General features: G+C 34.2%; 3 protein-coding genes, 1 long non-coding RNA gene and 1 pseudogene across 8 annotated transcripts; 1 reads left to right on the top strand and 4 right to left on the bottom strand.

The window, feature by feature from the left end:
• Window positions 1-26,324: 26,324 nt before the first annotated feature.
• On the bottom strand, window positions 26,325-27,168 carry LOC108477655 (anthocyanidin 3-O-glucosyltransferase 7-like; annotated as a pseudogene).
• LOC108479844 (dynamin-related protein 3A-like) lies at window positions 27,025-35,884 on the top strand. Its single transcript, XM_053023102.1, has 20 exons — window positions 27,025-28,410; window positions 28,945-29,227; window positions 29,315-29,343; window positions 29,446-29,547; window positions 30,407-30,475; window positions 30,558-30,617; window positions 31,051-31,164; window positions 31,255-31,303; window positions 31,407-31,516; window positions 32,043-32,135; window positions 32,286-32,387; window positions 32,462-32,599; window positions 32,761-32,871; window positions 32,980-33,075; window positions 33,222-33,264; window positions 33,487-33,638; window positions 33,736-33,882; window positions 34,474-34,526; window positions 34,632-34,731; window positions 34,952-35,884. The coding sequence occupies exons 1-20, from the start codon at window positions 28,045-28,047 to the stop codon at window positions 35,228-35,230; spliced, it is 2,496 nt and encodes an 831-aa protein (XP_052879062.1). The 5' UTR covers window positions 27,025-28,044; the 3' UTR covers window positions 35,231-35,884.
• Window positions 35,885-36,879: 995 nt separating this feature from the next.
• Window positions 36,880-44,038, bottom strand: LOC108479316 (GATA transcription factor 28-like). Of its 5 annotated transcripts, none has more exons than XM_053023101.1 (8): window positions 43,702-44,038; window positions 39,254-39,537; window positions 38,777-38,860; window positions 38,537-38,670; window positions 38,313-38,435; window positions 38,054-38,159; window positions 37,613-37,684; window positions 36,880-37,493 (listed from the first exon to the last, which is right to left on the bottom strand). In XM_053023101.1, the coding sequence occupies exons 2-8, from the start codon at window positions 39,524-39,526 to the stop codon at window positions 37,395-37,397; spliced, it is 891 nt and encodes a 296-aa protein (XP_052879061.1). In that variant the 5' UTR covers window positions 39,527-39,537; window positions 43,702-44,038; the 3' UTR covers window positions 36,880-37,394. The 5 variants fall into 5 exon arrangements, with proteins under 5 accessions (XP_052879061.1, XP_017637330.1, XP_052879060.1 ...); XM_017781841.2 differs by lacking the exon at window positions 43,702-44,038 and having other exon boundaries at window positions 36,880-37,258; window positions 37,373-37,493; window positions 39,254-41,586; XM_053023100.1 differs by lacking the exon at window positions 43,702-44,038 and adding an exon at window positions 39,944-41,586.
• A 142-nt stretch (window positions 44,039-44,180) lies between these two features.
• LOC108479315 (uncharacterized) lies at window positions 44,181-46,378 on the bottom strand. Its single transcript, XM_017781839.2, has 3 exons — window positions 45,704-46,378; window positions 44,942-45,338; window positions 44,181-44,713 (listed from the first exon to the last, which is right to left on the bottom strand). Exons 1-3 carry the CDS (start codon window positions 46,127-46,129, stop codon window positions 44,313-44,315), a joined length of 1,224 nt encoding a protein of 407 aa, XP_017637328.1. The 5' UTR covers window positions 46,130-46,378; the 3' UTR covers window positions 44,181-44,312.
• Window positions 46,379-50,694: 4,316 nt separating this feature from the next.
• LOC128285561 (uncharacterized) lies at window positions 50,695-53,275 on the bottom strand. The gene is made up of 3 exons (XR_008276020.1): window positions 53,144-53,275; window positions 52,122-52,193; window positions 50,695-50,906 (listed from the first exon to the last, which is right to left on the bottom strand). It is a non-coding gene; the product is annotated as an uncharacterized LOC128285561 (long non-coding RNA).
• Between the last annotated feature and the right edge of the window lie 18,814 nt (window positions 53,276-72,089).

Here is a 72,089-nt window from a genome sequence, read left to right as displayed (position 1 = left end):
TGAAACATTTACCTAACCCATTATCATGAAACATTTACCTAATCCATTATCATGGAACATTTACCTAACCTATTATCATGAAACATTTACCTAACCCATTATCATGGAACATTTACCTAACCTATTATCAATTTGTATCAATTTGTACCATAAATTATGGATATCAAGTGTACATTTTGTCTACAACAACATGATGGTTGGCCACTTCATGTAAAATGGGAGGTTTGACATGCAAATCCTCCTATTTTGCACTCCTATTTATTTGGCCACTTCAATTTAGCCTATAGCATTTTCAAACATTTTCACATAGGTCCTATTTCATCATTTCACCCCCTTTTTCTTATGGAACAAAAATTAACTAAAATTGCCCGGTTCTATCTTAAGCTTGGGCTTTCTAGAGGCCCACTAACATAATTAAACCTATGCCAACATTCACAGGATTCCCGAAAATTGGGGCGTTACACATTCCAATGGCTAGGTTACAAAACATCATTTTCAGGCCACTAATGGCCAAGTTATCCTATACATGCCATTATGTCAAAATGATTTACTAAATATATCCAAAGTAAGCTAGTTGATAGTGTGATAATGCTCCAACTGATCTTCAACCTTCGCGAGCTTCTGAGCACTATAAAATAGGGAAAATAAAATCTAGTAAGCATTACATGCTTAGTAAGTTCGTATAACAGGAATTAAACTTACCATTTACTTTCATATTTGACAATTATACAACCATATGAATTCCTTAACATTGTCAATTTGCCTAAACAGAATCACTCAATCAAACAAGTTAGTCATATATTTCTCATGTGCATCAAATAAACATAAATAAGCTCATCATACCATATTCTTTCAAGACATTATTTATTTCATCTCATAATTCTCATATCCTGACAAGTATTTTACCTGTTGAATCATTGTAATTCCGATGGATATTCAGATAGTACACTCCAGGTGTACAATACATAACCCGTCAATTCATATTCCAGGGTGCCCATTAGGTACTATTTCGTAGAGTACACTCTCGAGCCACATACATATATGCAACAAGATTACCAGTCCAGGCTAAATCCTTTTTATGACGTATACTCTAAAGAGCCTGATCTAGATTACCTGTCCAAGCTAATCCATTCCATAACATATGCTCGAGAGGACTTATATCGGGATTACTAGTCCAGGCTACATCCCACTTGCAACAAATACAGGACCTCATTTGTTAAGGAAAATCACATTTATCCATCGAAATTCAATATTCAGACAGAATTAATCTCTTTTCAACATTTTCGAGCATGTGTCCATTCACATATTACAACATCCATACAATTTACATATATCATACATTATAATATAACATTGAATTTAACATATTTATATACTAAATTTAGTTACACGAACTTACCTCGACACTTGTTCGTGTTTAAAAATCTACTAATCCGAAGCTTTTTCTTTTCCTCAGTCTAACTTTGAATTTTTGTTGTTCAGATCTATATAAATGGATTTATAAATCAATTTATCACATTTCACATTCAAGTGGACTCAATTTATGTCCTAGGCAAAATCACCATTTTGCCCTTAACTTTTCCATAAATTCTAATTTTGTCTCTAGGCTCGGAAAATGAAATTTATGCAATTTACTCCCTATTCCAAGCCTAACCAAAATTTCACTAAAAAATTTACAGCACATACATTCTATAAAATTCAAAATTTTTCATCAAATTACACAACTTTACACTTTAGTCCCTAAATTATGTTTTCATAAAAAATCACTTTGTAAAAGTTATTTATCTATCAACAACCTTTCATTTTCTACCATAAATTTTAAATTTTCAGCATATTCATCCATGACAAAATTTCCATACTTTGATAACTTTTCAAATTGATCACCCAAATAGATAGATTAAACTATCTCGATTTTAAAAATATCAAAATTACTAAAAATGGGACAAGAAATCTTACCTAATTAAGCCAAGAAAGTTTCTTCTCTCTCTCCTAGGTTTCCATGTATTATTTGGGGAAGATGATGAGAAAATAAGATGATATTTCTTTTGTCATCTTTTTAATTAATTAAATTAATTCAATTTCCAATTTAGTCTTTGCCTTTTTTCTAAATTTCCATGGATGAGTCACCAAAATATCTACATACTTTTCTTTAATGGTCTAATTACCATATAAGGACCTCTAGTTTTGAACTCCATAGCTATTTAATCCTTATAGCTACTAGAATTAAACTTTTGCATTTTATGTGATTTAGTCCTTTCCCTAATTAAACTCATAATTGATAAAATTTTCTTATCAATATTTTCACATGACATCACTATCATAATACAAACCATGAAATAAAATAAAAATAAAATTTATTTTTGGCTCAAATTTGTGGTCCCAAAACCACTGTTCCGATTTCACTGAAATTGAGCTATTACAGTTCCTGTTGAGGAGATTGAAGTGAGACCTGATTTGACCTTTGAGGAGGAGTCTATTCAGATTCTGGAGTGAGACGTTAAAGTCTTGTGAAGGAAAACTATACCTCTAGTTAAGGTCTTGTGGCAGAATAATGAATTGAGGAAACCACTTGGGAACCTGAGGATTCGATTCGTCAACAATACCCGTACCTGTTTGAGTCAGGTAAATTTCGATGTTGAAATTTTTTTTAGGGGGAGAGAGTTGTAACGCCCTAAAAAATTGAACTTTTGCTTGTCAAGTTATGCCAATAAATAGGTGTCTACTTCAGTGGTTTAGTGTTGTGTTGAGTATGCGAGGTTCTAGGTTCGAATCCTTTTTTTTTTTGAATTTTTTGTTATTCTTTTGTTTGAACTCTAGCTTGTAAGCTCTCAACTTAAGTTTTTTTTTTTTTTGATCTATGTCAAGAATGAGCCTGTTGGTTCAATTGTTAAACATCTATCTACTCTTTAGGCTTGTGTTCGAGTCTCTACATATGCAATAAGGAAATATATATTTTTACACCATTCCATAAAATTGTTTTAAAATTAGTTAAACGATTCTTTTCCCTCTTCTTTCCTTTCTTCATTTTTTTCTTTTCCCTCATTTTTATTTATTTATTTTTTCTTTTTATCATTTCTTTTATAATTGCTCATTGATTTATTTTTGTGCTCGTTAATTTCCATTATTGTTATCGGTAAGGGTGCGTATTTCGTTATCTTAAATTCATGAGATTTGTTGTTGAACTTTTGTTATGTTTATTGTTGTTGAACTTGTCTATTTTGCGCAAAGGTACTGTTGTTTCGAGTTTGGGTTTTGTACCAAAACTTTTCGACGAAACTCAATTTTGTGTTTGACTTAGAGATTATTAAAAGTAATTGTGTATTTGGATTAGAGACACACGAGCTAGGGACACAAGCGTGTCTCCCGACCGTGTAACTCGCTATTTATAAATTAGAGTCATACGAGCTAGGGGCACGGATGTGTGACCAAACCATGTAGCTCACTATTTTGGTGTAGGGGTCATACGGGCCGGTGACACGGACGTGTGTCAGGCAATGTAAACCATCATTTGGGGCCATATGGGCGTGTGCTAGGCTGTGTAGACCACACAAGCCAAACACCCAAGCTATCTGAATCCACAAGGGTGTCTGGCCTATGTCACTGAGATTTTTCCTAGGATCATAGGTGTCGTTCAAAGCGAACGTGGGCCTTCCGTAGGGTCCGCATGATTTGCCTTGAACTGTATAAACTATTATTCCATGATCTGAGACTGTTTAGTTGATTATAAGTGCGTTCATTGAACGCGATAACTGATAATATTATTAATCTGTACTATCTGACTTCAAACTATGTATGTATAACTGTATATGCATGCTTGATATCTGTCATTTGTAATCTGCAATTGCATTGGGTGATTATTGTTTAAGGAGGAAGTGATCTGTACTGATTCAGTGGCTAAACCACAAACTCTATTTGAATTTAGCGTATATCGCAATTAGATTTGGTAGTAAGACTGCAATTAACGAAACGTGTCATACTGACACTATGTAGTGTGTAGGGTTGGATGGGTATTAAATACCCTTTATGGTGTGTAAGGTTGGTTGGAGATGGTGTGTTGCGGATTGGGGTAGGAAAACTGCATCTGTTTCTGATTTGTTCTACACTTGAAATTATAATTATTTGTTTTCTATCTGATCTGTTAAAACTGTACAAAATGTTCATTGAATTTGGTTCTGAAATTGAATCCGAGAATTTACTGATATATTCATAATTATGTTTGAATTTATAATTTTTACGTACATTAATTATCAACTCACTTTGTTTATTGACTGAATTACAGGTAATCGACCAACTTGATTGGGTCAGCATGTCGAGAGTTCAATCGTTCTTCTTATTGGCTTTTATGTTTTCGGTAATTTCGTATAAATGAATTTCCTAAGATTTTTATCTGGACTAAGTTTCTGGAGTTTTTTATGAATGTTTTTTTTATATGGTTTCGAATTGCTATTAAATTGTGTTTGAAAGATTGGATTTCTGGGAATATTTATTGTAGCTTTCCAGACTTGGCTTGTCGCCTAGGCCAGGTATAGGGTGTTACAAACTTAAACTTAAGAATTTTATTAGTATACTAAAAATAAATTATGTTAATAGATAAAATATAATAAATATTGAATTACATTTTATATTCATCTTGAAATACATTAACATTGTAATTTAAAATACAGTAAATATACTTTTTGATAACTATATATATTTTTAATTTAAACTGGTACCTATGTTTATCTTCCATTTTATCATATCAGAACGAGACATGGGTATCAAAAAAGTATATTTACCCGTCACACCCACAATGCGGGTGAAAGAAAATATTTTATGCTAAAAATATTTTAAAATAAAAATAGGTGAAATGGTAATAAATTTGTATTTCAATATTATTGAACATTGGACACGTGTTTTATCCTTGGATTTATAATTTACAATGGTTTTATTTAAAGATGATATAAAAGCACAGAAAGAAAAAAGTGACATTATAATGATATTAATTATAATTTAAAAGAAGAGATATATCTGTAACTTCATAACTGAGTTGGTGACCTAGATAAGAGTGACACCAACTCAATAAAGTGCTTAACTGCTTATATAGTACTAGATTAATTTTGTCACACCTGTGATGCGGGTGAAAGAAAATATTTTATGCTTAAAGCATTTTCTTTTAAAATTTGTTCAATAATGAATATTGGTGGAGTGGTAACAAACTTGTTTGATCCTTAAATTTTCAATTTGTAATTGTTTTACTTAAATATTATATAAAAGTATTAAAAAAAAGTTACATTGTAATAATATTAATTATAATTTTAAATTTCATAATTGAGTTGGTGACCTGATTAAGGGTGACACCAACTCAACAAAGTGCTTAAATATAAGAATTATGTTAGATAAGTATAGATAAACAATCGATGGAGGTAATAAAGTATACATAAAAAATGTTTGGGTTGAGTGGTTAAGTTAAAGTAATTTTATTGATGTAAATGGCATAAGTTCTCCCATTAGAGGTGTAATCGAGCCAAGCCAAACCCGAGGACTACCAAGCTAGAGCTCGACCGAACATCTATTTTTAAGCTCGAGCTCGATTAAGTTCGTTTATCAATTTTTGTACTCAAGCTCGAACTCGACTCAATAATTAAGCTCATGGTTAATAATATATATTAAGGGCAATGACATAATTTAATAATATAAAAAGATGAAAAGCTCGATAAGACTCGCAAACCGTTCGAGTCAAGTTTTACTAAGCTCAAATTCAACTCAATCAATAGCTTGAGCTCGATTCGATTATTACCAAATTGAATTCGAATTTTTTCGAGTTGATCTCGAGTAGCTTGCGACCACACTTTATATTCATCTTGAAATGCATTTTCATTATAATTTAAACTATTAAAATTTATAAACAAGCAATATCTTATTATACTAATAGTTTAAATATTGAATTACACCTTGCATTAAATCTTAATTTAAAAGTTTATTATAATTTAAAAGATTTAAATTTATAAATAAATATCTTATTATTTTAAATTATTTCTTACTTGAACATAAGGAAGTATTATTATATCAAAACTAAATAAAAATTTTTAAATAGAGAAAGTACGATAAAATATGGAATTATACTTTATAATTATCCTCCATTTTAATTTAAACCATTGCTTTTATTATTATATTACAACTAAATATAAAACAAAAATAGGTGAAGTTGAATAAATATTGAAGTGTATTTTGAATTGTAAGTTATACTATTATATTAAAATTAAAAAATTGTAGATTAAGTTCAATAAATATTGAATTACACTTTTATTATTATTATCTATAATTAAAATTTAAAAATAAAAAATATCTTATTAAAACACATATTTTTTATACAATGCTTAAAATTATCCTTAATCTCCCTCAACCATTAAATAGGAGGATAAACACACTTCAAAGGTGCTTGAACCTATATCTTCCAATACTAACAAAGAATGCCAATGCAAAGCGAGTTAACTTATTAAAAACATTTTAATTATTTTATATTACATGAAATAAAAATATATTATTAAAAATAAAAATAAATGATCATGCATCATTAATTAAATACTGAGGTAAGAAATTAATAACAGTAAGATACATACAAATATAATAATACATACACAAAGGGCAGAGGATGCATGTGGAAGACACAATCATCGCCCACAAGTTTCTGCCGTTGCACGCCTCTTTCGAGCTTAGTCAAATGGGAAACGTACTGAAAAAACAGTCGTACTAATCAGCCACAAGCTTACAATTTTTACATTTAATTAAATTAAGCACTGGTTGGTTATCAGCTTTTTATATATATGCACCCACAATTCTATAAAAACATCAAATTTTATATAATAATAACTTAATCCCTAGACTAGTATTACGTTTACATCTCTCCAAGTTTTTTATTATATAGGATGAAGTGTAAATTGTTTGTTTGGAAGGTTTGATTGGGCAGACGCATGTGATGAGGATTCTCATGTCCAATAGGGAGATACGATGACATGTTTCCTCGTAGAAGCCAAAAACGTCGGAATTTAAGTACAACGCAAAGTACTAAGTTTTCATGCATGCCTTCAAGTATGGGATTTGCCAAAATCTCGATCATATCTATTAATTTCAGCTTTGACTATGCGTAATCCCAACAGTGCAACACAGTTGATGAGATCAAGTTACCATCTTTCCTAGTCTTGATGCAGTATATATATTTGAATTGAATTATTTTATTCTTTTAATTGCGATTTCCTTTTCTATGATATATGCTTTATTAGTCAATGTTAGATCTGTCCAAAAGAGGTATCGGACAAAAGTTTTGGCAATTTAATACTAACATTGTTTTAAATAATAATTTGGGCTATCATGGGCAGAGTAGTCAAGAAAAAGAAACATAGTTTATAGGCTTTCCATGGTAAGGAGGATGTGAAATAATAATAATACGGAAAGCAACGAAATGAATCCTTAATCCCTAGATATAGGTTTGTATATAAATTATATATTGCATCCATCATGTGGAGTTGGAATAGTTTAAAGGGTGTTCACATTCATCTCACAAAAGAAGAAAATTTTTCCCATTTAAATAATGGGAAAGGATAAACGTCGGGCAGCTAACTTGGATTAATTATTGATTTCATAAATATACGAGCATCTTTTATTTTAATCACTTTTGCTAGCTGTAAATGCAAAAAACAAAAAGAAAAAAAAATGCTGATTTTGCTCTAAACTTGGTCTTTATTTTATTTTATTGCTAATATCCATCCACCTGAGTTAAACTTCATTTATTGTAAATTTAGCATTAATTTAGATGGGATCATTATTTTTGTAATAGGAGAATATAAATTTGAGCAAACTCCTTGGATTTAATCTCAAATATTTCAACAAGGAGAACCTCTTGCTTCAAGCTATCATTGACAAGAAGGGGAATAAATTGTAATGACTACTGCCCCTTGGAGGCAAGCTAACACTCATCAAGTCCACTTTAACGAGCCTTCATATATAACACCTGTCATGTTTCAAAGCCACTTAAGGGCCTTGCTCAACTGTTAACCGAATTATAAGGAACTTCTGGTGGAACCAGACTGAAAATAATAATAGCTTGCACTTCGTTAATTGAAATCAAACCTGTCAACCATTTCCAAAAGGTGGTCTAAGGATCAAATACCTGCAAGCTATTCTACCAAGCCCTACTTGCAAAGCAAGCTTGGAGGATCTTGAAAGGTGACAGTTCCCTTCTAAAGAATACACTGGGACCTAAATATGCAAGAATGAATCCTTTCTTAGAGCAAAGCAAAAGCCTTCAGACAACTGGGCATGGAAAAGTATTTTGCAATGAAGAGAGTTGTTAAAAGGCTTACACTGGCGACTTCGAGATGGTAATAAACTTTTCTTGTCAGATGGTGATAATCTTCATAAGAGTTACCGCAATAAATTAATCAAGTTTGAATAAACATATTTTTCTTCGTTTGTTTATTTTTAAGTTTATTCTTGTTCAGTTTGTGTTCGTTAATAATTTTAAATTATCATATTCGTTTGTTTAAAATTGTGTCTGTTCATATTCGTTCGTTTAAGTTAAACAAACATATCTGTGAACATTATTTTTTTTAGATATGAAAAAGCATACAAACCATAATAATTTTATTAATATATACTAATGAAACAATAAACGGGATTTAAACGAACATAAACGAGTTTGTTCATGAACATAAATGAACTGAATAAGCTTTGTTTGTGTTTGGTTCGTTTAACAAACGAGCCTTAAAATCTTGTTTATTTAGCTTGATAAACGAGTATAAACGAACAAAAAATTGTTCATCGAACCCTTCGTTCATTTATAGCCCTAATAAGAGCTTCTCTCAAAGCACCTATCAAATTTAGCTAAAGCCTTAGATGGTGATATTCTTCACAACGCGACGAATTGTCTTCACTGAGTTCTAGTGGCTAGAAGCTTTAGTAAAACATATCGGGCAATATAAGATGCGAAATATGATTCGTTTACTCCATTAAGACAAGTTGGAGAATGTTAGGATCTCCCTCAGTATAGTAATTTCATTATATTAGATAAATTACTAAAATGATCAAATTGATTATTCATAGAAATAAACAAATGTTATTCATTATCTCTATACTATACTACCCTCAATGGTTCCTACAAGTAATGTAACATCCTAAACTCAACTTAGACGTTATAGTCAAAATTTGAAGGTTACATTAACCACCAAAATGGCTAAGTACAAATGTCTGGTTGTAAAATCACTATTTTGTTAAATTTTCAGAAAACTTAGTGTGGTTGCATGAAGTTAAAAACATCGGTTTGTTAGGTCATCCATTGTTAAGTTCAATTTATTAAAATGTCGTGTCATTTGAAATAAAACTCAGTTTTATGTCGGAAAATCCCATTTAAAACCTTTGTATTACTGTTATGAGGAAAAATTATTGCATTTGATTTTTGTAGAAAAAGTCATATTTTTATTGTTTATTGGGTTGATTTTTAAATTCGTCTAGTTTCTGTCAAAACTTATCCATGCAAAAATCCTTGATAAAAATATCATATACTACAGTCCATACTTAAATAAAAACTACAGTCCCAAGTTAAAATAATACAAAAAATAAATAGAGTAATTAAAAAACTTTAATGCCTGAAAATTCATAATGAGACCTTCGAGTGTCAAATCCGAACCTAGTCTTGAGGGTTATCTGTAAGGAGTAAACTAGGGTGGGTGAGCTTAAAAAGCCCTGTGAGTCTAAACAATTTAAATATTTAATCAATAAATTAAACATACAATTATTACACAGTTCAACCAATTTGTCATGGCATTACTTGTTGGATCTGGTGCCCCAAATGTAGTATTTTCGTCTAACTACACTTATAATTTTTTCGAATAGATTGATTAATAAAATTATTCATGAATTAAATTAATATACTTTGTATTTTGCCCTCAAATGATTTTTGCATGCAAAGCAAAATAGAAACAAAAGTTGCTCATTAGTTGTCTAAATGTTTAACTAATACTAAGCGGTATTACGTGGTCGGATCGTAGTATAGACAGACAACTTGTATTAGTAGACAAACTTAAACATGTCCATAGTCTAATTGAAAATGAGCAAACCCTCACTACAGGAAAATAGGGTTTTAATGGCGTTTTTAGCGGCGTTTTATCAAAAAATGCCGCAAAAATTGTAAAACACAGAGCAATGCGGCGTTTATGGTAAAACGCCGCTAAAAACAAAGCAATAGCAGCATTTTTTGTTAAAACGCCACTAAAAACAGAGCAATAGCGGCGTTTTTTGTTAAAACGCCGCTAAAAACAGAGCAATAGCGGCGCTTTTGGTAAAACGCCGCTAAAAGTCGGGGCAATAGCGGCTCTTTTGGTAAAACGCTGCTAAAAGTCGGAGCATTAGCGGCGCTTTTGGTAAAACCCCGCTAAAAGTCATATAACCCCTAAAACCCTAAACCCCCAAAAAATCATGAACACTAATCTATAACTCCTAAAATACTAAACCCCTAAACACTAAACCATAACTTTTAAAACCCTAAACCCCAAAAAACGTCACATGGATGTTGATGTGTATATACATATATATATTAATGTAAAAGCTTATGTTCATAATAAATTATGGAAGCAATACTTAATATTGATTAAATTTATTTTTGGTTTATAGTTTAATATTTAAGGTTTAAGGTCTATGGTTTAGGGTTTTATGGTTTAAGGTTTAATGGCCATGGGTATATAGTATGTTAATCTCAAGTGAATCATATTCAATAATTAAATCTTAAACCCTATAATTAATTATTGTTATCGATAATAGATATCTTGATTTTGATAAAAAATATTTTTATATATTAATAAGGTGTTATATTGTTTAATGGATTGAAGGGATATTTTGTGAAAAATATTTTAAATGATAAGTTTACCTTTAAATTTTATTAATAATTTTTGTTTATACTATTTTAATATTTATCTATACTGATTAATCAAAATATATATTTATTTATACGAACGGAAATTCTCTGCACTCATTTGTGTCTCCACGCTTTTTTAATTGTAACTCATTTTCTTTTTAAAATATATATTGTCTACGTTTTTCATTTTCTTTTACACAATTATTGATATAACATCATTTTATATTTATATATTGCATGGATACATAAATATTTATATTTATTCAATATAAAAATATATTGATGTATTTTTTTAAATGTGTATGATTAAATCAAAATTAAAGTTTCAACTATACATTTAAACCACAATTAGAATTTCACGTCTACAATTACACATTAAACCGAAATAAAAATAAACTCAAAATTTAAAATTTAAAATTTAAAAATAAAAATAAAAATAAAAAATAAAAACTTAAAATTTAATATTTAATATTTTAGTCCATATTTCAATTAAAAGTTCAATATTCAAAATTAAAAAAATTCCAAAAGAAAAAATAAAAAATATGTTAAAAATAAAAAATTTTAAAATTAATCTTATAATGGCGTTTTAGTGAAAACGCCGCAAAAAAAAAATTAAAACCCCCAATTTTTGATTACCCGCTCGTTAGTCCCTACTCATTTTCTCTCGATCTATTAGGGTTTCTTTTAATTCTAGGCTTTCAAGAAAGCACTGAGCCTGCTCCAAAAATGCTGTGAGAAAGAGGATCTGTTGGTTTAGGATATAACTTTTGGTTCATGAAGAAGCGATCCCTCCGCATCAAGATAGTCAATCGCTGCTCCTAGAACCGGGGGAAGACTAAATGGGCGAAAAGAAGACATTTCGGGGGCAGCAATCTAAGAGATTTCAGAATCCCTGCCCCAGCAGCAGCAGCAACAAAACCCTAGAAATCTCCCGTTTGACCTCTCCCTTGTCAATGTAAGCCTCTCCATTTTTCAATCTCCTGTTGCTCAATTCCGTTGTTACCAATGATTGCTCTGCCTACAGTTCCGTTTGCTTTCAGTATGAACCAGTGCATGAAAATGCAAGTGCTAAATTTCCTCCTTTTCTTCTTTTGAATTTGAATTGTTAAGTGGATTTTCGCTTTGTTATCTTTTTAATTAGTATGTTGGTTTCGATGTGGAATAACTGAATCGATTGAGAGTGCGCTGTGAGGTGAAAGAAAAAGGAAGAACAAAAAATGAGTATGCTATCGTTTAGGCCACGCCCATTGGACATACACAAAAAGCTACCGGTTGTTAAGTCAGTCAAAGACTTTGAAGACAATGACACTCCAACTTCCGCTACTCACAATTCTCAAATGCTCCGTCTTGCTGCTGTCGAAGTTGAAACCGAGGTACCCTTTTCACTCCCTTGCTTTTCATAGCTCAAAAACTTCACTGTGACTTGGCATTATCCTTTAAGGCTATTTTTGTTGAATCATTTGATTTCATACTTCAAATTCACTTGCAATTTGTAATCTTAAAGTGAAGCAAAATCAGGGGGTTTTAAATTATTACTTATGCGAATGGAATTTGGTTTTAAATTATGACATTTGCATTTGCATATAAACATAGTTTGCTAATAGAAATTAGGGCTTTGCAACAGTTGAGGATATTTTTGTTAATATCCATTTAGCAATGGATAAGAATGTGGGAATTCTTGCTATGGAAATCTACTTCCCTCCTACCTGTGTTCAACAGGTGATTTCATCTCTTCCTTTTTTTTTTCCTGTTAATTTCTTTGAGTTTTTGAGTTCTGGGTTTTGGTTGGGTTGCTGATTCAAGGGAGAAAAATGGGTCAAAGGTGGAATTTTTTTTGGTTATTTACGGTGAATAAACTTATTACCTCCAAATTTAATTTTCTTGGGGTTTTTTTCTTGTTTCAAAATTTTTAATTGTATATCTGAAAAGTTCATCTCATTTGAACTCTATAATTTGGTGAAGTCTAACTACTGTTAAAGTGTTATGTTTGATTCCTCATGGATCAATGGGTGTTAATTACAATTTTCCTAGAAAAAAAAATTCTAGTTTTGCATGATCATATGGTTATGAATACTTGTTTTAGTTTATAGGAGAATGATGGCTTTTTATTTGATATGTTATTTATTCATAGATTAATGTACTATGAGATTAATTTTATGATATTCATTTCTTTTTCCTACAAAACAGAAGCATTGGAGGCTCATGATGGTGCTAGTAAGGGAAATACACCATTGGACTTGGACAAGATTGCATGGCATTTTGTACGAAGTGGAAGATGTTATCTCTATGAGGTTACAAATTCTACATTTTATATCTACTCTTCTTATATGTTATTAGCATCACGTAATCTTGCTTTTACAAGATGTATAATAATGACTAAGATTTGCATTGTATGGATGGTTGAAATGAACACTTTCTTCGATTTTACGAATGTGGTTATGTTTGATCTGCAGTTTAACAAATTGTTACTTCACTCCTTGCAAAATATAAGATTGACCCCAAACAAATCGGCCGTCTTGAAGTTGGTAGTGAGACTGTGATCGACAAGAGCAAGTCCATTAAGACCTTCTTGATGCAAATCTTTGAGGTACTCTTCCCCAATCATCACGATTTCTTATCTAGGATAGTTGTCCTTCTAGTCGCTAGCCATTATACGGGGTCATTTTGTCAAAGGCTATTTTTTTTTGTTATGCTACAAAAATATTGCTAATATTAGAGGAATTCATATTAAAAAAATAGTATTGAGCTATGCTTAATGGATTAATATTAAATAAGAAAAAAAATTTTAAACTCCAAATTAAAAGAAATTCATCATTTTCAAATAATAAAATAAATAAATAAATAAATAAATAAAACTATAAAATAAAAAAAAATTATATCATCTATCATATTTCGGTCACACATTGATTATTTTAGTTATTTTAGTTGTCCTCAAATCGGTTTAGAAAATGCTGTCCTTTCACGCTTCCACCTCTCTTCTGGGGTATTTGGTTTCAGTAACTAGGAGAAATATACAAAAGGTGAAACAAGGAAAGCTCTTTCTTGGCATAACTAGATAATGCCACAGTGCAACTCAGAGAACTACAGTCTTTATATGTGACATGTATATATTTTTGGTTAAATCTTTTCAATTTATAACTTCATATGATCTTCCAGTGATGTAAATTAAATATAATTTGTAATTGATATTTTTATTTTCATATTTTTATGTTACCTTTAAATTTAAAAATTAAAAAACACAACTGAATAAATTTAGAAAAGAAACTATATACTTAAATCTAAAATATTAAAATCTTGAAGTTTTTATTTTAGCTAAAATTTTATTAGCTTTTTATATAATTTTTACAGTTTCTTCTAAAAATCTTTCCTGTCTCAAACTCAACAGGTAGTCAATAAGCACTAAAACTGATTTTTCACAGTTTTCTTCTTCTATTTCAGGTATGTTAAGCTTCTCTTTTACCCTTTTTTTATTTTCTGTAATCTTTTGCTACTTTGGGTCTCCTGTAATATAAATTTCTTCTATCTTTATTCATTTTCTTAAACAAAAAACTATTAATTTAAGCATTGAAGAGTGATTGAAATGCAAACTTTGCTTGTTGTCCCTAGTTGCATCGGCAAACCATAGGTGCCCTAATTGAGTATGCTATCAACAGTAGTTTATATCCCCACTGGTAGAGTCTTTCCAAATCAAGTAATTTGGATTAGAATTGAGACTACAAAGTATGCATGAATTCTATCCATTGGTTCAACTCCCATTAAAATAAATGGATGCCCATGTTCCAACTCCACTGCTTTCCCATCTTAAAGCCAAGCAGAGTAAAAGACTCGAAATTAAATCTAGACATCTCCATCTTGTATGTGCTTCAGAGAATTGGTAAAGGTCGATAGAAACTTCAAATCAACAGAAAGATATCGGGTTAATTCTATTATTAGTTCCTATACTTTGCGAAAGTTATGCATTTAGTTCTTATATTTTAATTTGACCAATACTTTTCAAATTAGTTAATTTTAGGCCCTGTACTATTTTAAATTTTAAAATTTTGGTTATTTTCTTCTTATCGCCTGCGTAGTTTGACTTTGCTACTTGTTTTTAGCTTTGCTGCCATTTATCATCTTTTTTTTTTTATTTTTTAAATTCTTGTATTTGCTCTAGTTTTGCTGCGTGATTGTTTGTCTATTTTGTGTTTTTTTGTTGTTAGTTTCACTAAGTTATATATGCAGGCATTGCACTACTTTGGCTTCATCTAAAGCTTGAACCAGCCCTCTGTTGTATATTGTTTCTTCTTCTTTTCTGATCTTTTTCCTTTGATTAATGAGATGTGATGATGATTTGGCATTATTTTCTCACCAGGATGAATTATGTTTTAGAAATTCTAATACTTTGTGTGTCTGTGTGTGTGTGTTTTTTTTGTATTAAATTACATATTGAATCAATGTTTATGTATTAAATTTAAATTCATTAATTTTTATATTTAGTTTTGAAGTTTAAATTTTAATGGAAAATTTAATTTAATTAATATTTTTATTTATCCTTAAATGTATATAGTTTAAAGATCAAAATTAAACATAATATAATATTTAACATAGAAATAAATATTATTTAATTAAAATAAAATAATTTTTTTAATATCATTATTTTTAGCGGCGTTTGTGAGAAAAGTGCCGCTAAAGGTTATGATCTTTAACGGCGTTTGTGAAAAAAGCGCCGCTAAAGGTCATGGTCTTTAGCGGCGTTTGCTTAAAAAGCGCCGCTAAAGGTCCTGGTCTTTAGCGGCGTTTGCGAAAAAAGCGCCGCTAAAGGTCATGGTCTTTAGCGGCATTTTTTTAAAAAAACGCCACTAATTTTTGCAGCGTTGTATATAGCGACGTTTTTTGCAGCACTTGGGAAAGCGCCGCTAAAAGTCTATTTTCCTGTAGTGCCTAAACTCTAAAACCATGGATCTTATGATTTCTTGCTTAGCTTTATAAAAACACAAATTGAAACCACACATTAAATGTTTAATTCATAGGAAATCAGAATGTTTACCTTTAATTTGAAGATCTTCACGAAATTTGATCAATTGAGCAAAAATGAGCTAAGTGTTAATAGAAAATTGAAGGAGAAAGAATGAATCTCATTTGAGATTGGAAAAGAAAAAGGTGTTTGGATGCTAAGAAAATCAAAAGGATGAAGGAAATTTTGAGAGAAAACTTTTGATTTCAGATCTAACAAAATTTTGAAATGGTTAAAAGTGTGGAGGGAAGGGACTGCAGGTGGTCTTATATAGCCAACCAATTTTTAAAAATTGGGCTTTTGACCCTTTGACCACATATAGTTTCCTCTCTTTTCCAAATTGGTCCTTAGTTTCCAATTGAAGCCAATCTCAAATTTATCTTCAAATTTTTAGACCTAACAAAGTTTTGAAATGGTTGAAAGTGTGGAGGGAATGGATTGTAGGTGATTTTATATAACCAACTAATTTTTAAAAATTGGGCTTTTGACCCTTTGACCACCTATAGTTTCCTCATTTTTCCAAATTGGTCCTTAGTTTCTAATTGAAGCCAATCTCAAAATTATTTTCAAATCTGATCTCATTTTTAAAATTCATTTTAACTAATTAATTCCCAATCACCTAATTTCAATTTCTTAACCTAAAATTTTCAATTATAATTATTTTAATATTTTATTTAATTAATTCCTAATTATTTAATTATCTCGCCTAATTACGGTTTCTGGTTCGCTAACCTAATCCTACTTATCCGATTCTAGTAACCCAGTTTTTAGGGTGTTACAGCTATTTGTTAATTGACTTTTTCATGAAGAATGATGTAATAGTTACCATGAGATAAAATAGGATCCTATTAGATGAATAACTTTGACTTAAAAAGACTAAGGATATTCTATGAGTATAACACACTTATGAGAAAGTCATTGGACAAGTACTTATTAAATTGCTTTCATAATTGTATATAATAAAAGAGATTTCAATCATGATACTTTAGTGGAATGAATCTATGATTAAATAATGTGTAATTAATAGATAAAATGCAACACCCTATACCCGGCCAGATCGCCCGGCACGAGTAATAAGACGCTACATCAAACATCAAACTCACACATATTCACACAATCTCAAAAACATGCAACCATCATCATTCTTAAATATTTAAAGGAGCATTAAGTCTTAAACACCTTAGACAACATTTAAAATGACTTATCAAACGTTTATTGACATTAATAACAAGTTAATCATGCATGGGGACCATCTAACAAAAACTCTCAAAGAAAACATGTAGGTATCGATACTCAATCTTAAGTATTGATATTTTTAAAGATAGGTATCGATACCATTAGAAAAATCGATACTTTTTTAGCATTCTTTTTATTTGCAAAATAATGGAACCAAACAAACTATCGGTACAAAGGAAATAGTATATATATTTTTACCCCGAGTATCGATACTCGAATAAGGGTATCGATACGAATTTAAGCTATTGACTTCCTGCACATTCGTTTCAACATGGAGGTATCGATACATATTCCCCAAATATCGATACCTCTGTACAAATCAACAAAAATTACAACAAAATAGGGCATTTAACATATTCAATCACATACCACCTCAACATGCAACCAAAACTTCAGTATTCAACATCAAAATGTCTATATTTGCAGTTCATAGTAATGTCAATAATTTAAGCCAAGACAACCCAATAACATAATATCAAACATCCATCAATTCCTAAGAGTCTAAAATCGTATCAACCATTTAAGACATAATAATAATCAACCAAAATGTCTACCACATTGCCTTATTCCACAATTCAAAGAATAATATGAGTTTCACCTCCTTTAAGCCTAACTTGGATCACTTCCTTGGATTTTCGCACCGCTCACACCGCAATGCTAGCTATCTGCAATGTGTAGAAAGAGTGGATGAGCTAAAACAAGCTCAGTGAATGATCGAAAAAACCACCAAATAAACATGATTTCATACATTAAATGAGAACATCTAAAGAACAACTTCATTCATATTTAACCAAAGTGACATACTAGAATATTCATGCATCAACTATCAACTCATCTTAATTTGAAATCATATAATTAGACATACATCACATTTCATAATATTTCATTTAATGATAAATTGGCACTTGAGTCTATGAAATATAAAAGTGGGCTCTATCACCACACACTGGATACATGGATCTCCAACACACCAATGACTCAATGAGTCAAACATATCCTAAAAACGTAGCATTTAGCTAACACTCTTCAACACACCAACATATCCCGGTGAATGGAGCTAAGCTCACATTCCCTTATCGCTCCAAAACTGTCTTGAGCCTTAAAGCCTCAAAAACATAACACAATGGTAAGTACTCACATTATCCTATGACATACCAACTATATTTAACAGTCTCAAAAGGCCACAAGGCCAAAATATCTACAATAAAACACATATATACTTACCATTTTCTACACACTTTCACTACACATTTACATATTTAACACAACATCATCACTGTCATTTGGCATGTTTAGCATGCCTGCAATTAACATATTCACAATAGTTATCACAAACATATATCTCATATCACACTAACATATCAAAATACACAATCCACATCTCATAATCACATATCTCGCAAAATTAACGAAGGGAATAGGAAAGCTTACACTCGGAACTTAGAGTAGTGGTTTAAGCTACTCCTAAGCTCTCATTTAACACTATGAATCGTGTCTACAAGCAAAGATTCCAAACATTCACCGTTTGCGCTTTCCCTTAGTCACCAAAAGCCTAAACTAACTTTTCCTTTTCTTTTGCCTTGCTTTTCGAAGGCTCCAACGGTTCCAAATCTTCACCAAAATTAACCAGACCTAAACAACCAAAATGCAAATCGAAGGTTTCTTCCTCTTGAAACTAAAATTTCTGACTTGCAAATTTGAAACCCAAATATCTTAATCTTGACTCAATTCATTTGCCTAAAATTGATTCCAATCATCTAATTACTTATCTAAAGATAATTCAAAATCTTCAAATGACTCTAAACTACTCAGAATCACGGTTCCAAATTTGACATACAATGACCATCTTTCATAAAAACTCAATAAAAATTTATAATCTTTTAACGAAACTTTAAGAAGAGTTTAGAAGCCTTCCAATCACATCAAAACGAGTTGAAAAACACTTTGAAACATCGATTTCATTCAAAATCCAAAATTTCACCATTAATAACCCAGATTTCAACATTTATTCAAAACTTTTGATTCAATGGATAAAAACTCAATTTAAAAGCCTAGATATAATAAAAAAAACTAATAGAAAAACGAAACATTACCTTCATTGGGAGAAAATTGAATGTTTGGTGTAAATCCAAGAAAACCCACAAGTTGCACAATGGTAAAATCAATGATGTTTTTTTTTTTTTTATGCTTTTCTTGAAATTCTAGGGAGGTTTAGTGCTTGGAAGTTAATGGAAACCAAAAGAATTGAAATAGGTGAATGGTGCTTGGGGATTTTAGGAGATGGAAAAAATAATTGGGGAGAAGAGGTTTTCCTGAGTCTCTGATAGGTGGGGAGAAAAATAGGGCAATTTTTAAAAATTTAGGATATTTAGCTTTGTGGTACTCCTAACTTCAACTTAATTTTTTAAACAGTCCACTTTTTAAATCAAAGGTCTTTTCTACTTTATTTTCAAAAATTGATTTAATTTTCTAAAATCCATAATCAAATATATTTTTGGGTTATCATACTTCTAAATTTCCGAACTCACTCCGGCCAAAATCCCCTAATTGCCCTCAAAACTTCTAGGCCCAATTTTGGTGTGTGATGTAATACCCTGAAAATTTTTATAGTAAGATATTATCCTTGATATAGTAAAATAAGGAAATAAAGTGACAAAAAGGGAAATTTTGAGTTATGTCAATATTAAGAAGTATATTATGATATATTAATTCAAGAAAGGACTAAATTGTAAAAGTGAGAAAAGTTTTGTTGCATAAGAGTAAATATTCAAAATTTAAGGGGTTAAAGTGTAAATATGAAAAAGTTGAAGGACCAATAGTGTAAATAATTTAAGAGTGGAATGATCTAGAAACTAAGGAAAATGGATAAATTAGGACCAAATTGAATAGATGAAGAACTATGAGGGACTAAATTGCAATTTTACCAAATTAAATGATGACTAAATGATGGAATTTTAAAAGATAATGAAGGGCAAAATGGTCAATTGGAAGAGAGAGAAATCTAAAAAGTAATAATGATGCTAGAGATATTTTGATATTTTATAATTATTTAATTAGATAAATATTATTTTATTAATATTTTAATAAGATATTTTATTATTATTTTATTAGTATATAAAGAAAGAAAGATGAGAATTCTCATCCATATTTTCCCATGCACTAACGTGAGAGAAAGAGAGGAAGAAAGAAAGTTTTGCTTTCTTTACAATTTGGTCCTTTTACCAAAAATTCACCATTTTCACCCAAAAATCAAATGAATTTTCATAGCTACCAAGAGACAAAAATGTTAAGGAGAGCATGGGGAGTTAGAATATCAAGTTGGATTCAAGAAATAGAAGTTGGAGGAGAGAGAAAATCAAGTTAAAGATTAGTATCAATAGAACAAGGTAAGTATATCAAGATTTCAATATGTTTTTAAGTTTATTATTATTGACAAAGTATGGAAATAATGTTATAGTAGAGTTTTCTTACATAAGGTCCTATGTTTTTGATATGTTAGTGAAGAGAAAATAAGAGAAAGTGATGAGAAATGGTGTAGAAAAAGAAAATAAGGGTGTTATAACATGGTAATTAATGACTTGCACAAAAACAGTTTGGACAAAGAGAGAGACTAACTTTGAAAAATCACCATAAATTGTAGAAATCGAATTAGAAGATGAAAAAATATGAAATTAAATCTTATGAAATGGATTTGTAAATTTTGAGATATAATGAATTTTGTGAGACAAGGTCAGAATGAATTCGGGTTCCCCTGTTCTGACTTTGAAAAATCATAAAAAATTGAAGAAAAATAATTAGGGGCTTAAATTTATATGTCTAAAATTATGAATGAGTCTATTTTTAATAGAAACAAACAAGAACATCATTTGAATCCTGTATGAGGAGATAATTAATTTTTGGTGAAGAAGGGTCGAATCACGACAAAGAAAACAGGGTAACTTTAAAGAATAAAATGTACTTATTGGCTAAACCAAAAATTCTGAAATTTTTATGGTAAGAATATAATGAGTCTAGATTCAGGAAAATTATCGGATATTAATTTGGAGTTCTATAGATCCAGATATAAATAATTTAGTGACTATGATGCAGATAGACGACTTGAATATTCATAAAAGTAAATAATAAAATTATGGATAATGTTACTTACAAGTGTGTTATCTACATTAAGGATGTGGAATGGAGAGGAGGGGAGGAAAATATGTATGAATATTCATCTAGCATGGCTAATTTGCATATTTTAAGCTCGGGGACTAAATTGAATAAAAGTAAAACTTTATGGGCAATTTTGTAAACATGTCAGAAATGACCAAATTGCATGAAATGGATTATTTTATTATTTAAATTACAAACTTGAATGAAATTATTAATTTAGTTCAAGATCGGGGGAAAACATGTTTTAGGGATTAAATTGAAAAGTGTTGAAATTATGAAAAATTCTGATATTTTATAGAATTCATGGATTGTTATCAACATATATGAGAATAATAGCTGGAAATAAGGATTAAATTGCAAGAATTTTATTTTCCTGATCCTAAGGATGAAATCGTCATTAATTAAAAGTTTAGGGGCAAAATGGTAATTTTGCCTAAAGCATTAATTAAATGCATTATAATATGAAATGAATGAAAATGACGATCAAATTTATTTATAAAAATCCGGATGACTCAAATATGAGACTTGATCGTGGAAAAGAAAAGATATCAGATTAATGAAATTATAAACACAAACAAGCAATGAGGTAAGTTCGTGTAACTTGAATTATATTCTTAAATGCTTAAGATTGTATGTTATTGATGTGAATATGATTTGAATGTTCATTGTATGAAAATTAATGAAATATTGATATATTTGATAAAATGGGAAAAATCCTGGTTGAATGAAAGGAAAATTCGACGTATCTTTAAAAAGGAATTGGCGGTAAAAAAGATCTAGCCCGGACAGGTGATCCTATCCTGATATAGCCCTCCCGAAGAATATGTGGAAAATGGATTTAGCCACGACGGGTAATCCGAATTAGGGTCTGAATTTAGCCTGGACTGGTAATTCATATCCAAGCTCATTAGAGTAATTGTTGTTGCAGGGGATTTAGCCTAGACCGGTAATCCCGACAATACTCTATGAGTTTATATTCAGGATTTAGCTCGACCGGTAATCCCATGTAAGGATGAGGTTCATGGAGTGTGCTCTCGATATGAAATGTAAGACCATGGTTGAAAGATACCATGGCAACTGTGTGTAAGACCATGGTGAAAGATACCATGGCAACTCGATATGAAATGTGTAAGACCATGGTTGAAAGATACCATGGCAACTCGATATGAAATGTGAAAGACCATGGTTGAAAGATACCATGGCAACCTGATATGAGATGTGTAAGACCATGGTTGAAAGATACCATGGCAACGTGACATGAAAAGAATAAGATCATGGTTGAAAGATACCATGGCAACATGACAGAAAATGAGTAAGACCATAGTTGAAAGACACTATGGCATCACGTCAAAGATAAATAAGACCGTGGATGGGAGACGCTATAACGTCTATTGAACAATTGATATTCAGGTAAAATGTATCAGATGACGAATGGTTATATGAAATGGTTGTGTGAAATGTTTACAAGAACTGGTCATATGGAAATATATGTACAAAAGCGTTGTATGAAATAATTATGAGAATGGATAAACGAAATAAGTATAAGTACATGGAATATAATTTATGTTAAGTTTGATATAAGCTATTACCAGAATAAATATACATAAAATATATGGAAATGATGGAGCATAAACTATTGATATAATGAAATGAATGATATATGCTTGTGAAGAAACGGTAAGAGCATGATATGTTTCATGACATGTACATATATGATTATCTTTGATATGTTGATACAAGGAAATTATGTAAGTTGAGACTATTATTAAACTCAACTGCGACATGCCGAGAAAAATAGATATATCAATGTTGAATTTATATGAGATATGTGCAAGTATACTAACAATGTTGTTGTTTGATGCTTATACAAGTGCCAAACTGTTGATTGAATGGTAATATATTTATTTTATATGATGCATTGAATCGGTAAGTATTTTAATTTTTTTAAGTGATCTGCAAATGGTAGTAATGCTCCGAAACCCTGTTCTGGCAGCGGATACGGGTTAGGGGTGTTACATGTGACATAAAAAGTCTGAATTTAATTACAAATTATTTGAGCTCTTATTTTATATGTCAAAGCGATCTCTCTACTAGCTCGACATAACCCAAACATATTACATGTAAATCGATAATTTGAAATGAATGAAAATAACAATTAAGAGAAATAAGTCATATCACTATCTGCAGCGAATGCATTTTCTCGCTAAGTACAAAAAGATGATTTAGAGATTAAATTAAATTTTTTGAATTATTATTTAATTGATTGAAATTAATTTATTAAAATTTGATGTGAGAATTAATAAAATAGTCGTGATAGTTTTATTGAATGGGAAATTAAATGTATTTCTTCATAAATCTTAATGCGGTAAAGTTGTTATGACTTTAATAAAATTAGAATTGGGTTAAAAAAGTAATTTAATTGAATAAATAAATAAATAATATTTTTGGAAATAGAAAAATAGTTATTGGGTAGGTTAAAATTATATGTATTGGTTAAAAGTTTAGAAAACACATATAATTATACTCAGCACACAAGACGAGCCCAACAGACCTATCCTATATGAGAAAGGCGACAAACCATATTGCACAATAAGGTGTGCCTCCACCCTCTTAGTATTCCAGATAAAGAAATATTGTATTATTTTATTGGTCGCCCACCAATTAACTGTGCGGCATCTTGGTTGTCGCCAACCCTTCAACCATTTGAGCTAAGATCCTCCAGGCAGAATCTGAAGATATTCCTCGCAGCTAGGACCGCCTCCATAACCAGCATGTGACCAATACGCAACCTCTAAAATTACGTGACAACCTCATCAGTCGTAAGACTCCTCTGAAAGGCGCGCATATCTTCACTAGGGGAAGACCACATCTTCGCCAAAGATGCTGCGAACTTGGATATACTTCCGCCGTTTTAGTCGAATATTCTTACACTGATTTCATATGATTGCCCTCGCCTCCCGACGAGGGGAAAAGTAGTAGAACCCCATTGACTCCCCTACATCAGTCCCATTCAACTGGTACAGGTGCTGGAAGACAAATAGCATCGGCATTTCGTCGCGCTGGCAGCTATCGAGAAAGTACACCATTGCTAGCCACTAGGAAAAACTAGAGAGTTCACCAGAAGTGAGGCGGTAGTTGTTAACGAGGTTACAAAAGAAATGTTGCAGGGGGAGGTGGAATCTTGCCTCTATGTCGTGCAATGGGAGAAGGAAACTATCATCCGTTGCCTCGCACACACGATGCGACCCTGAAGGAATGGAAAAATCATAGGCAATGTGGGGAAGCTTGATTCCCCACATAGCTAGAGCCCGTTCTATTTCCTCCGGTGTGGTGGTGCAAACGTAGGGCTTCTCAGTTACGACGGGCAGAGTTCGATGAACCGAGACGATATGGTTGTGGGCTCATCTTATCTTCACCATGATTTAAGTAAAAAGAAAACAAAAATGAAAACTAAGAAGTAGAAAGGATTTGTGAAAATTTTCTCAATTCCAATTTGCAGAAAATACCAAAAGTGAAGAAACCTAAACCCCCAAAGATCCCCTTTTAATGACGTTCGGATGGCAAAAAATGAACCAACGACCCAGATGCAAGTAAGAAGAAGTGGTTCATCTCTCAATGGTCAGATGTGCGTGCCCAATATCTGGATTCACACGTGGCAAGGCAACTGTTTTGCACCATGGCCCGAGGCGTACCTTGCAAGCTACGTTCGAAATGGACCTAAGGCCCACCACTTTATAACATCCTTTAGGCCCACTAAAGGGAGACTGGATTGCTAGGATTTGGTAACCGCCAGCCCAAATGACCCAATAGGATCCGTATCTCTGACCCGGATAAACCCGACCCGGAAGAAGAATGTTTGCCTACAGAGATAGTTTGCTGGGGACTCCGTTGGGATGCTAGATGTTTGCAAAGATAGCTCACGAGGAGAGCTCACGTAAGCCTTGCAGGAATGAAGTCGTGAGCTATATCCATAGAAGGGATTGCGAGCCCTACAAGGGACCCCCACTTGTGACTAGTGGGTACGAGGTTCGCCGGAGGAGTCAATCCTAAGATAAAAAAAGGACCGCGTGCTTCGTAGACACGCGTCCAATAAGCCAAGGGATGCCCAAGGAATGTTAGCACCAGAGACAGGGAATGTTAGTGCCATCATCCCTAGGACCGAGACAAAATAGTAGGCTTTATTGTGAGCGTAATAGTAACAGTAGGAACATGTATAAATAACCCCTGCATTTCCCTTAATATCATACGAGAAAAATATTACTCAACACAAATATATAACTCAATAAATGGAAGATCTAACTGAAGGAAAACCCAACATTTTGTTGATAGAGAAATCAAACAGAAGAAGTTCATGCATTTGCTGAGGAGCAATATTACCATTGAAGCATCCCCATGAAATCATGTTCAAACAGGGAAATAAATGAGAAGATTACCCGGTAGGTAACCAGTTTCTTGGTGTCAGAGTTCGAATTAGTTTCAATTGCATGAACTGAAGCATGTCTGTTAAGAAGCAAAGAAATGTAATTTAAAGTTATAAACTGGGATACCATTAATATGATAAGTCAAAACAAAAGAGTAAAAGTAAGATAAGTAAACAGAAGAAACAGCAAAATCCTAACTATTCAACATGTTAATATAAAAAAAAAATTACCACGCAAGAGTATCAAGGCAAATCAATGCAAACTTAATAAAAGCTAGGAAACCCATAGTTCAGCATGTTACTAAAAAAAAACAATTAACATGCAAGAGCATCAATGCAAATTTGATAAAAGCTTGGAAACCCATCTTGAATTCGAACCGCCCTTCTGATTAGTTTATCTTCTGAAACTTTAATTGCTTTTATTTTTTTTAACTCATTTTAACGACCTGGGGTTGATTTAGAAGTGGGAGACTAGATTCAAAATGAAAACCTAACTTAATATATAGGGATGTTTCATAAATATCCTGGATTGGATGGATACTGTTATACTTAATTCATTGCTTAAGGGCGAGCCGGAATATAATGTTAATATTATGAATTATTATTATTAGATACATTTTCAGAAAAATGGATTCAGATTAAGAAATTAAAATTGTTTCTACTAAAGTTTTGAAGTCTTGTGAAGCACTTCTACTTGGTTCTGTTGCTTTCAAAACAAGCTCTTTCAGTATTCTAATCCTTTCTCTCATTTGCTTCCCGTGTTCATGTCCTAAAACGATCTTCAAGCTCTTGAGTACCCCACTCTTAGCGAACACATGCCCCTCAACTCTAACACCAATTCCCCATATTTCCTCCACCACACGTCCATTCATCCAGTGATCCCCAAACATCGGTCTGCAGATCATTGGGACTCCATTTGCGACGCTTTCAAACACTGAGTTCGCCCCACAATGTGTCACAAACACGCCTGTTGAAACGAGTTTCCCTTGCTTGCTTATCCTTTTAATAAACCCATTCGGTAAATGATGCTTGTGGTCATCCTTGAGACACCAAAGATATGGAATGCCCCTCTCTTCAACTGCCTCCGCTAAGGCTTTTAACTCCAACCCTGCTGGCGTTGCCGCTGTACCAAAGCTAATATACACAACAGACTTGGAACTTTGCTTGTCTAACCATGATAAACACTCTGTTGCATCTGAATCCGATGGTGGTAATGGAGGCAAGGGAAGTTCTTGCGTTAAGAAAACCAACATTCAGCAAAGCTGGAAACATGGACTTGAGATCATCAAAGAGTGTTGTGGGATAAAGTTCATGGCAGAAATTCATAACAATGGCAGTAGATCGAGGTAAAACACACCCGATTTTACTCAATGTGTAAGAAAAGAACGTTTCTTTCGAATGTCTATTGTGCATCGGAGATAACCCTGGAATAACTTCCAAAGTTTGGTTGGAATTTGCCACCATTTTCGTCACCACCACCATGTCCGAAAAGCTTGCATGTCCTCGGCCATATCTGCAGCAAATGTCAAAAACATATCCGTGACGAAGCAGCTAGCACCTCCTTCCAGTTTAAATGACTGCAACATCTAAGCCTTTTGGAAGTTTGCAGGAGTTGCTTTAAGGAAAAGGTCCAATCTCTCCACTGGATTTCCACTAAAAACATGATTTGCGGGCACACCATCCTCCACATTTTAAGCTCTGATATTATTCGGGATATCAAGTTTAAAAGTTGAAAACATGGAATCATTAGACTTCGCTATGGTTAGGAAAGAAAACTGCACATTCGGAGCTGCACAAGCTAACCTGCACGCCAGTCTTAGGATGGTTAGATCGTGACTGCCAAATGGGAAGGCCAAGATGGCAACATGTTCTTTTAAGCTTTGGGTCGGTAGCATTTAGGAACCCTATTTTTGACTGATGGAGAAAAACATCTGGGCAGTTGCCGAGAAATAGGAATTTGGAGATTGAATAGCAAAAGCTTTAAAATAAAAATAAAGGGCTAAAATCCATATCCATGAATGGTACAAGATCTTTTAGCATATTTTAACCTTTATTTATTTATAACATAAATACCAAAATTAGAACTTCATATTGATTTCCCGAAGCATGTGAGAATGCATAGCTAAAATGAATACCACACTAATAAATTAATTAACATAATTCCCAAGCCACAATTACATAGTCTGCTTCAAGTTCAATCATACGATCAAAGCTTCAAGATCTCTTTTATCTTTAGTACACACAAAGCATTAGAAAAGAGAAAGAAAAATAAAGAGTCAGTTCCAAAATCTAGCTTGATAGAATTTTCATATAAAATTCTGTAAATCTTTTCATCAATCGATCAATCATTGAAATTCAATGGCGGAAGAAGCAGCTGCATCGACGCCGCCTCAATCATCCGCGGCTCCTTTGGGATCTTCCGTTATACCGATAGTGAACAAGCTACAAGACATCTTCGCGCAGCTGGGTAGCCAGTCCACCACAGAGTTGCCGCAGGTGGCGGTGATCGGAAGCCAGAGTAGTGGCAAGTCCAGCGTACTTGAGTCACTTGTTGGCCGTGACTTCTTGCCTCGCGGCTCTGACATCTGCACGCGCCGCCCTCTCGTCCTTCAGCTCCTCCAGACCAAGCGTAGACCTGATGGTTCTGAGGAGGAGTATGGCGAGTTCCTTCACTTGCCTGGAAAGCGCTTCTATGACTTTTCTGAGATTCGCAGAGAGATTCAGGTTCTTTATTGCTTACCTTTTATGATTGAGAAATTCAAAAGTTACTCATTTTGATTATACAATTCAACAAATTAGGGGTTTTAGTATGTATTTTTGTGAAGTTGACATTTTTAAAATTTCCTTTGCAAACTGGTTGCTTAAGGAGTATTAGAATTGTTATATATATAATATTGAAGCGAGAAAGATATTATTAGATGCTATCTTGAATAACAAAGATGCAATAGCTGGTGGTACTGAAATTTGTAATTAGGGAAATTGGGAGCTTGCCAGAAGGAATTATTCGGCTTTAGGCTTTGCACTGATGGTTACAATGAGTAGAAAAGTGAATCACTTAATCTAGCTGTTCTTGGCTCAGGATCGTAAGTAGAATTTTTCTCTCACCCTTTGGGTATCTGAAAAACTCTAGCCTTTTATTGTTTACTAGTTAATAATAGTTTTATCCAATCAAGGAACAATATATATAATTTGTGGTGTTGAGTGTTTCTTTTTTCTCTGTTAATGTAAAATCCTTAAATAAATATCTATGGACTGCAGGCTGAGACAGATAGGGAGGCTGGAGGAAACAAAGGTGTGTCAGACAAGCAAATTCGACTTAAGATTTTCTCCCCAAATGTTCTTGATATCACTCTTGTGGATCATCCTGGAATCACAAAGGTTCCTGTGGGTGACCAGCCCTCAGACATTGAAGCTCGAATTAGAACAATGATCATGTCATATATTAAACAGCCAAGCTGTCTGATTCTTGCTGTTACTCCTGCGAATTCAGACTTAGCAAACTCTGATGCACTTCAAATTGCTGGAAATGCTGATCCTGATGGTAATTTCTACTATCAAAATCTCACTTCAGCATTGAGTTGCTATTTATTTAATTGAAAAATCTTTCTAACTTTTTGGTGTTCGGCAGGTTATAGAACCATTGGTGTTATTACAAAGGTGCATCTTTCAACGTGAAAATCTCCTTTCTAATTATGACAAACTTATGTTTAAGCTGTTTTTGGTTTCTGATTAGTTTCGGCTTACTTGCATATGAATCAGTTGGATATAATGGACCGAGGTACTGATGCTCGTAACCTGTTGCTTGGAAAAGTGGTTCCTCTTCGACTTGGTTATGTAGGTGTTGTAAATCGAAGTCAGGAGGTAACCATGGAACCTAACAGAAATAAAGATATTAATTCATCAATCTGTATTTTATAAAACTTTTCTTAATAAATTATTTCTAGTACATTGTTAATGCGGAAGGTTTCTCATTTTTACAGTTATTTTCTTAAAATTTTTGCCATACTTATTAATTCAAGATGCTCTAAAGGCAATTTTGTCTTTCTTCATATTTCTTCTTTGGATTAAGACATGTCAATCTTTTTAGTCATTTTTCATTTTGAGATCTTCCTGTCCATTTATGTGTCCTGTCATTTTGTTTCTTGTGGTTGTATGTCACTCAACTGCCCATTTCAGATGGTGTGTGATATCCTCGAAGCTTTTACAGTTTTAGGCAACATGAAGTATATATAGCTTAGAGCAAAATGGAGCTTGAATTTGATAAACTTAGATGATTAGACAAAGACATCAAAGCATAATCACTAAAACGTTTCAGGGGTGCTAAACCAAATGCATGGCGGATTTTTACAGCATAACATATCATTAAATATTATGCAAGAACTTTGATTTGGGTAACTCTACTGCCTCAAAAACCTAATTATTTCTTTCCCTCCTCAAAAGTAACTGTAAGAAATATTAATGGTTAGTAAGTTATCATGTTTTTGCTTCTATATGACTTCTTTAATGGTTACTCAGACCACGTACAAGAACTTATCATATGGGTAAATCTACTTCCTGAACCCATTTATTTCTTCCCTTTACCAAAGCAACTAAATGCAATTTTAATGATTAATAAGTTATCATTTTTGCTCTTACTTGTACTTCATATACTGATTATCTGGTACCTTATTTTACTAGTGCTGATAACTTGATTGCACTTCTAATATTGTCTTCTAAACAGGATATTTTACTCAACCGGAGTATCAAGGATGCCCTTGTTTCAGAGGAGAAGTTCTTCCGCAGTCGTCCAGTATGGCTGCACCAACCTTTAGTTTCATTGTTTGATACAGTTTTCATCTACAATTGGCTTATTCGTTTTTGATGGTACACAGGTATATACTAGTCTAGCTGATCGTTGTGGTGTTCCTCAATTGGCAAAGAAGTTGAACCAGGTAAAATATTTGCTAGTTGAAGTTTCCAGAACTTTTATGGGGTATAATTGAAAAAAATCTAAATGTCGATGCTTTTTTCTAGTGTTCGTACTTTCTATTGATGTTTACTTAACCCTGTCATCCTATTAATTTTCCTCTGTGCTATGCATTTGGTAGAAAAATCTCCCATTTACTTCTGACCAGATTGTAAACTTGCATCATTCTACTCTCATCTAGAGCAATTTTCCGTAGGCTTGGTTATGTTCGGAGTGTTTCTTCTTTCCTTTTCCCTTTTATCTTAATCAAGTCACCCGCATGCTTATAGCATCTGTTGAAGGCCTTGTGCTAGTAGTTGGGGACTGATTTGCGATCATACTAGTTGAGCCTTGTGACCTAGTTGTGCTGTATTTCTTTTATCTAATTGATGAGTCTTTCTATGCTGTTTCTAATGTAGATTTTAGTTCAACATATAAAGGCAATACTTCCTGGCCTGAAATCACGCATTAGTTCTGCACTGGTTTCTGTGGCTAAGGAGCATGCAAGCTATGGAGAAATTACAGAATCAAAGGCATGTATATTTGTTTGTCTACCACGACCTTTGTTGAGTAGTAACTGGAATAATTTTCTTACGACAAAATTATGGTTTTATAATTTATAGGCTGGCCAGGGAGCTCTTCTCCTGAATATTCTTTCGAAGTACTGTGAAGGTAAATTTTTTGTTTGGCTGTCTGTAAAATTAATATTCTGAAACACCTATCATTTACAATCTACTAAGTTGGTAATGATACCATAATGGTTTGTTGGAACCAGCATTCTCATCAATGGTAGAGGGGAAAAATGAACAAATGTCTACATCTGAGCTGTCTAGTGGTGCAAGAATTCATTACATTTTCCAATCAATTTTTGTCAAGAGCTTAGAGGTGTGTAGACTGTAGACTGATATTTGTGCTTTGATATTTGCCTAGTTAGTTGGATTCCCTTTCCATTTGAAGTTAGAGCATTCTATTATACATCTGTCTTTAGGGTGTTTCCTCACACCATCTTACAAAAGTTAGTTGTTAATTACTATGCACGTAATTGTACAAAATATTGGTTGTAAAATACTATCTGTTACGATTAACATTTTTATTCAATCTATTGATACGTGCATTTCACTACCCCATGAGTGATTTTGCGCAGTCTCTCTACTAGGGCAGGATAAGAAAGTTAAATAATGGCAACCTTATCTGTATAATTGGTTATCTGGTTTCATGATCTTAATTTCTCACCTTCCCTCCCTTTTTTAACAATAAAATAAAACCTCTGACTTCCTGCATGAGCTACTGCTTTCTTTAAAACAGACATTAGGAGTCCTGCAGTGCAACTTTATAAATTGGTGATGCATAACATGTCTCTGTACGAGGGTTTTTATGTAAATATTTTCTATGTAATTGATTTGTTTTACAGGAGGTTGATCCATGTGAAGACTTGACCGACGATGACATTCGAACTGCCATCGAGAATGCAAATGGTCCTCGATCTGCACTATTTGTTCCAGAAGTAGGTTATAGTGTCTTCTAATTCAAATTTCTAATCTAAGATTATTTTTGTTTTATACAGAACTACATTGCTGTTTTCCAAATTGTTGCCTGGGGTTATTTCTTGTTAATCTCAGTGAATATTGGTTATAATTCTAGTTTTTATGTATAGGTTCCGTTTGAAGTGCTTGTTCGAAGGCAAATAGCACGATTGCTAGATCCAAGCCTCCAATGTGCAAGGTTCATATATGATGAGTTAATAAAGATGATTCTTGCAGATTATTATCGTAGTCCCTCATCTTTATTGCTTCACAATCTAGATTTATAATAGAATTGTCCTCTTTCCAGGTTAGCCATCGCTGCATGGTGAATGAACTGCAGCGATTTCCTGTTCTGAGAAGACATATGGACCAAGTTATTGGGAACTTTCTCCGAGAAGGCCTCGAACCATCTGAGACAATGATAGGACATATTATTGAAATGGAGGTATTTCTGCTAATTTTATTTTTATATATTATTTTATGTATCTATTCTTAATCCTGTTACAAGAGATGAAGTTGATACAGTTGAGTGCAATGCTTGTTACATTCATATGTTCTTTTCAAAGATCTGTAGTGATTTGAGCTATATGCCATTTAATTTTGCAGATGGATTACATAAATACTTCCCACCCAAGTTTTATTGGTGGGAGCAAGGCTGTAGAACTTGCCAATCAGCAGATAAAGAATTCCAGAGTTCCTTTACCTATCAAACCAAAGGCAGGTTTCTACTTATAGTAATTTCTCTGGTATTATTTCTGATCTTTTTCAAATACCAATCCCAATTCCTTTTCATTTTTTTCTGTATTTCTTTCTTGACTTAATCAGGATGGTTCAGAGCCTGATAAGGCTCTTACTTCTGAAAGAAGTATTAAATCTCGGGCTATTCTTGCAAGACAAGTTAATGGAATCATCGCTGATCAGGCATGAGAATTTGTGTTTCTGCTGCCCAATATATGCTTTTCCTTCCCTGCCTGTTCTTTTTTGTTTTTTCCTATAATTTTTTCTCCTTCATCTGTCTGTTTTCTACGTAAATAACTTGAGAAGCCTTTTACTCCATTTTTGTGCAGGGAGTCCGTCCTGTTGCAGATGGTGAAAAACTTCCATCTACTGGTACTGCATTTTAGGCTGTCGTTCTGAATTTGTTGTTGCAATATCTAATATTCTTTGTGATAGTTATGTAGGATGGCCAAATATTGAGGATTCTCTCTCCCTTTTTTTCCTTTTGAAAGGGATCTGGCTGATTTTCCAATGTGAATTTTGTGTTTATAGTTCTCACCCTATTTTGATAATTATCAAGCGGCATAAGAGTAAAATGAGTGTGGGTTTTTTCAGGAAGCACAAGTATTTCAACTTGGGGTATTCCATCAATATTTGGTGGCAGTGATAACCGCACATCAGTGAAAGAGAGCTCAACAAACAACAAGCCATATAGTGAACCTGTTCATGATACTGAACATTCCTTTTCCATGATCCATCTCAGAGAGGTGCCTACACATCAGATAAATTCATCAAGGATCCAGTGCTAAATTAAAAAAAGAATGTTAATCTGATCTTGACAAGCATGTTTTTTACTCTTTTCAGCCCCCAACTGTATTGAGGCCTTCAGAAAACCTTTCAGAAACTCAAGCTATTGAAATTGCTATTACCAAACTGCTCTTAAGATCATACTATGACATTGTTAGGAAGAACATAGAGGACTCTGTGCCCAAAGCAATTATGCACTTCTTGGTAAGTTTAAACCGAGTAGATTTGCTAATTGTGTATTTTTTGGTTTCTTTCTGCTATCTATCCATGTTCACATTCAAGCTCCTGATGACTGAAATCCAAAAACGCATTATGGGTCTGGCCAAAGAAAGAAGGCATTATGGTATTCAAGTTAGAAGATTGTAAGTCTTTCTAGTGAAATTAAGTTCAAATTTTCACCTTATCAGTTCAGCATCTGTTTGGCTTGATGTAAACAATATTTGGTGCTAAGTATGTTGATTTCTATCCTCAACTATTTTGATCTGTAGTGGAGCATATATCATGTAATTTGAACTAGGTTACCATTTCTTTTTTCTGTGGTTGATGTATTTAGTTATGTTAGAACAGTGATGAATTACGTGATTGTGTGAATGTATCCAGTTTGACTTCTGTAACATGGAGCTAGCTAGTTGGTTGAAATTTGTTCATTTATTTCTTATTTGGAACCTGAAACTGTTGTAATTTTGTAAATATAACCGTATAAGCCATGTCTTTCTAATGATAGTTTATGGTGCAATATTTGCATTGCTAAGCTGAAGCATTACATGAGTAGTGATCTCTGATATCGATGTCCAGGTAAACCATACAAAACGTGAACTTCACAATGTCTTTATCAAAAAGCTCTACAGGTGATATAAAGCTTTCTGTCATTTGACTTGATTTCAATTATTTATCCCTGTGATAATCTCTTTGTTGACCTTTGAGTGTCCTGTATGTCTCATCATCCAAAACAGAGAAAACCTGTTTCAAGAAATGTTACAAGAACCTGATGAGATCGCTTCTAAGAGAAAACGTACTCGAGAAACACTCCGAGTTCTCCAACTGGCATTCAGGGTGGGTTCTCTTAACTGCATATCTACATATGTTGATTATTAGAGCAATCACTAGACTTTTAATCTGTTTGTGAAGAGGATATGACCCAAATGTCTTTTTCCTTGTTTGCATACATGTTAATGCGTACTATTGCTTAATTTTTAATTTCTTACTAAATTACAACATTAAGTGCAGCTGCAGCCACATTTATTTATTTATTTATTTAAATCGTTTTGAATAGACATTGGATGAATTGCCATTGGAAGCAGAAACAGTTGAGAGGGGATATAGTCTGGGTTCTGATCCAACAGGGCTGCCGAAGATTCATGGACTGCCAACATCATCAATGTATTCTATAAGTAGTGGTTCAAATGATTCTTACACAGCTTCTTCCAAAAACCTAAAACCTCGCAAGTCAGCTCACTCGGGGGAACTACAGTCACACTTGTATGCCAATGCAGATTCAAATGGAAATGGGCGCCATTACATGCCAGGCCTCTATCCCACAGTTGATCTGTAAGCCATTTGAACGTGAAACTGTGTAGGTTGGTCCAACTTTCTTTTACCAAATATGGAGGCATTATATTCATTTGATTGCTTAGTCTAATTTTTCTCCCTCAAGATCTTCAGAACTCCTCCAACCAAAGCTGGCATATTGGTAAGTTGGTGTTATTTCCTAGCTTTTATGCATTTTCTTTTGACACCATATATTTCCTTGTTCTACTGCCATAATATAGGGTTATTTGCATTGTTTATCGCTCCGGGAAGAATAATGGGAGCGAGGAACTTGCTCTTTTTTTTGTCAGAAATGATAGTTTTCTGTTCCTATATCCATTCTTTTCGCAATCTCTTTTCTCTCCCCCATTTGTTAACATCAGGCAGTAAACACAGCCGACTATTTGCGTGATAATGCATTTGGATCAAGAATGTTAGCCATGGAGTCTCTGTCCGTTGGCCTGCTGGTTGTTGGGTTTTGCCTGTAAAGAAACGGATAATTGCAATTTTGGATTCAATAATTTCGGCAGAACTTGTTGAAGAATAATAATCATAAAAGCTATGAAAATTACTGTTGTTTCATTGTAAAAGTTTTAGATTTTGCTGTCATCCAACTTGTGCATGATCTGAAGACTGAAATTTGCCCTCATTTATATGGTTGTGGATTTATTTTTATGAAGTCCGGTGATAAATTTCAATATGTATTTTCTATCCCATTTTTTAGAAGTGATGAATGCGTTTGATCTTTTATTATGGGAAAAAAAGACGACTTATTCTTTTATAAGTTCTTTTTCTTTCTTTTTTGGTTAGCAAGAGGAACATGATATATTAAAGTATGGAAACAATAGCCTAAGGTGGCTCATTACAAACATGATAAAAGTATTAAAACTAGTACTATCCGAGGAAGCTGGGGCCTCAAATTGCTTCCTAATGTAGCCAAAGCAATAGCGTTCCGGTTCTCCTTGAAGATATATTTAAGCTTTTTATTGGGGATGAATAAAAATATTTAAAGAATTTAAAAATAAATAAAATATCTTATCTAATACTAAATAAAAAATTTAGTAGTTGATATTCACCTCATACCGCGATTTCTGACGTTATCTATATTAGTAAATAATACAAAATGGAATTTTCATTTTGATTTATATTTTTCCTCCTTTAAAGTAGTTATTTTCCTTTTAGAAGTTTCATTGCATTTTCACTATAATTTTCATCAAATGAATATAGTTTGATTCTAATACATGTCGATTGAAATTGAAATTCTGTTTATACGAATGTATTAATTATACTTACAAATTATAATTGTACCTTAAAAAATTGCAAACAATCATTTCCAATTACCTTCAGTTATTTACCCTATATTTCAAATAATAAGTACAATAATTTCATTTATTCAAATTTAAAAATTATAAAAACAAGTAGGCAAAAAAAGGAGCTAATAAGTGTAATAAAAACCCTTGGTCAATTGCAATGGAGTGCCCTAAACTGCAGCATTTTGGGGGAGAGTCTAGTTCTTATAATGCTGAATATCGTTAGTGTTGAAAATGTTGCAAATTGGACAAGAATGGTTAACCAAAATGTTGAATCAGTTAGTGCCTGGATTATCTGCGTAACCGATAAGTAGAGCAGCATGGGGAGGCAAGAAAAGACCCATAACAGCTACTGTAGGAGGAGTTTTACCTGACCGGTTTAAACACGATATGAAATCACAACCAACACATACTACACATCCAGTGCATGTATTTCGAAACGTACAAAAGTGTACAGGCAAAACACATATGAGACAACAGAACAATCAGGAGGCAGAACTGAGAATAATAAGAAAGTAGCTAAGCAGACATTCTTTAGGAATTGCAGCCTCAAGACTTGGGACATTCGGTGAGGAAGTGAAAGTGCCTCTTTTCCCTGCTGCTTGTGTTCAAGCTCATCTCAATATTTCCACTTTTTTACAAGGAAAGGTAAGGAATCTGTCAAAACAAGCTCTGGTTTCGACGCATATTGAAGATTATTTCTAATCTTCCTACTGACACCAAATAGGCTGTATTTTGCAATTCTGCAGTTACATAATGATCGGCAATGCACCATATATACAGTTGTCAAACGAACTCAGTTATTACAACAAAGTTTGACATGTGCCCTTTTAAACATCAAGTAACATAGCACTCACCATAGCATAAGGATCTTGTTAATCATCTTTCAGCAGTAACAGTGGAGTTATCTCCATTAGACGAAGATACAACATCTGTAGTTACAGTTACAGCCTCTGACTCGTTAGCTTCAGCATCACTCTGATAAACACCCAAGGAGTAACAATGTAATAAGATTCAAGGGGCATTTAGGATTTTATCACAATGAAAAAAGGTAAAAAATAACAATCATCAATACTGTTTTTCTGAGTTAGCAAAACCTGCTCAGCAGTCTTTACAGTTGGATCCGGGATTACTACTGTAGAAACCTTTGAAAGGTCTCTCAAAACACCCTGCAAATGAGAACTTCCCAACTGAATGACCAAAGAATTACAAGCAATTATTGAAGATTATAAGAATCATGAATCATCCTCCGCAAGTTACTAAAATGCAGAAGACATGATGTATTGCTTAAAGGATATGTTTACTTCTGAGTCATCAAACAAATTAAGGTTAAGTGGTGCCAGAAACAAATTAACTGGAAGTATAGAACTGAATATCAAGGTTATAATCTTGCCAAACTCTTAATATACACCTCTCGGACAATTAGAAGGACTAATCATAAATTTGTGTGATTAAATATCATTGGAATTACAAAGAATGCATTATGCAATTAAATGGGGAATAGACTTATGAACAAGTCTTTCCTGGTTTAGACAAACCTTATTTGCCCACTTGAGTCCACATGCATTGCAAAGTGTCCTTGGACCAGCAGGTCCACGACGCATCATAGGAGTTCTCTTAGAGCTGATTCCACAGTGTGTACATCTACACAGAAAAAAACTTGCAAAATAAAGGCCTATAGGAACATAACAAATGATAGCTGAAGTAAAAACTACAACTTCAACTGAGGGGTGATATCAATCCAATGATAATTTCTTTTAAAAACAACATTATTTGATCATTAGAAGAGCTACTCACAAAACTTCTTGCATGTTCTCATCTTGCCCAGAACCTGGTGTTCCGCTCCATCCTGAAGAGGCTGAGGCTACTTCTTCAGAAATTGCCTTGGATGATGTGAATTGACCCTTCTTACGTTGCATCCTAACAAACCACACCTGGTTTGTTAGCAAGTGACTTGAAGAAAATCTTGTCTTGAAGCAAGAAAAATGTGGAAAAAGAGGTGAAACCAATTGTTGAAATACCTGAGGGCCACTTCTTTCCGCACGGTATAGCGGATTTTCTTCTCAAAGCACCGCTCTTTTCTCTTCTCCCGGAACCGGTTTAAAGAAGCAGCTCTCTGTGGCTGAATTGACCTCCCAGGAAAGTCATTCAAGCCCTAGGAGAATGCCATTAAAGATGTTAATAAAAGAAAAGGAACAAAAACAGAACCCTCTTAAAAGAACTAATCACAAGATAGATAGGATGATTGATCTAACGCGCACCCTTTGAGTAACAGAGACTGTCCCCATTGCAGGAATGCCTGAAGGGATTTCATATCCACCTAGAAGTAACAACACCGCCTGTACCTGAAAATATCAAGCACCACAAATCATGACTTCCCTTTTCTTACTTCATATTTGAAACTTTAAGCCCTAATAGCATCCACTTCAATTGAGGAGAAAAGAGAGGATCTTTCTTGCACAACCCACGACATTATTTAGAAACAAAGCAATTCAGTAATTGACTGTATAAACGAGAATACAGATGCAAAAACCAATGAGTCATAAGCTAAATTAGCATTAAAACAGGATAGGCCACCACATAATTCACCAAACTAACAAAAAAATCATTAAATCCATCCAATCAGCCTAAAACCAGATGCAACAAATGAACAATTTAAATAAAAAATTCAACATTTAAGAAACAAACATACGTATCAAATTCAAAACTAAAAGGCCCAGATGAAAAGGAAAACGAACCTTGTCAGGAGAAACGGAATCAAATACATAAACCTCCCCTTGAAACGATAGGGTGAGCTGATCAGCGCCACCATTACCAGGAGCAGAGGTTGAATCAGATCCTTGACCATAAACGTGGGCATGAGAAGCTTCGTCCATGCCATTATTCATAACCGCAACAACGGCACCGTTTTCTTGAAATCCAATCTGAGGGTTATCCACGGACTCTTCCCCTCCTCCTCCGGCTCCAACTGGAACGTCATCGTCTTCTTCTTCGTCAATGTTCCGTTGCATGTTCGCTGCACCTGAACCGTACATTGATGTTGGCTGGTGATTCGAATTCGCCATTCGTTTTGCATAACAAATTACCACAAAATCTCCCCCAAAATGGGAAAAATAAAAACAAGAAATGCAACAGAATATTATAAAATTAAATATATAGAGAAACTCAGGAAGAGAAATTAAAACTTAGGTTAAAGAATTTAAAAAAAAAAACATAATTTATAATGAAACAAAATTTAAAGTGAAATTCTGGGCTTAATAAATAATTAATTAATGTGAAGCGATTGAGACGCAATGGAAGCAGGTTGGGGAGGATGGAAGGAGATGGGAGGGTTGAGATAAGGCCCTTGATTCATGATCATATTTACGGTTTTATGCCACTCACTAACAAAAAGGGTTGGGGACAGTGATTGGTGGTGTGCTTCTTACCTTAGGACAACAGTAAGGGTTTCTCGATATGAAAAAGTTTCAAAGTCACACGTGTTTTTATCATGAATTTTTTTGTTGAATAGATGTTTTAGATCTTAATAATCAATGTATTTGTAATCGAGCTGTCTAAACTTTTTTTTAATGGAAAATATTGAGAAACTCTAAAATTCTACTATTCAACTATATCAACTCCAACAGCCATGACTAAGTCAGAAAGCAACGACCTCCAGCAGCTCCCTGACGGTCTCTTCACCAAATGCAAACCATCACCAGCACCCTGTACCCACTTAGCCATAAAATTTGCAGCAATATTACAAGCTCTCGGCAACTTCTCTAGCTTGACAGTCCAGTGTCACTAAAGCATCCCCATAATCTATCGAACAAGCGAGCATACATGTTCCCCTCTCGATCCTCTGCATAGTAATTGTAAGGCCTCAATATTATCACTCTCCCTAACCACCTATCAGAATCCCTTAGCCCAAGGCACCTTTAATCCATCTAACACCATCCACAGCTCTGAGTGGAGCACCGACGTCATTCCAATCTTCTTGGAGAACCCGACATCCCAGCTCTCATAATAGTTCCGGAACAGGCCCCAGTCCTTGCCTGACAAGTTCTTTCCGACACAACCCGTCAACATTCGTCTTCACCCATCCTAGCTCCAGACAGCGCCATCGCAAATTTCCAGTCCCCGTTCGCCTCCGACTCTCAAAAACAATAGCAACATAGATCCCAGCATCCTGTAAACATCCTAGCTGCTTGCAAACCTCGTAATCGAGCCATCAATTCCCTTTTTCGCCTACCAATACTACCAAAAACTTTCCCATTCTAATCCGACGCATCAACCACAAACTGTTGGACCAATTCAACAAGCGAGTAATTGTCATCCCAACACATCTTAACCAACGTATCAAGCCACTGTGAAATAACCAACCAGAAAAAAAAAAACCTTAAACGTCTCAGTCCCACTGGGTCGACAAGAGTCATTCAACACTAAAAGGAGAGGCCAATGATCAAATTTAATGCGCTGGAGATGATACACAGAAGAAAACTGATATCGTCGTTCCCATGATGCATTATAAAGAACTCGGTCGAGCAGCTCGTGAACCCGACCTTGACACCATGTAAACTTAGGTCCTTTGAACCCCAAATCCTTAAGATTGTTGTCAAATAGAAAGGTTTGAAAGCGTTTGCAAGTTGCCACACGACTCACCAACCCACCCTGCTTCTCATCCGTATGCAACAAAGCATTAAAATCACCCAAAAGTACCCATGGTTCAACTATACCCTGTGCTACTGCATTCAGTCCCGTCCACAGGGATCTCTATTTCCGGCTATTCGAACTACCATAAACTGCAGCATATAAAACTCGTTGCTGCAACGAATTCGAAACTCTTGCAAAATGCACAAACTGGCTATGATTACATAGAACCTCGACGCGCACTGATTCATCCCAATGAATCCAAATCCCACTAGAAAAACCTTTAGCTTCCACTCTATGAGACCAATTAAAGCTGGATTTCTTAATCACCTTGTTCGCTCTCAAACCACTAACCCTAGTTTCAAGCAACACTACTACCGGTGGATGGTGAATCTTCAGATACTCCTGTAGCATACGGTTAAATTGGGGATGTCTAGCCCCTTGACAATTCCAACTAAAAATATTAAACTCCATAACAAGCACACTGAGAAAAGAGATAAGCAACAACCTGATAATTCTTACTATCCCTCTGACGGCCCTGATCCTAGCTGTTAAACACCGTCCCTGGGAAGATCACCATCGGCACTATCACATTCCCCAGTAGTCTCCAATCGCTCAACAATACCTTCCATAGTCGAACGTACAAGAACTAAAGCAACACCTCCTCGCATGCACACCCCACACCAAGGGATCTCTTTCTTGTCATCCTGCCATTTGACTATGTTAACATCATTCTCAGAACATTCAACCAATGTCACATCCTCCTCCCCTATTTTATCTTCCACAGATACTTCCTCCCGCCGAACATTCTGGTCCAAATTCTCGTCAACCACAATAATCGTATGACATTGAGGATTCAAGGTGGAAGTAACCCTTTTAGTAGAGAACCGAATCGACTCCCCATCCATCTGGCCATTGGATACCAAGGAGCAGGTCGTAATACATCTGTCATTTCGGCTCCCAAAGATAGAGGTAGTACGAAGCTCGCTTGGCCATTACTCCCCTCACTATTCTGTCTAGGCTCAGAAGCCACTGCTCGCTCACCTTTTTCCTTAGCTAAAAATCAGCATTCAGTTACACCTTTGCTGCCCATGTTCTACGGTGATATCCCCACCGGTCTATCATCTCCCAATCCCTGCACAAATTGCTCCAGATGCGCACCTTCACCTCCACGCCCAAAAGAACACTGGACTTCAATCTGATCCTGACACCACCCCAATCTTTAATGCCTGATGTACCACGTTGCTTACTTGTCCACTGTGGTCGACTCGAAGTCCTCATCCTCAATTTGCTTAGCAACATTAATCGGTGTCTCCTTCTCCATCTCCACCACCTCATCTGCAACCACCCGGTCCTTGTTCTTAGGACATACCTCCTCCATGTGGCCATAGCATCCGCAACAATAACATATTCAACAATGACTCGCAATTGATCCTCAATATGAATTTTAGATCAATACACATCGCCATCCAGGCAAACTGGCCTCTGCTTTCGCTCTGTGTTACCATCAATTTTTATGATTCGCCCAACTAGTTCGCCAATCAGTTTCAATAGGCTCCCCTTATATAAATTACCTAATAGCCCTGAAAACCGAATCTAAGCCATCACCTCTGTCAGAAGGGCTGACGGATCAAACCCCATACGCCATGGTTGAACCGTTAAATATTTCCTAAAGATAACACACGGCCCTCTGGCCAGCACTGGCGTGTAATCCTCAATCGCTTGAAATCGCACCAAGAAGTATTCATTATCTAAATCCATCAACCGAAAGTGCCGAGATGGCTTCCATAGGGCATAAAGTTTATTGTGAAATGCACTATAACCAATTCGTCGACCTAGTATTTTAATAATAATCGACTTACTCATACTCTCCTCTATTAACTGATGAACCCGCGACGAGAATTTGATCGACGACACCCCATTCATAGTCTCAGTAACCACATACCTATCCTTGAGTGCGATATCATCATCTTCAATTACCTTCTCATTCGGTAGCCTCGTTCATCCACTACTCCCGAACGGAGCATTAGTCCCCCCACTGTCGAGGCTAGCCCATCGGCGATAGAAGAGCTCTCTTCATCTCGAAACCTGACTTTCTTGGTGGCCCTAGCAATAGCAGTTGCTGCCGCCCCATTCCCTAGGTCTTGCGGTCAGTTTTCCACTTTTCCTCCGTCTAAACTTCTACCACTTAAGTTCAGTTAAATTTAATATTGATTTCATTTTTCATAATTACCGAACTAATAAATTTGTTACATTGAAAATGTCTTTGTGTTAGTATGAAGTTTGAAAAATATATCAAACTTGATTAGTTGAAATTAAAAATTAGCACTAAAATCGCAGCTCAGTACGGAAAGATATTATCCACGATCTTTTATAGATTTTCAGTATCATCAAATCCGTCATGTATAACCGGCTTAAGCTTATTGATGATGAAGATGTCCAGACAAATTACCAGTTAATTGCAAATCTAAAAATATGGCAGCAGAGTTATATGTGGAGTTGGATGATGCTGAGCAGGTAAATGTGGTAGCTAAAGTTCCAAGTTCACCCAAACTACCTGTGAATATTTTCCCACTGATGTGTCGAGATTTTGCAAGCTTTACACGGATATATCATCAGCCTCTCTAGAGGGACGATCTTCAGTTTAATGTACCTTTGGATAATCTGTATCAATTTGCTCCTCCATTGATTTCTGGCAACATTCAATACTCTATATTCGATATTAATTGAGGAGTAGGTCATAGAATGGCAATTCGCATCAATACAACAAACCCGATCCGTATCTAGATGAGGACATGCAACCTTTGGCATATATGTTATCGAGATTCGGTTTATGTGCGATAGTGCAGGACATCCGGTTGGGGACGTTGTGGGTTCAAAGCTTGTCAAATTTGTCTCAAATCATAGAGCCTATTGCCTTTCACAATTAACCATGACTGTTGACATTGTAATAACAGCACATTTTGCTGTCACTGAACCATTATTCCTGTAGGAGACGAGTGAAAAGGCTGGAGATTAAGCAGCCTTTTGAGATAGTTTTAGAGAACTTGCATCGTTTGAAGATTTTATTTTGTAAAGTGATCTTCAGGCTAAAAGTATTAACAACGAGAAACAAGAATGAACTTTAGAGAAACAGAGCAATGAATCTGTTTAAAACAACAAAAGTGATTAAACTTCATACCCAGGGTTTACTTTCTGTTGAACATCTCCATAACTTTCCAACTCATCTATATCTTCCAAGCTACCCAAAAACAGAGGCAATCTTTGATGCAGTTTCACCGGTTGGATCGAAAGTATCCTACTTTTACCATCCGAACCTTTGCCTCCAGCTTGCTCTGCAAGATAACTTAGAGGGTTTGCCTCGTAAACCAGCCGCAGATGGTCCCTTGGATTCATTGCTATTCCACCGTACAACACGGTCCTATGGAAATCAGCAACCAACGAACATATATACCGAGCTGAATATTTCTTAGGGAATTTGCCTTTGCCTTGTCTTACTGTATCAATGTATTGCCTTAGACCTTCAGGCCAATCGAAATACCTTGCATCATTGACAGAATATATTTGACCTGGAATCATCAAGTAGGCCGAGCTTGAATTATTAATGGGATAAAAAAAAACAATATTAATTTCATACTTTCATATGATAAAGAGTTCCCATTTAATCAAACTGTTAATGAAGACCATCAGTAAGAAAATCCAAATAGGATAACATTGAATTTGTGAAGCAAATATCAGATATCTCAATAAATTCCATGAGCATAACATTTTAACTCTCAAGATTCCAGTACGTTTACCTCGAGGCGGAATTCTAATGCTTGGATGTGTGAGAATAAAGTCTCCCGTTGAATGATCTAAGGTAAATGCATGTGTTCCTGAGCCAAAGCTAGCACATAGGATTGTGGCAGATGAATAGAGGACATAGCCAGCAGCTACAAGCTTTGTTCCGCTCTGTAGTAAATTCAGCAATGCCTTCTCTTCCGTCGGTTGATTATCTAGCTCTGTGAGCCGGTTATATACCCCAAAGATCGTTCCAGTGGGAATAGAAGCATCTATATTTCGAGAACCATCAAGAGGATCCAATACAACCACAAAGGGACCATCATCATTGATCCAAATTGGAGCATCATCTTCTTCTGAAGCCATCACTGAAACTTTTCCTGAATTTCTAAGAGATGACAATATGATTTCATTCTGCAGGAAAAAGAACCAAAATTTTAGCATATCGGAAAACTTTAATTCTTTTTTCCCTACCCAATTCCTTTTACTCTAGTTTAAAAAAAATTGAAAGGGGCATTAAAAACCTAAAGTTCGACTGATTTACATCTTTAAAATCAATCTGTTTCTGTATCAACTCAACCTCTTTTATTGCTCTAATAATTTGCAATGATTCAATCATTCATACTACTAAGAATTCATGTCAATTATAATCGCAGCCAAACTATTTAAGAGTTATATGCCCAACAATATACCAGTGTACCATGAAAATACTACTTAAAGGGAAAAAAGAGCAATATTTTCATGAAATTCGATGACGAAATCAGCCTAGTTAAACATACTGCCACAATATCAAGCGGCTTTGGCTTATCCCTATCAGAAGCAGCGGCCCCGGATGTGGCACCAGTGAGAGCTGAATGTTTCCCGAGAGCAGAATTAAAGGGAGAAGCCACAAGAGCAGCAATTCTCTTGCAAGCAAACTGTATATGATAAAGCAAAACAAGTAAATCATCTCCTACATCTAGTCCTCCTTTCCCAACATAGTCCATCAGTGAAGAGAACCCATTTGCACCATCACCACCACCACCACCAGCAGTCATGCCCATCTGAGACTTAGCCAAAAACCCAGAAAAAGAAGCCATTTTTGGTGGGAGGTAAAAGCTCAACCTGTGGGTAGAACAGAAGTGGGGTTTTGGAGGGAAAGGATGGGAAGTTAGATGGAAAAGTGGAGATGGATAGGAGATGGTGGGAGACAATAATTGTAGCATATTAGTATAAGAGGTTGTTTTAATGTGTTGGAAGAGTACAGAGGTGAAAAGAACTGGTAATGGGAAATGGAATCATGGGATCATATCAGAACCTGAAGATTGAGGATTGAATGTTTCAAAGGAATTTAAGGTGGGATTTGGCTTGGTTTTGGGTAGATATAGCGTAGCAGTGTGAGAGTGTGATTAGAAAACTGTGTAGGATATGGAAAAACGTCTGTTATGAACGCTCGGTTCTCTAGCTGTCTTTCATTTTTAAGGTACTATTCCAAATATTTTTTTCTAAAAATATCCCAATATCATTTAAATAAGGGTAAACTATTATTGTTTTCTTTAAATTACATTATACTTACTTATTTTTAAAATATTATATTTTAGTGAGTTATGTTAATATGTTGTAACATTTTAGTCACTGACCCGTTAATTATGGTTAATAGTGCAATGGTAGGCTGACATGGCACGTTAAATCATCATTTCAAACAAAAAATTTAGGTTAAATTATACAATTAGTCTTCATATTTTTTCGTTTTGAGTATTTTTTTCTTCTTTTAAGAGTTCTTTTAAGTGTTCTTTTAAGAGCGAATCAGGGCAAATCGTGCCTCAAAATAAGGCCACAATGTGGACCACATGACTCTCTCACATGACCATGTTCCCCCTAAAACTCTAGGATATTCGATTATTACATGGCCTATGACCCTCCACACGGCCTCTCACACGATCGTGTCTCCCTTGAAGCCTAATTTTGCATGTCCCACATAGTCATAGCCTAGCCACATGATCGTGTAACCCCTCCACACAGCTTAAGGTATTGCACACGGCCTGACCACACGGGCTTATGCCCTTGTTTTACAATTTTGCCCAGAATTTTCATAAACTGTTCAATTTAAACCCTGCATGATCCCAATTTATTTTAGTGATTTATTTAATTTAATTGAGTCTCTGGTATTATGAATAATGTCGGAATCTATGATTTAATTGGCTAAATTACTATTGTTTATGCATGATTTAGGACTATTACATGCATACTGTGACTGAATAATTGATGAATTGTTATTGTTACTTGTACTAATCTACATCGATTACATGATCAACATGCTTATTTCTATTGCTAAACTGAATACATGATAACCATGACTAATGCTACTGATGAACTAGAAACATGATGAACATGTTTACTGTTTTACATTATATTATTGCAAGCATGACATACTGTATTGCATAGGGTGGGACGATTGTATGGTAGAAGTATTGATAGTTTAATAATCTATAAACACTGGTGGTTTATCCACAATTTATACTAGTAGCTTTAATCTGCAACTAAGCTGTGTATTCACAAGTACTGACAGCGTATTAACCTGAAAACATTGGTGGTATCCATAATTCATACTGGCATCTTTTATCTGCAAACTCGTTGTGTAATCACAACTACTAGCAGCGTATTAACCTGCAACACTGGTGGCTCAGCCACAAACTGAAGTGTTACAGCTGGAGGAGTTCTGGGGAACTCTTACTGAGGAGTGTAGCAGAGTATGGGTAGGATTATTCCCATTAAATTGAAATCGCATTTGTATTGACATTCTTAAAACATGCTGAATGAACTATTTAAATATTGTTATCCTATATGAATGTTACTGTGATGACAACTATTAAATTGTATGCTTAGTTATTGTTCCGCACTAGTTCACTTGTGATATGACTCATACTAAGCTTCATAGATCACCCCTTTTTATTTCTATCTCTACAAATAACCCACCAGATTAGGACATGAACAAGGCATCCAGAGGGTCTTGGCTCGGTTTCATTTATTAAAACATTTTAGACCCATTAATTGATTTTTTATTATTCAGAAACTATATCATTTTGTTTTGAACTGTGGCATGGAACATAGGATTTGGATTTTTTTATATAGCTTGCACTACATTTAATTTGATATAAGATATCAACTTATGAATATTAATTAGTTAGGCATGAACCCTGATCTTTATTAAAAACATAGTAAATATCACTTTTCTCTGCTAAATTATAATTAAAATTTTGAGTAATAAATAAATTGGTAATTAACTAAGTTTTCTTCTAAAATAATCAAATGCTTTAAATTGACTATTTTAAAAACTCAATTATTGGACTTTAGATTTGTGTTTAATCCATATTGGGCTTACTTTTAATGTTTAATTTTGATTATATATAATCTCAATATTGTATTTATTAAGTTTTATGTTTTAAGTATTTATTTATTTCAAATTTTAAGAGATTTTAAGTCTTTTAAGTTGTTTAGAAGTTTTATGTTTCCTCCTTGACAAGAAATTTTAGTTCAACTAAGATTACGTCTTGTTGTGCCAATTTATGTAGTCTATATAAAGGCATTCATTCATTCATCCATTCATTCATTGTAAATTAAATCTTTCTTTGAAATTAAGAGAAGTACTCGATGGAGTTTGTAACAGCCCAATTTTGGGCTCAGTCGGAATGGTGGTTTCGGGACCACCAATCCGAAGTCAGAGAAATTATTTTATTATTATTTTAGAGTTCAGCATGTTTATATTAGTGCATGAAAAATTTGGTGAAGTAATTTTAGTGTTTGTGGGCTTAATTGTGAAAAAGCACTAAATCGCATAAAGTGTAAAAGTCCTATTTTGATAGCTAAAGGTGTCAAATAGCTAGAAAACCAAAATTAGGGGTTTTAAAGAGCAAATAGACCCTAGAAATAATGTTTGGCCGGCCATGAGACAAGAAAGTCAAAATTAGGTGAAGTGTATAATATTAAAATAAAATAAAAAGGCTCTATCTTTTTAGTTCTTCTTCTTTACCGATTTTTAGCATCAAAAAGGGGGTTTAGAGAGCTCAAAATATCAGCCACTAATTTCTCTCATAAGTGAGTGATTTTGATGATTTTTCTTGAAGATTTTTACACTTTTAGAACCCTTGGAACATAAGCTTTCAAATGAAGGGACTATGTTGCAAAATGGTTGAAAGTATAGGGTTTTACCATGAGTGTGTTCATGTTGTTTTCTGAAATTTTATGGAAGAATATGAGCTATGGTAGTGTAATAAACAACTTTTGTAAAGTAGTTTTCATGGAAACCCTAACTAAAGACCATTTTTCATAAGTTGTAAAATAGATGATAAATGTGTGAAATAATGAGAATTGTGGGCTGCCTTTAGTATGAAAAGTATTCTGCTAGGCTTTTTTAGTGAGAAAATGTGATAAAAAATGATTTTTGACCTAGGGGTAAAATGGTCATTTTGTTAAAGTCTAGGGTCAAAATGGTTATTTTACCCAATTATGAATTTTTGAGTACCTAGATAAATAAAACGATTAAATTTGTGAATTTTTATCATTTTAGATCAAGAAGTGCAAAATCTGGGGATTGGGGAAAAGCAAAACTAGTGGACTAAGCCGAACCATTCATCTACATTTTGTAACTCGAGGTAAGTTATATGTAAATAATACAACTACATTGTTATTATATGTGTTTGAATTGATATAGCATAAATTGCTTGGTTGTGGAAATGATTATGTATGATGAATATTGAGATAGTAAAACTCCCGTTTGAACCTTAGGAAATAAATTAGATATTCGTGCCATGACATTTGGGTTATTTGTGTGCCAGTGTAAGACATGTCTAAGACATGCATCGGCCACATTATGAGAGCCAGTGTAAGACCATGTCTGGGACATGGCATCGGCATTGAGACGATAGCTAGTGTAAGACATGTCTGGGACATGTATCAGCCTCGATATGTAAGCCAATATAAGACATGTCTGGGACATGCCTCGACTACGAGATGTGCCAGTGTAAGACCATGTCTAGGATATGGCATCGGTATGGATAAGTTAGAGCTAGTGTAAGACCATGTCTGGGACACGGCGTCGGCCTCGATTTCAATAGTCAGTGTAAGACCATGTCTGGGGCATGGCATCGACTTGACGGATAAGCCAGTGTAAGACCATATCTGGGACATGGCATCAGCATTACACCCTATGTTTGAGGCTTAATGATCATCTGATATCATTCTAAATGGTTTAACGGTGAGAGTTACAATTTAAGTTAAACGAGGAAAGTATAACCGTGTTATGAGTGGTACAGGTACCTATTTGAAATATATGGGATCTGAGCTCAATATATGCTATGTGAAATGTATTGGATAGTGATGAGTAAGTTGTGCTTATGCCTACTTTAGTAATATGAGCATGATGATGAATAGTAAAGTTGTTGTTATATTTATTGCATGCAACTTACTAAGCTTTATGTTTACTCCCTCTCCTTACCGTTTTCTTATAATGCTGCCTAACTAGCTCGAGGATCAACAGACGTCGGAGGCATCGATCATACTATCAAGCTGAAGCACTCGGTATAATTAAACTTAATATTTTGAGTATGGCATGTGTAACGCCCCCTAACCCTATACCGTCATCGGAACAGGGTTACGAGACATTACCAGTCAGTACAGTCCAATTTCGATCATTAATTAAAATAAATATTTACACACATCCTAGTTTTAAGATGTCGTCCCTTTAATGGGCCCTCGCGGTCCAATATGAACAGTAAATTCAATTCGGGACTAATTTAGAATCACTACGAATTTTTAGTAAATTTCAAAATTCATACTACATACCGTTGCCAACCATAATTTACTCATTTCATGAGTACATCTACAACCTAAATGACTCTCATAAAACATCCTAGGTACATGCCATTACCAATAATTAACACACTTTACCTTAATGAATTCGGGATCGAACTGGGATGCTGATTCAACGTTCTATCTTTACTAAACCTGCGTACGGAAACAAACCGTACGCTGAGTATGGTATACTCAGTGGTATTTCCATAATCCGAACACTTAATAATATAACAATTAAACTTAAAATCACAATAACAATTATAAGTATTCATTTATAAATTTCAATTACTTACCATATAAATTCTATACAAGTCATATAACAAACACAATAACATATTTGTTCAATTCTTTTCATTTACTTACCGTATAAATTCTATACAATATATTCACAATTCACTTGTTTTCACACTTTACTTCTTAACAATATACCATTTTAATTCATTCTAACATCAATCATCATCCATTTGAACTTCACTCATTTCATGAACCTTTTGGTTCATGTTTTCAATCTCATATCTCAATTTCAATTCTCAATTTAATTTCTCATTTCATTCCAATAGCTCAATCAATCAAATTCACTCGACTTATCGTTTCACTTATTTACCCCTATTAACAAACCCGGACTTTGACGGATACACGGATTCCAACCCAAACACACCAGTACGGCACATTGTGCCTAAAACGGTACATAGTACCTGATCAGTAGACGACACATAAAGTGCCTAAAACGACACACGAGGTGCCTGTTACGACACACGAGGTGCCTGATACGACACACGAGGTGCCTAATACGACACACGAGGTGCCTGATACGACACACGAGGTGCCTGAAATACGACACACGAGGTGCCTGATACGACACACGAGGTGCCTGAAATACAACACACGAGGTGCCTGAAATACGACACACGAGGTGCCTGATTGATAAAGCCGGCAAATCCCGTACACTTCCAGATCCTATGGCATGCCAATTATATCCGACTCAGCCCGACTATTTAATAGGGTATTTCATTCACTTTCTTAATTTAATAATTCTTTCATCAATATCTCATTCCGATAATTACACATATTTACCCATTTTCACAATTCATACAATTTCATATCAATTTCCTCATATTTCCAATCAATATATTTTTCAATATAACATTCATTCAATATTCAAATTTCTACATAAGTCATATATATTATATAATTCAATCAATATAATTTCAATCAAAATAATTTCGATCAATATAAATTCAATAAATTCATCGCATACTAAAATTAATCTATTTCAATTGTAAAACATCATAATTCAATCACTAACAATTGCCACATGTATATAAATATAATAAATAATGACTAAGTTCGGATTATAGAAATACAAACCGTAATTTTCAAGCTAACTCCCGTTGACTTTGTCTTGTCCTTTCTTAGCCGAGATTTCCGGTACCACATTGACTACGAAATTAATACAATTCATAATCATTAATACATTACTAATTCATATCTTGAGTTAAAAAATTCTAAATTAAGATCCGTTAATTTTCCCTGAAACTAGACTCACAAATCTTCTTACAATAAAATTTTCAGAATTTTTGGTTTAGCCATTAAGTACAGTTTATTCTTTAAATTCACCCCTATTCTGCTGTCTGACAGTTTCGTCCCTTCTTCACTAAAAATTAATTATCTCACAGTACAGAACTCGGATAACATTCTCGTTGATTTATAATGAAAATAGACTCATTAGGGATTCTAAACATATAACTTTAAGCCTCTAATTATTTTTATTCAATTTTTGGTGATTTTCCAAAGTCAGAACAGGGGAACCCGAATTCATTCTGACCTTGTCTCACAAAATTCATTATATCTTATAATTTACAATTCAATTGCTTATATCGTTTCTTCTATAAGAAACTAGACTCAATAATATTTAATTTCATATTTTATTCATCCTCTAATTCAATTTCTACAATTTTTGGTGATTTTTCAAACTTAGACTACTGCTGCTGTCCAAAATAGTCTTAGTACAAAATGTTGATTTACTTTAATTTCAATTTTAATTCTAACTAAATTCACTTACTTTTCTATCTTAATTCATACTTTATTTCTATTCAAATTTCATCCATACTCTCATTTAAATATTAAATTTCCAGCATACTTTCCTAATTTCAAAATTTCATCAATTTAGTCCCTACAACATAAAACTTATAACTTACTTTACAATTTGATCCTATTATCAATTCTAGCTTGAAATTTACTCAATTAAACCCTTAATTCACTATTTTATTCAACATGAACTATACTTGAAAATCTATAAACTCTCAAAATATCAACTTAATTTCATCAAAGTCTTGTTCTAAAGCTTCTAAAACATCAAAATTTAAGAAGAAATGACTTAATTGACTTACCAAATTAAACTTTGAGCCTTGAAACCCAAATTTTCCTTTTTCTTTTCCTTTCTTTCTTTCTCCCCTGTTTCTTCTCTGTTTCGTTTGCTTTCATTCTGTTTCTTATGTTTCTTTACTTATTTATATAATATAATATATAATATAATATACTATAATAATAATTTAATATATATTTTAACACATAAAAATCTCAGATTTTTATGTTTATGCCGCCTCACTTAGGACAAATGGCATAATTGTTATTTTGGTCCTCTTCATTTTCTTTTAATCTACAATTCAACTTTCATCCTTTATTCAATTTAGTCATTTTTCCTAATTACTCTTAATTAAACTAAATTTACTTAATTAAACTCTAATTAACCACTCAATTGACTTCGTAAATATTTTTAATAAATATTTACGAATCCATTTTTCAGAAACGGAGACCCGAAAATACACTTTTTCGGTAACGGTAAAATTCGGGTCGTTACAGCATGTACAGGAACTTAGACTTTTGAGTTTTGTGTCATTGTTAATTGGCCAAATGTGATGTCTTACTATAGCATTTGATTCATTTTGTATAAGGCCATGAAAAATGGCTAATATTGAAAGTTATTATATGAATGCAAGATAGTCTTTCATGAATGTGAAATTGACGGCATGTTTGAATATATATATATATATATAATGTATATAAGCCTTAGCTATGGTTGTTTGGTTGAGAAATCATATTAAGTTAGATTTTGATATGTTGGTTGGCATTAGATTGTGTCTCAGGGTGGCAAAAGGCTTAGTAGATAGCCTCATATTGTCTACACGGGTAGACACACGGGCGTGTGTCTAAGTCGTGTGTGACATACGGTCTATCCCATGGGTGTGTTGCTAGGTCGTGTGTCCCCTACATGTAAAAATTGCAAGTCAGTATGCATGGTAGTAAACACACGACCAGAGACACGACTGTGTGTCTCAGCCGTGTGAAAGGCATGGCCTAGAACACGGGTGTGTGCCTTGGCCATGTGCCCTAAATTGGATGCTGACGTCAAAAACAGAATGTCAAAGTTTTTAGACACGGGTTAGGGCACGAGTGTGTCATGACTGTGTGAGGGACGCAGGCCATAGACATGGGAGTGTGTCAGGCCGTGTGAAAACCCCTGTAGGTTCGAATTTAAAATTTAATTCACACGGGTATGGGACACGGGCATGTCCCTAAATGCTTAAGCCGTGTGTGTGCCATCCATACGGCCATATTAAAATGACCACACGAGCGTGTGCCCTGTTTCAAGAATCATTTTTATTCAGTCAGTTTAAGGACCTGAGTTGGTTCCAAATGGTTTCCAAGGAAAGTTTGAGGCCTCGTAAGCCTACTTTAAGGAGTTTAAACAGAGTTGGAAAGAGTTTTAAATTTGATCAAGTCTAGGTGACTCGAAAACGATTGTATGCATGTAATTAAGTATGGTAATGCCTCGTGTCCAGTCTCGGCCTTGGACTTGGGTAAGGGGTGTTACAGAGTTATTCTTTTGAAATATTCAATTCTTGTTTATTTTCAAATGTTTTTTTTTACTTAATTTCGTTCAAGATTTTAGGGAAAGTTCTTAAAACTTCAATTTGTCAATAATTCTTTCTTAGACAGTTTATTAGAGCCAATAATTGAGTTTGTTGGGATAATTTTATCTCGAATGGCTCATGTGGACATCTTATCCATTTATCCATCTCCATCAGTTTCATCTTTCCCTAACTAGAGGGAGATCCTTATGGTGGCCTAAAGGACCTTAGCCCCTCCAAAATTTTAGAAAATTTTGATTTCTCCCTTGATTTTTTTTTAAATTTTAATTGGGCCTAAAATTTTTTGGAAATTTTAATTTTTTTCCCTTGAAGTTTTGGAAATTTTAATTAGGTCTCAAATTTTTGAAAATTCTCATTAATCTCACAAAAAATTTAAAAAATTCAATTAGACCCCCCATTTTTTTTAAAAAAAAATCTCATTAAAATTCTAAAATTTTTGAAATTTTTATTAGACCCCCAAAACTTAGTCTTAGGATCTGCCACTACCATAACTCATCTATTATTTCAGTTTTTGGTTATTTTATTACTTGGTTTGTTTTTCTTGACTTATTTACATTCAATCTTCAATTTTTTTCAGATCAAGAAAACAATTCCAAGCAATTTCTTTCAATTTAATTTTCAAAGAAAATTCGATCAAACTTCTTCAAGTCTAGAAACAACTTGGATTCTTGAACTTTTGGAGTACTCTCTTCTATTTCTCTCTTTCCAGTTTTCTAATTAGTTTTTCCTAAAAGCCCACTAAAACTAATAGATCTACACATGCAATTTGAATGTAAAACAACAGACAATCCTCATTCCACAGTTGGCCACCACTTGATTGCTATATATATTCTTCCTCACCTTTTCCTTCCACAAAAATTAAATCCTAAATCCTTTCAATTCAGTCAAACTCAACATCAGCCTAAGTTTCCTTTTTTATGTTGTTTATGTTTCTAGAAAAAATAATTTTGTTACTATAGTAGTATCCTATTGTTGAAATTATGGTTAAAATAATGTTTTTAGTTTGAAGTATTTAAAAAAAAAAAAAGAATTGGTGGCTATTTTGAAAGGCCAAAATAACTGTTGAAAAAAATTGTATTTTTATGGAAACTTTGAGGCATATTCTCAATAGGTAAAGGTGAAGAGTTGAATCATAAAATTATGGTTTCTTATTCTACTCCATGAAACCTTTACAATGATATATCATATGCTCAAAATAGTTGAGTGATGAATGAGAAATTGATACTCAAAGTAAGCTACTTGGGAATATTTGTTGAGGAAAAGAAAAGCTTAGATCCCATATTGGTTAAATACCAAGTGTGAGATGTGTTTATATATAAGAACTGTAATATCCCGAATTAGGGCCTAATCAGAATAGTGGTTTCTGGACCACAAATCTGAGATAGAAATAATCATTTTATTATCATTTTAAGGTCTATGGCATGATTTCATGATTGTGTGAAAATTTCATTCATAAATTTTATTGATAGAGGGTCCAATTTAATATTTAGGACTGAATTGCAAAAGTTGTAAAATGTGTGTTCTAGTTCACAAAGGTACTAAGTACTTGTGAGTAATGGGTTTTTAAAGTGGAGGTCATTGGATAGTAATTAGACCATTATACTAGTTTGGACAAAAATACCTAAAGGAAGATAAAACACCATAGTTTTTAATTAAGGGGATTTTGGTCATTTAGTTATTAAAATGAATTAAAAACAAAATTAAAAGCCAATTTTTGTCCATCTTCAACCCCTTGGCCGAATTTCATATAAGAAAGACATAGCTAGGGTTTTTCAAGCTTCCCAGCTCGATTGTAAGTCCATTTTAGCCCTGTTTTTAATGTTCTTTATGTTTTTAGAATCTCGGTAACTTGATTAAGCTTATTCTAGCAATAATTTAACTTAGGGTTTATATTTGGAAAAATATCCATAAGTGAAATATGTTTATTTTGATATTTTATGGTAGAATATGAAGCTTGAAATTGTGTTAAAAAACTTTTGCTAAGCGATTTTACGTGAAAACGAGTAAAACGACATAATCGGTAAAAATACCTAATGTTCATAAGTACATGTTAGAGTGAGAATTTGATGTTTCTATAGAAGGGGAAAATGATTATCATGTCATAAAACATAAGAAAAGAGGATGAAGTTTAATTTCCGAGCCTTGGGGAAAAAGTGTAAATATGTAAAAGTTTAGGGGTAAAAATTTAATTTTTCCAAAGTTTGAGTCAAGGACTGTTTTAATAAATGTGAGTATCAAATAAGCTAAATTTTTTATTTTAGATCAAGAAAAACAAGATTCGAGTCGTGATCAAGGGAAAAATAAAGTTTACGAGGAATAGGCTCGAATTCTAACATTTTGTACCGAGGTAAGTTCAGGTGTAAATGTAGTAACATAATTGTAATATTAGGTAATTTAATGTTATTTATATGATATGATGATTATTATCATGAAATATTATGCTTTGTGGATTATTATTTAGTAATATGCAAATTATGTGAGCTACTTGATAAATATGAAATGCTATCAAGTATCGGTTCCGAGTGGAAGACAGAAAAGATGTATGATTGAGGAAAATCCCGTTTGAACCTTGGGAATAGATTAGGATACAAGTAACATGCCACTAGGATATTTAAGTTCCGAACTCATTGAGTTGAGTCCGAGTTCGTGAGATGTAACTAGGCATCCGAACTCGTTGAGTTAAGTCCGAGTTCACTTATGGATGCGAACGCCCGAGCTCGTTGAGTTGAGTCTGAGTTCGCTCATGGGCGGGTTACATGGTAGCTTGGCTACGTAATTTTCGCAGGCTATTGAGTTTATCTAGCTGCGGGTATGACACTTATTGCATGCAATCCGTATATCCAAATTATATTCCGATGTGCTCAACGAGTGAATCTTAAGTGAATAAGGAGAATACTTAAGACGAAGGTGACATGTTGGTAAGTGCAGTGAATGAGAAATTTGGGCAGGTATGCGTTTAAACCCTCGGGTTGAGAACTTGGTATGATCAAATCGTGGTAAGATAGTAAATACAAATGTAACATAAATGTCTTGGTGATATTTATACAAATGATGTTTTATGTTGGATTGCATGATTATGTTACTTGCTATATACATGTGAACTTACTAAGTATTTATGCTTACTCCCTGATTTCCATTCTTTGTAGTTTTGACAAGCCAGCTCGGAAATTGGGAACGGTCAGAGGCTCGCTCACACTATCCGTAGACCATTTTGGTATAATAGCTTGTATATTTTGAGTATGGCATGTATAGCATTATAATCATTTTGTGTATATGATTTTATGATATGGCTATTGGGTGGTAAGGAAATGTTTGGTAATGATTAGCCATTGGAATGGCTAATCAAGATCATATTTGGTGTTATGTATACTTAATGTGCTATCTAATCCATGGAAATTGATAAAAAGGTGAAATTTGCTATAAAACAGTATCATACAACAGTAATGATGTGAGTTTGAAAAATCACTAAAAATAGTAGAAACAGAATTAGATGATGAATAAAATATTATATTGAAGGTTATTGAGTCTATCTAAATATGGAAGAAACAAACAAGTAAATGAGTTGTATTTTATGAGAAATTTGAGTTTTGGTGGAACAGGGTCAGAGCGATTTTTGAATCCCCTGTTTTGAATTTATAAATTCACTAAAAATTGTACAAAAATAATTAGGAGTCATAATTTATATGTATAGATTACTTATTGAGTCTACATTTAAGAAAAACAAACAGTATAGTCATCTGAATTCTATACAGAAAGAATTGAGACTCGTAGTGAGCAGAGGTCAGAGCAGTCAAACACTGAAACAGGGGAAACTTTAACAAATAAACTGTACTAATTGGCCCAAAAAAATTCTAGAAAAAAAAATTAGTAAATAGATATATGAGTCTAGTTTCAAGGAAAATTTACGGATTTTAATTTTGAGTTTCTTAACTCGAGATATGATTTTTTTTAGTGACTGTGACACAGATGGACAGTTTATTACAAAAGGTGAAATAAATTGCTTGAAATTGTTTAAGTGATAATCTAAGTTTGTTAACGCCCCGTGCTATACTCCGGCGACGGTCTCAGGTAAGAGGGTGTTACATTAGTGGTATCAGAGCTACGATTTAGTCGGTTCTCGGACTAATGTGGTGTATGTACGGGTTTTACTATACATGCCCTATATTTGTTGTGATAGTGTGAAGACTCCTGACTTTTAAAATGATTTTTTTATAGTAAATGGATCCTGATCCAGCTGTGACTGATGATGTAGAGAGCAATTCGCCAGCTCCTGCTGAAGGGGTGGTGCCGACTGAAAACTGACCTCCTACTATTAATCAAGGAGGAGGAGAAGGGGTTTAGGAAGCCTTTCTCCAGATGATGAATGCATGGTACACCGAGTTCGTTCGTACGAACACGAATGTTCAAAAACCTCCCCCACCTCTCCCGATTCCTCAACCTGTACCCCCGATGCCTCAAGGTATGGATCTGATGAAATTTCATAGAACCCCAGTTGACAGAATTCGCAAGCAAGAGGCTGAAGAATTCAGGGCAAATGTTGATGATGATGCCGAGAAAGCAGAATTTTGGCTTGAGAATTCTATTCGGGTATTTGATAAATTGTCTTGTACACCTGAAGAGTGCTTAAAATGTGTTATATCCTTGTTGAGAGATTCAGCCTATTATTGGTGGAAGACATTGATTTTAGTGGTACCGAAGGAGAAAGTGACTTGGGAGTTCTTTCAAGAAGAACTTCGGAAGAAATACATCAGTGAAAGATGTGTTGAACAGAAGCGTAAAGAATTTCTTGAGTTGAAACAATGTAACATGACAGTTACTGAGTATGAAAGGGAGTTTGTTCGGTTGAGTAAGTATACTAGAGAATGTATTCCTTCAGAGGCTAAAATGTGCAGACGATTTGAAGACGGACTCAATGAAGACATCAAAGTATTTGTAGGAATTCTTAAGTTGAAAGAGCTCGTAGTACTTGTTGATCGGGCTTGCAAGGCTGAAGAACTAATTAAAGAAAAGAGAAAGGCAGAGGCTAAGACTAGAAATTTGAAGAAAAGACCGATGAGTGGTGCATTCCCACCGCAATCTAGAAAATCTAGAGATATGTATTCTCGTTCTCATGTTTCGACCGGACATTCATATGAGAATCGTAAGAAGCAAAGTGCGGGTTTTAAATCTCAGACTACTTCTGTGGCTAGTGTGGGAAATTAGAGATTTGTTAGACCCGAGTGCCAACGATGTGGTAAAAGCCACCTTGGTCCATGTAGAACTAACGAATGTTACCAGTGTGGTTCTCCAGATCATTTTATTAGAGATTTTCCCAAGAGAATTAAGAAAGAAAAATTTTAGAGTGCAAAACCTAGTGGTGTTGTTTCGAGAGGAAGATCTTCGAAAAATGCTGGGAATGAGGCAAGCGACAAGAATGTAGTCAGAAATTCAGCGTTTAAATCTGAAGCTAGAGCTCTGACTAGAGCTTATGCCATAAGGGCACGTGAAGATGCTTCATCTCCTGATGTGATCACTGGTATTTTCTCTATTTATGATGTTAACGTTATATCTTTGATTGACCCTGTTTCTACTCATTCATATATGTGCATGAAATTGTTGTCTAATATGAATATACCTGTTGATGAATATACCTGTTGAGTCTACGGAATTTATGATTAAAGTGTCAAACCCGTTAGGCAAATGTGTTATAGTTGATAAAGTATGCAAGAAATGTCTTTTGATGATTAGAGGTCATTATTTTCCAGTTGACTTGACGTTGTTGCCATTTGACGAATTTGATGTTATTTTGGGTATGGATTGGTTGACATTGCATGATGCTATAATAAATTGTAAACAAAAGGTTATTGAATTAAAATGTGAAAATAGTAAAATTCTGTGGGTTGAATCAGACGAATCAGAGGCATTTCCTAGTGTGATTTCTTCGATGTTGGCTCAGAGATATTTGAGAAAGGGTTATAAAGCTTATTTGGCGTATGTGTTGAATACAAAGGAATTTGAGAAGAAGATTGAATCAGTGCCGATTCTATGTGAATTCGCAGATGTATTTCCAAAAGAGTTGCCGGGTTTGCCTCCTGTCAGAGAAGTAGAATTTGGTATTGAGCTGATACCAGAAACAACTCCAATCTTGATTGCTCCATATAGAATGGCACCAGCAGAGTTGAAAGAATTAAAGTCGCAGTTGCAAGAGTTGACTGACAAAGGCTTTGTGAGACCAAGTTTTTCGCCTTGGGGTGCTTCCGTATTATTTGTGAAAAAGAAGAATGGTTCTATGAGATTGTGTGTAGACTATCGGCAGTTAAATAAGGTAACAATCAAGAACAAGTATCCATTGCCAAGAATTGAAAATTTGTTTGATCAGCTGAAAGGAGCAACATGGTTTTCAAAGATTGACTTGAGGTCTGGATATTACCAGCTGCGAGTAAAAAAGTCAGATGTGCCTAAAACTGCTTTTAGAATAAGGTACGACCATTATGAATTTTTAGTTATGCCATTCAGTTTGACAAATGCTCCTGCTGTTTTTATAGATTTAATTAATCGCACATTTCGGCCATACTTAGACAAGTTTGTTGTGGTATTTATTGATGATATCTTAATTTATTCGAAAGATGAGATAAAGCATGCTGAGCACTTGAGGATAGTTTTGCAAATTTTGAGAGATAAGCAGTTGTATGCCAAATTTAGTAATAGTGAATTTTGGCTTCGAGAAGTTGGATTTTTGGGGCATATTGTTTCAGGTGATGGTATACGGGTTGATCCCAGTAAAATTTCGACTATTGTTGATTGGAAACCGCCGAAGAATGTAACTAGGGTTAAAAGTTTCTTGGGTCTAGCTGGTTATTATCGGCAGTTTGTAAATGGATTTTCTATAATTACTACTCCTATGACCAGACTACTCCAAAAGGATGTTAAATTTGAATGGACAGAAGAATGTCAACAAAGCTTTGAGAAATTGAAAAAATTACTAACTGAGGCACCAGTGTTAGTAAAACCCGAACCAGGTAAAGAATTTGTGGTGTATAGTGATGCTTCTCTAAATGGCTTGGGATGTGTACTTATGCAAGAAGGAAAAGTGGTGGCTTATTCTTCGAGGCAGTTGAAACCTCACGAAAGGAATTATCCGACTCACGATTTGGAACTGGCTACTATAGTGTTTGCTTTGAAGATTTGGTGACATTATTTGTATGGTGAAAAGTACCGAGTATATACCGAACACAAAAGTCTCAAGTACTTGATGTCACAAAAAGATTTGAATTTGAGACAGCGAAGATGGTTCGAATTATTGAAAGATTACGAGCTTGTGATTGACTACCATCCGGGGAAAGCGAATGTGGTTGCCGATGCTTTGAGTAGAAAGTCGTTGTTTGCTTTGAGAGCTATGAATACTTAAATGACGGTGTCTAACGATGGTTCGATTCTAGTAGAGTTGAGAACAAGACCGATGTTTTTACAAGAGATTTGTGAAGCTCAGAAAAGTAACAAAGATTTGAAAGCCAAGAGGAAGCAATGTGAGGCTGATACAGGATCAAATTTCAGAATCGGTCCTGATGGTTGCTTTATGTTTAAAGATCAGATTTGTGTACCGAAAAAATGATGAATTGATTTAAAAGATCTTGCATAAAGTACATAGTGATTGTTTGTCAATTCACCCAGGTAGTACAAAAATGTATAATGACTTGAAAAAAATGTATTGGTGGAACGGAATGAAAAGAGATATCTCTGAGTTCGTATCCAAAATGCTTAATTTGTCAACAAGTGAAAGCTGAACACCAAGTGCTTTTGGGACTACTTCAGCCTATCATGGTTCCCGAGTGGAAGTGGGATCAAATTACTATGGATTTTGTATTAGGGTTGTCATTAACTCCGAGGAAGAAAGATGCCATCTGGGTAATAGTCGACAGATTGACTAAATCGGCTCATTTTATTCCGGTATGTACTGATTATTCTCTTAATAAGTTGGCTGAATTGTATATCAGTGAGATTGTTAGACTTCACGGAGTACCTTTTTCGATCATTTCGGATAGAGATCTGAGATTTACATCGCGGTTTTGGCAAAAGTTGCAAGAGGCATTAGGTACGAAGTTAAATTTCAGCACTGCCTTCCATCCACATACTAATGGACAATTAGAGAGAGTAATTCAGATTCTTGAAGACATGCTCAGATGTTGTGTATTGGAATTCCAAGGTAGTTGGGAAAGATACTTACCGTTGGTAGAATTTGCCTACAATAATAGTTATCAGACGAGTTTGAAGTTGACACCTTATGAAGCATTGTACGGTTGTAAGTGTCAGACGTCATTTTATTGGACTAAACTCAAAGAAAATCAGATTTACGGAGTTGATCTAATTAAAGAAACCGAAGAAAAAGTGAAAGTGATTCGAGATTGTTTGAAAGCTGCTTCAGATAGACAGAAATCCTACGCGGATTTGAAACGAAAAGAAATCGAGTTTCAAGTCGGCGATAAGGTATTTTTAAAAGTGTCTTCATGGAAGAAAGTTCTTAGATTTGGTCGGAAAGGCAAGTTGAGTCCGCGTTTTATCGGACCGTATGAGATAATTGAAAGAGTTGGACCGGTAGCATATCGGTTAGCATTACCACCTAAATTAGAGAAGATTCATGATGTGTTCCGCGTATCTATGTTACGTCGGTATCGTTCGGATTCTTCACATGTAATTTCACTGACGGAAATTAAGCTACAACCGAATATGACTTACAATGAAGAACCGATTAAGATTTTAGCTCGGGAGGTCAAGTAACTAAGAAATAAAAGTATCGCTCTCGTAAAAGTATTGAGGCAAAAGGACGGGGTAGAAGAGGCTACATGGGAGAGGAAACTATGAGGAATCAAAACCCACACCTGTTTACCGGTAATATTTTAGGGGACGAAAATCCCTAAAGGAGGGGAGATATCATCAATAAATACGACAACAAACTTGTCCAAGTATGGCCGAAATATGCGATTAATTAAATCCATAAACACAGTAGGAGCATTTGTCAAACCGAATGGCATAACTAAAAATTCATAATGGTCGTACCTTGTTCTAAAAGAAGTTTTAGGCACATCTGACTCTTTTACTCGCAGCTGGTAATATCCAGACCTCAAGTCAATCTTTGAAAACCATGTTGCTCCTTTCATCTGATCAAACAAATCGTCAATTCTTGGCAACGGATACTTGTTCTTGATTGTTACCTTATTTAACTGCCGATAGTCTACACACAATCTCATAGAACCATCCTTCTTTTTCACAAATAATACTGGAGCAGCGAAAAACTCGGCCTCACACAGTCTTTGTCGGTCAAATCTTGCAACTGCGACATTAATTCTTTCAACTCTGTTGGTGCCATTCTATATGGAGCAATCGAGATCGGAGTTGTTCCCGGTATCAACTCAATGCCAAATTTTACTTCTCTGACAAAAGACAAACCCGACAACTCTTCTGGAAATACATCCGCGAATTCACATACAATCGGCACTTATTCAATTTTCTTATCAAATTCATTTGTATTCAACACATACGCCAAATAAGCTTCATAACCCGTTCTCAAATATCTCTGAGCCGACATCAAATAAATCACACTAGGCAATACCTCTGATTCGTCTTAATTCAACCCGCAGAATTTTACCATTTTCACATTTTAATTCAATAACCTTTTGTTTACAATTTACTATAGCATCATGCAATGTCAACCAATCCATACCCAAAATAACATCAAATTCGTCAAACGGAAAAAACATCAAGTCGGCCGGAAAATAATGACCTCTAATCATCAAAAGACATTTCTTGCATACTTTATCAACTATAACACATTTGCCTAACGGGTTTGACACTTTAATCATAAATTCCGTAGACTCAACAGGTATACTCATATTAGACACCAATTTCATGCACACATATTAATGAATAGAACCGGGGTCAATCAAAGCAAAAACGTTAACATCATAAAGAGAGAAAATACCAGTGATCACATCGAGAGATGAAGCATCTTCACACGCCCTTATGGCATAAGCTCTAGCCGGAGCTCTAGTTTTAGATTTAAACGCTGAATCTCTGACTACATTCTTGCCGCTTGCCTCATTCCCAGCATTGCTCGAAGATCTTCCTCTCGAAACTGCACCACTAGGTTTTGCACTCTGAAATTTTTCTTTCTCAATTCTCTCGGGAGAATCTCTAATAAAATGATCTGGAGAACCACACTGGTAACATTCGTTAGTTCTACATGGACCAAGGTGACTTCTACCACATCGTTGGCACTCGGGTCTAACAAATCTCGAATTTCCCACACTAGCCACAGAAGTAGTTTGAGATTTAAAACCCGCACTTTGCTTCTTACGATTCTCATACGAATGTTCGGCCGAAACATGAGAACGAGAATACATATCTCTGGATTTTCTAGATTGCGGTGGGAATGCACTGCTCATCAGTCTTTTCTTCAAATTTCTAGTCTTAGCCTCTGCCTTTCTCTTTTCTTTAATTAGTTCTTCAGCCTAACAAGCCCGATCAACAAGTACTACGAAATCTTTCAACTCAAGAATTCCCACAAATACTTTGATATCTTCATTGAGCCCGTCTTCAAATCGTCTGCATATTTTAGCCTCTAAAGGAATACATTCTCTAGCACACTTACTCAACCAAACGAACTCCTTTTCATACTCAATAACTGTCATGTTACCTTGTTTCAACTCGAGAAACTCTTTACGCTTCTGTTCAACAAATCTTTCATTGATGTATTTCTTCCGAAATTCTTCTTGAAAGAACTCCCAAGTCACTTTCTCTTTCGGTACCATTGAAATCAATGTCTTCCACCAATAATAGGCTGAATCTCTCAACAAGGATATAGCACATTTTAAGCAATCTTTAGGTGTACAAGACAATTCATCAAATACCCGAATAGAATTCTCAAGCCAAAATTATGCTTTCTCGGCATCATCATCAACATTTGCCCTGAATTCTTCAGCCCCTTGCTTGTGAATTCTGTCAACTGGGGTTCTATGAAATTTCATCAGATCCATATCTTGAGGCATCGGGGGTACAGGTTGAGGAATCGGGGGAGGTGGGGGAGGTTGTTGAGCATTCGGGTTCGTACGAACGAACTCGGTGTACCATGCATTCATCATCTGGAGAAAGGCTTCCCGAGCCCCTTCTCCTCCTCCTTGACTAACAGTAGGAGGTCGGTTTTCAGTCGGCATCACCCCTTCAGCAGGATCTGGCGCGTTGCTCTCTACATCATTGGCCACATCTGGATCGGGATCCATTTACTATAAAAAAATCATTTTAAAGGTCAGGAGTCGTCACACTATCACAATATATATATGGCATGTATAGCAAAACCCGTACATACGCCACGTTAGTCCGAGAATCGACTAAACCGTAGCTTTGATACCACAAAATGTAACACCCCCTTACCTGATACTGTCGCCGGAGTCGAGCACGAGGCGTTAACAGACTTAAATTATCACTTAAACAGTTTCAAACAATTTATTTCACCTTTCGTAATAAACTGCCCATCTGCGTCACAGTCGTTAAAAAAATCATATCTCAAGTTAAGAAACTCGAAATTAAAATATGTAAATTTTACCTGAAACTTGACTCATATATCTATTTACTAAATTTTTTTCCAAAATTTTTGGTAGGGCCAATTAGGACAGTTTATTAGTTAAAGTTTCTTCTATTTTAGTGTTCAACTACTCTGCCCTCTATTCACTACAAATCAGTTTTCTCTCTATACAGAATTCAGATGACTATACTGTTTGTTTTTATTAAAAATAGACTCAATAAGGAATCTATACATATAAATTATTACTCCTAATTATTTTTTTACAAGTTTTAGTGAATTTCTAAAATCAGAACAGGGGATACAGAAATTACTCTAACCCTATTCCACCAAAACTCAAATTTCTCATAAAATACAACTCATTTACCTATTTTGTTTTTTCCATATGAAAATAGACTCAATAAGGTTCAATTTCATATTTTATTCATCATCTAATTCTATCTCTATTATTTTTAGTGATTTTTCAAACTCACGTCATTGCTGTTGTATGATACTATTTTATAGCAAATTTCACCTTTTTATGAATTTCCATGGATTAGATAGCACATTAAGTATACATAACACCAAACATGATCTTGATTAGCCATTCCAATGGCTAATCATTACCAAACATTTCCTTACCGCCCAATAGCCATATCATAAAATCATATACACAAAATGATTATAATGCTATACATGTCATACTCAAAATATACAAGCCACTATACCAAAATGGTCCACGGATAGTGTGAGCGAGCCTCTGACCATTCCCAATTTCCGAGCTGGCTTCTCAAAACTACAAAGAATGAAAAGGAAGGAGTAAGCATAAATGCTTAGTAAGTTCACATGTAAATAGCAAGTAACATAATCATTCCAATCCAACATAAAACATCATTTGTATAAATATCACCAAGACATTCATGTTACATTTGCATTTACTATCTTACCACGATTTCATCATACCAAGTTCTCAACCCGAGGGTTTAAGCGCATACCTATCCAAATTTTCTTATTCACCGCACTTACCAACATGTCACCTTCGTCTTAAGTATTCTCTTTATTCACTTAAGATTCACCCGTTGAACATATCGGAATATAATTTGGATACACGGATTGCATACACATAAGTGCCATACCCGCAGCTAGACAAACTCAATAGCCTGCTGAAATTATGTAGCCAAGCTACCATGTAACCCGCCATAAGTGAACTCGGACTTAACTCAACGAGTTCGGATGCCTAGTTACATCTCACGAACTCGGACTCAACTCAACGAGTTCGGAACTCAAATATCCTAGTGACATGTCACTTGTATCCTAATCTATTCCTAAGGTTCAAACGGGATTTTCTTCAATCATACATCTTTGCTGTCTTCCACGGAATGTCGGAACCGATACTTGATAGCATTTCATATTTATCAAGTAGCTCACATAATTTTCATATTACTAAATAATAATCCACGAAGCATAATATTTCATGATAATAATCATTATATCATATAAATAACATTAAATTACTTAAAATTACAATTATGTTACTACATTTACACCTGAACTTACCTCGGTACAAAATGTTTGTAACGCCCCCGTACCCGAGACCGTCGCTGGAGTATAGCACGAGAAGTTAACGGGTTTAATTTATTAATTAAACAGCTTAAACAATTTATTTTAGAATTTCCAGACAAGCTGGCTAACTGCATCACAGTCGCTAAAAAATTCATATCTCGAGTTACAAAACTCGAAATCTAATTCCGTATATTTTTCTTCAAACTAGACTCATATATATACTTACTAATTTTTTTCTAGAATTTTTGGTTGGGCCAATTAGTACAGTTTATTAGTTAAAGTCTCCCCTATTTCAAGGTTCGGCTACTCTGACCCCTGTGTATTACGAATTAGATATCTCCCTTTACAGAGTTTCAATAACTATGCTGTTTGTTTCTCATAAAACTAGACTCAATAAGGAATCCATGCATATAAAATGTGAGTCCTACTTATTTTTACAAAATTTATGGTGAATTTATAAAGTCAGAATAGGGGATCCAGAAATCGCTCTAACCCTGTTTCACCAAAACGTAAATATCTCATAAAATACAAACTTTTTACCTATTTTGTTTCTTCCACATGAAAATAGATTATTAAGCTTCAATTAAATATTTTATTCATCATCTAATTTTATTTCTACTATTTTTAGTGATTTTTCAAATTTACGTCACTGCTACTGTGTGATTCTGTTTTATAGCTAATTTCACCATTTTATGGATTTCCATAGATTAGTTAGCACATAAAGCGTACGTGTTATCAAATATAATCTCGATTAGCCACTCCAATAGCTAATCATTCTCAAACATTTCCATGCCATCCATGAGCTATATCATAAGATTATATACACAAAAGGATTATAATGTTATACATGCCATATTCCCAAAATATGCAAGCCACCATACCGAGATGGTCCGTTGATAGTGTGAGCGTGCCTTCGACCGTCCTGATCTCCAAATTGACTTGTCAAAACTACAAGGAACGAAAGGAAAGGAGTAAGCATAAATGCTTAGTAAGTTCACATGCAAATAACAAATAACTTAACAAAAGCAAACATTAGCATAATATCACCAAAACATATATCACATTTCTATTCATCATTCATTGTCTTACTACATTATTGTTGTCGTATCAAGTCTCAACCCGAGGGTTAAGTACATACCTGTCCAAAGTACCCATTCCACAACACTTATCAATACGTCACTTGCATCTTGAGTATTCTTCCATTTCACTAGAATTTTACCTGTTGAACACTTCGAAATATAACTTGGATACATGGAAAGTTTGCACATAAGTGCCACATATATAGCCATGCTACCATGTAACCCGCCCATAAGCAAACTCGGACTCAACTCAATGAGCTCGGGCATTCGCATCCATAAGTGAACTCGAACTCAACTCAACGAGCTCGGGCATTCGCATCCATAAATGAACTCAAACTCAACTCAACGAGCTCGGATGCCTAGTTACATCTCACGAACTCGGACTCAACTCGACGAGCTCGGACATTCGCATCCATAAGTGAACTCGGACTCAACTCAACGAGCTCGGATGCCCAAATATCCTAGTCTATTCCTAAGGTTCAACTGGATTCTTTTCAATTACACATTTCGATCGCCTTCTTCGGAATATAGAAATCGATATTTGCTAACATCTTATACTTATTAAATTGTTCACATAATTTGCATATCACCAAATAATAATTCACAAAACATCATATTTCATGATAATAAGTATCATGTCATATAAATAACATTAAATCACTTAAAATAAAAATTATGTTACCTTATTTACACATGAACTTACCTCGTATGTGAAAATGGTCATTTTTACCATTTTGTCCACAACTTGGTATTTTGCCGATTTTAGCTCGAATTTCGATTTTCCTTACTCTATCATTTCAAATATAGACTAATTAGGACTTATATTATTCAAATCAACCCAAAATCATATTTTGGAAAAATTACAATTTTGCCCCTAAACTTTCACATATTTACACTTTTACCCCAAATCTCGTAAATTAAACTTCATCCTATTTTCTTATGTTTTATGATATGCTGATCATTTTTCCCTTCTACAGAAACATCCAATTCTCACTCTAACATGTACTTATGAACATTAGATATTTTCACCGATTATGTCATTTTAGTCGTTTTTACGTAAAATCACTTAGCAAAAGTTGTTTAACACAATCTCAAGCTTCATATTCTACCATAAAACATAAAAATTCATGCATATCATTCATGGGTAAATTTTTAAATATAAACCCTAGCTCAAAATATTGATAGAAACAGGTAAACCGAGCTACGAGGATTTCAAAAATGTAAAGAACATTAAAAACGGGCATAGAAATCACTTACAATCAAGGCTTAAAAGTGTTGAAACCCTAGCTATGGGGAGAGAAAAATTCAGCAGCAACATATGGAGAAGATGATAATTTTTTTGTTATTTTTTCCATTTTATTTCATATAATATCCAAATGACCAAAATGCCCTTCCTTACTAAACTTTCAAAAATTCCATCCATGTCCAATTTTTGTCCATAAACTTAGAAATTGGTCAAATTCTATTTAAGACCTCCTAATTAATATTTCAAAGCAATTTCATACTAGAAACTTCTAGAATGCAAGTTTTGCAACTTATTCAATTTAGTCCCTAACTTCAAATTAAGCACTTTATGCATAGAATTTCTTCACGAAATTTTCACACAATTATGCAATCATATCATAGACCTCAAAATAATTATAAAATAATTATTTCTATCTCGTATTTGTGGTCCCGAACCACTATTCTGATTAGGTGCTAATTCGAGATATCACAACTTAGAAATCGAGCCTATTCTTCGTAAACTTTATTTTTCCTTCGATCACGACTCGAATATTGTTTCTCTTGATCTAAAATAACAAATTTAGCTTATTTAATACTCACATTTATTAAAACAGTCCTTGACTCAAACTTTGGAAAAAATATATTTTTGCCTCTAAACTTTTACATATTTACACTTTTGCCTCAAAGCTCGGAAATTAAACTTCATCCTATTTTCTTATGTTTTATGACATGCTGATCATTTTCCCCTTCTATGGAAACATCAAATTCTCACTCTAACATGTACTTATGAACATTAGGTATTTTTATTGATTATGTCGTTTTACTCGTTTTCACGTAAAATCGCTTAGCAAAAGTTGTTTAACACAATTTCAAGCTTCATAATCTACCATAAAACATCAAAATAAACACATTTCACCTATGGGTATTTTTCCAAATATAAACCCTAGGTTAAATTATTGCTAGAATAAGCTTAATCAAGTTATCGAGACTTAAAAAACGTAAAGAACATTAAAAACGGAGCTAAAATGGACTTACAATTGAGCTTGGAAGCTTTAAAAACCCTAGCTATGTCTTCCTCATGTGAAATTCGGCCAAGGGGTTGAAGATGGACAAAAATTGACTTTTAATTTTGTTTTTAATTCATTTTAATAACTAAATGACCAAAATACCCTTAATTAAAAACTATGGTGTTTTATCTTCCTTTAGGTATTTTTGTCCAAAATGGTATAATGGTCTAATTACTATCCAAGGACCTCCACTTTAAAAACCCATTACTCACAAGTACTTAGTACCTTTGTGAACTAGAACACACATTTTACAACTTTTACAATTTAGTCCTAAATATCAAATTGGACCCTCTATCGATAAAATTTCTAAAAGAAATTTTCACACAATCATGAAATCATGCCATAGACCTTAAAATGATAATAAAATAATTATTTCTATCTCGGATTTGTGGTCCCAAAACCACTATTCCGATTAGGCCCTAATTCGGGATATTACAAGAACCCTCTTCAAAAATGATTGAATGACTAAGCTTGTAACCTTGTTTCGTACACAAAAAAGGTGTAGGTTTATACTTGATCGGGTTGGGGCGCACCCTCATGATGTAGGTGATGTGAAATATTTGGACTGCTTAGGCCTTTGTATTAACCTACAAATATTTTAGTCCAACACGAAATTTATTTTTCCCTACAAAATATATTGATATAAAAGGATAATTTTAATCAATTTGATTTGATTTTAATCAAATTAATTCGATTGCTGCTTTAACGTAGATTTTGTCTACATTTTGTCTACATTTCTCCAAGTACTGTAGGAGTAGTCAAATCTATCTCAACGTTTAGTAAAAACTCTATTCTTCTTTTTTATTTTAACTTTTGTTACGAGTGTGATTGTTTTTCGTATTTAAAAAACTAAATATAAATTATTCTATTTATATTTTATTTTATATATTTTTATTTATTTATTTTATTCGCTAACATATTTTGTCCAACTACAACTATTC

This window comes from Gossypium arboreum, chromosome 12, assembly GCF_025698485.1.
Source record: "Gossypium arboreum isolate Shixiya-1 chromosome 12, ASM2569848v2, whole genome shotgun sequence".
Taxonomy (NCBI): domain Eukaryota; kingdom Viridiplantae; phylum Streptophyta; class Magnoliopsida; order Malvales; family Malvaceae; genus Gossypium; species Gossypium arboreum.
The sequence above is the reverse complement of the archived record's forward strand: the minus strand, read 5'-3'. Positions and strand labels throughout refer to the sequence as shown.

What these genes read in the sequence shown, in the direction of transcription:
- LOC108479316 (XM_017781840.2), bottom strand. Translation starts at nt 39,580, where the DNA reads ATGGCGAATTCGAATCACCAGCCAACATCAATGTACGGTTCAGGTGCA. An exon ending in GAGAACATGCAAGAAGTTTT is followed by an intron (nt 38,160 to 38,312) that starts GTGAGTAGCTCT and finishes TTTTCTGTGTAG; the next exon opens with ATGTACACACTGTGGAATCA. An exon ending in CTGTAAAGACTGCTGAGCAG is followed by an intron (nt 37,494 to 37,612) that starts GTTTTGCTAACT and finishes GGTGTTTATCAG; the next exon opens with AGTGATGCTGAAGCTAACGA.
- LOC108479315 (XM_017781839.2), bottom strand. Translation starts at nt 46,129, where the DNA reads ATGCTACAATTATTGTCTCCCACCATCTCCTATCCATCTCCACTTTTC. An exon ending in AGCCGCTTGATATTGTGGCA is followed by an intron (nt 45,339 to 45,703) that starts GTATGTTTAACT and finishes TTTTTCCTGCAG; the next exon opens with AATGAAATCATATTGTCATC. An exon ending in CATTAGAATTCCGCCTCGAG is followed by an intron (nt 44,714 to 44,941) that starts GTAAACGTACTG and finishes TGATGATTCCAG; the next exon opens with GTCAAATATATTCTGTCAAT.
- LOC108479844 (XM_053023102.1), top strand. Translation starts at nt 28,045, where the DNA reads ATGGCGGAAGAAGCAGCTGCATCGACGCCGCCTCAATCATCCGCGGCT. An exon ending in AGATTCGCAGAGAGATTCAG is followed by an intron (nt 28,411 to 28,944) that starts GTTCTTTATTGC and finishes TATGGACTGCAG; the next exon opens with GCTGAGACAGATAGGGAGGC. An exon ending in CCATTGGTGTTATTACAAAG is followed by an intron (nt 29,344 to 29,445) that starts GTGCATCTTTCA and finishes CATATGAATCAG; the next exon opens with TTGGATATAATGGACCGAGG.